The sequence below is a fragment of the Benincasa hispida genome, chromosome 9 (assembly GCF_027475165.1).
Source record: "Benincasa hispida cultivar pf3 chromosome 9, pf3_genome.v1.1, whole genome shotgun sequence".
NCBI classification, from domain to species: Eukaryota; Viridiplantae; Streptophyta; class Magnoliopsida; order Cucurbitales; family Cucurbitaceae; genus Benincasa; species Benincasa hispida.
This window is the reverse complement of record NC_143486.1, coordinates 12,799,274-12,871,362: the sequence shown is the minus strand read 5'-3', so window position 1 is coordinate 12,871,362 and position 72,089 is coordinate 12,799,274. Positions and strand designations below refer to the sequence as shown.

The following is a 72,089-nucleotide window of genomic DNA, read 5'->3' as shown; positions in this document are numbered from 1 at the left end:
ACCAATCGAGCTGTCTCGTAATGTTGACCAGGTCAACTCTCTCGTAAAGTTGATTTAGTCAACTTAAGTCAACTTTCTCCTAAGTTTTTTTTTAAATATTTATTTATACATTTTCTTTCGGCCAGTAAGTTTTATCTTCGTTTGTAAAATGCATCGCGTGTTTGTTTGCTATGGTGGTATTTAGAATGTGGATGAACGAGAATACGCATGTGGTAATCTAAGGGGTTTGGACATAAGTGGTGACATTTGCTTTCAGTGGAGTTGTATAATCTAAGTGGGATTGACCCAAACAACCACGATCTCACCCTAAGATGTTTATACAATTTTAGATCCAGGGTTTCTATGTATTTTATACGAAATGATCAAGAACTTAGGTTCTTTTTAAATGGTGAGGATGCATGTAGACCACCTATCTATTTATCAACGAAGTCCAAACCTATGTATGACGACAGTGACTTAAAGAATCTCAATTGCTCATAGCAACCAAGCTTTCCATATAATTTAGTTCAAGAATATCCACCCTCTTATTATCTTACACAACCTTCCTTCGAACAAAATTATCCATCAGGCTATGCTACATCACTACCCCCTTAGACAATAATGTTGCCCCATATAACCTATCCGATGACTGTTTCTTTGTTTATCTATACAATCCCGAGGATAATTGTAAGCCCCTAAACCTACTTTACTAAGTAATTATGTTTAAGCTTCTTCTTGTTTATGTGTTGATGATGTTGGCGATGTTAACTTAAGTATATGCCAATACTAGGTATAATATGAAGGTATATAAGTATTAAGAGATATGCCTCGGATGGTTTGCTAGATCATCAACACTTGGTAAAGTCTTGAGAGTTGTAAGTAAGAGGAACTAAGGAAACTCTCTAAGGGATACTATGGCTCTCGGGTAAGTTAGGGAGTCAATACTTAGAGGAATAAGAGAATGGAACGTCATGTCATGCCATGCGCCCAAGGCTAAGGGTAGTTGTTGGATGAGGAAGGCATGAGGCATATATTGAGACATGAGGAGTGGGGGTGTCGTATGCATATTTTGTGCAAGATCGGACCATGAAACCTGTCACTCTTACTTTGTAACGCTATTTAATGTTTAAGACTGACTATTTCAAAGCGATGACCTAGGTAACTTAACCTTAATCTTGAGCTAACTCTGAACTCCTGTTTGTTCGAGATTATCCTTTGATCTGTAAATGGTGAGAGTAGACCAATTGCCTCTGCTCAATAAGCTTACCATTTTGGGAATATGACCGGATCAATAGTTGAGAACATAGGGTACAAGAGGGAATTCACTCCTACCCGATTAGGGTTAGTAGAGAGGTTGTTCCCTTCAAGTATTGATTTTGGGTCTTGAACAAGAGTCCCCACCCTCTCATTGAGCTGAGAGGGTTTCGATTTGTTGTTTGGATCACAAATCAGTTGTTCATTAGGGGATTAGTGGAACTTAAGGAACAAGAGATAATTTCGAGGGTAAAACAGAGATTCGACCCAGCTGTTATTACGAGCAACTTGTGAAGTGTTAACTTACTAATCATGGTTATACCGAGTGGACATAATATATTTACAGTGAGGGAAGTTCAGCTATGGACTTTAGTGGAATCACCCATTAGTTAACGAATGGGGGTTAGATCGGTCTAATGAGTTTAGCCGATTAATCTCGGATTGTTGAAGCCCATGATCTGTAAGTCCGGGAGGTCCCCCTACTAACTCGTTAATGGATAAGCTCGAGAATAGCTTGATAAGTTAATTTCAAGTATTCAAATTAGAAATAAATGAATTTGGAGAAATAATATTTAAATATGATTTAAATATTTGAAGATGGATTATGTTAAAAATTAATTTAATATTTGATATTAAATTAATTAGAATTATTTAAATTGTTTAAATAATTATTTATTAATTTTATTAAAGAAAAATAATTTATGAAATTAATTTTGTAAAGTTAATAATATTTTCAGTTTTATTAAATAAAATTGATTTTTGAAATAAATTTTGATAAAATTAAAAAATAAAAGAAAAATGCAAAGTTGGAAAAATTGATTTTCCATTTATTTCATGAACTAGCTCACCAACAACCCACTTTAACTCTTCATTAACTCCAAATATGAGGTGCATCTCATGCAGCAAGCTTCTTTGCATGAATGTCTGCAATATATAGAAGATTTTGGAGTGTTTTGGAGGAAAGCAACTGAACAAAATTCTGAGAAAAAGTTAAGAGAAGAAGGATGTTCTTCTACATGGTTGTTGTTGTGAGCTTCTCCAAATTCCCTTAATTCTAGCTTATTTTGAGTCCCACTACTCAATCTTGAGCTCCAAGAGGATAGTTGGGAAGAACTTGGGGTGGTCTACAACAAGATCCTGTGGAGATTTGCAGCTGAGTCAAAGCTTAGAGGAAGTTCTTCAAAGGTATGTCGTGAAACTCATTTTTTCCTGTTGAAACATGTTTTCTTTTCTACCAAAATTAATGAATTAGAGTGCTTATGGATCTTGGTTTCTTCCGTAGCACGTTGGTACCTTCCAACAGAAGCAGACAACTCAATCACCAGTTAGCAGGCTAAATGGCTTAATTAAAGGCTTTAAGCAAAATTTAACGGGACGGATGGCATCTTAATGAAGAACCTGGTCATGCAAACTCTAGTATAAAAGGAATGTTGGAATGAAGAGCTCGACTTGTACAACTTATTCGTGTCAAAGGAAAGACATTGCGGTCGGAACGAAACTTGATCAATGTTGAAGTTGATCTAGGGCTGCCAAGAGGAGATTCCCACGGAATCGAGCTGAAAGCTGAGAAATTCCACAGATGCTCAAGGTTCTCGGGTCACTCGGACAATCTGGAAAGATTGAAGGTTTTTTAGCTTGTTAGGTTGAAATTTTGAGATAAGGTAGCTAAAATGTTTAGAAACAAGTTCTTAAAAGGAAGTTTTGTAAGATGAGGTCTGGAAATTAAGTTATTTAAACTAGAAGTTATATATAAAATATTGATAGGATGGGCAAGCAGGCAGCTACATCCTACACATAAGCATGTAGCTGGCCGACTAAGGGTGAACATAGTCAGGTAGGCATTGAGAAAGTGTATGCACTGGTGTGATAGGCATTGGCTGTGAGGTGTGCATGGTGTAAGCAAGGGGCTACGAGCATGAATTCAGGTACCCAGGGTTGCGACCACAAGCGCTCGACGCATAGGCAAAGTGGGCGCATCCAACGCCAGTAAGTGCCCGTGTGTGCATGTTGCCACCCACCAACCTAGCTGCAAGGTAAAATTGAATAAGTTTGATGGTTTGTTGAATTTATTTAAGTACTGAGGATGCATTGAGCATAGGTTAGTATGATGATGCACTAAGCTAGGCTATGCATTGAAGAGATGTTAAGCTTGGTGTTAAGCTTAAATGTTAGAGTTAAGCTCAAAAGGGAGCTATTGACATTAACCGAAGGTACTTATTGATGTCACAGGGCAAACATCACTAGGAGAAGCTTACCATTCTTTAAGGAAATAACTTAAGACAGTGAGTGACATGTTTTAAATACTTTATAATTAACGATTTCATCATATAAACCTAGACATGCTTTTCTTAAAAGTTTTCCTGAGCATGTTATTCCTAAGGTTTAAAATGAGTTTTGAAGTATGCTTTTCCCTCTTTTTCAAAGCTAAAATTCAAGCTAAGATATGATGAGTTTAAAAATGAATTCCCTAAGCATACTTGAGTTTTAATGCTTGGGAGCATGGTTTTACAAAGCATTCCTTGAGTTGAGTTATTCCTCATGATTTATATACTTATGATGATTGTGCTACTAGAATGCTTGATATTCTAAAAGTTGAGTTTCTTAAATACAATGAGGTTTTATGATGTTCTAATGAGGAAACTTGATACTGAAGGTATGATGGTATTGGGTTCCCTCATACCTAAAGTATGATGGTACTTAACCACGTGCATGTAGGTACTATATTATCAACACTAATTGTAATTAGATTACTCTACATTAACTAAGGATTCTATGTTGAATGAAAAATAAAAAAGGCTCTCCCTCAACTAAGGCTAGAAGATGATGTTTATCAAACCAAGTGAATATTTGTAATGACCAGACTTCCTAGGACTAATACTAGGCCGTTACTTCATACATGCATAAACCTCAAAACGACTCTCTCACAAATTTTAACTAAATCAAACAAATTTATTTACATAAATACTTTTCTAACATCCAAAATAACTAAAAATCTTTCAAAATAAATTTCATGAAGTCAGATAAATAAAATTTCAATCATGAAACTCTAAATTTTCACATCAAGACTAGAAATTTAAAACACTAAAACATGAAAACATGAGCAGAAGCATTTATTTGGTCCCAATGGCACGGTCACGGATTCCTTCTGTCACTCATTGACACGTCCTTACTTTTACCTGAAAAACATAACATAAGAAAGGATGTGTATAAAATACTCAGTAAGTAACCCCACCACCAGGGTCAAGCTAAAATTTATGTCCAACAAATGCTACAAGAACTGAAACTCTATACTAGTAGGACCAGAAGATTTCTATTAACTGGCTCACTCTTTTACCTTTCCCTTATGTTACGATTGATGCCAACCCTAAATCTCGTAGGGTTCCACAGTTTGTAAACATTGTATGAACAAACTCTTTATGTGATTAATAATATATGATATTTTATTCACCTTGTCTATATAATATGTGATATTTTAGTTGCATTAACCACAAACCAATAAACTAACATCCAAGGTTATCATTGTGATTTAAACATGTATTTGGAGACATACAAGTGGATCATATTTAAGTGATAACCTAAATGGTCTGTAGTAGATAGATAAGGTTGAGCACCTTATCCTGGTGACACTACGTGTATGGCCCGCTTTGTAGGTGTTACAATTGTTGTAAAGTGCTACAAATAATCTGATCCTGACATTCATGTATTAGACATGCGAGCGAGGATATTCTATACAAAAGAGTTTGTATAAGAACGGACCACGAAATGTTTAGTCTCATTATATAACACCGTTCATAATAGAGACTTACATTGCACCAGGATGACTATAGGTAACATGACCTGAATCCTTAATGAGTTGTGAACCTCTGCCTATGAGGGCGGTCCTTTGATTTGTATAGATAAGAGTGGCCAAATCGCTGACTCAATATGTCTACCATTTTGTGGATTCGGTGATTGGGGAGTTGGGAACTCAGTTACACGAGATGAAATTCATTCCTTCTCTGAAGTAGGGGTAAGTAGATAAACTGCTCCTTTAAGGGCTAATTTCGGTATTGAACAATGTGGCGCCACACCCTCTCCTGACCCAAGAAGTATTTAGTCATAGTAGGACTATGATCTATTGTTCATTAGAGGGATCAACGATACTTAAGGTGTTAGATGTAATTACAGGATAAAAACGATAATTTGGCCTAGCTGTACTTATGAGCAGTTTGTGAAGGTTCATCATACTGTTGATTGGTTATATCCAATGGACACATAAATATATTTGTAGTGCGAAGAGTGCAACTATCGGTCTTTAATGAAGTGTCTGATAGTTAACGGATGGTGAATAATGTAATTAAAGAGTTTAAATAATTATTCATGTACTATTGAAGCTTCAAGCTATAGGTCCATAAGGTCCCCTTGGTAGCTCAAAAGGATTTAGTTGAGAATAAGTTTTTGGGTTAATTTGAAATAAGAGGGTTTTGATTATATATGAAATAATTAAATCATTTCAATTATATATGATATAATTGTCATAATGTATTTGATACATTATAGTTTAATGGGATGAAATAAATATTTGAATGAGATTCAAATATATTTTCTATGAATGAGATTCATAGTTATTAAATTTAATATAAATATGATTTATATTAAATGCCATAAAATAGAGAAAAGAAATTATAGTTTATATTGTATGTGATACAATATTAAAACTATAGGTTATATGTTATATTTTATATAACACATAATTTAATATAAATATAATATGATAAGATAGTTATCATATTTATTTATATTATTTTATTATTATTTTTATAATGACTTCCTCATCTTTTCTCTCCAACCACCTTAGTGGGTGGTTTTTAATTTTATGGTAAGAGGAATAAAAGAAAAGTGATTTTCTTTTCTTCCGAAAAAACGATTTGTTTTTTATGAACGATTGAGAATTTACAAAATTGTTCTAAGATCTTGTGTTCTTGAGAGAATTCTCAATCTTCTATCTCCTCCACCAAAACTTATCCATTCTAACCAAAATAGTTAGAGCCCACCATTCTTGGGTTCACACCTCGAGAATACCAAGGACTCTTTGTGGTCGTGTCCGAGTTCTGTTCAAGAAAATCTTGAAGAAGACCTTCAAGAAGTTGTTGGGTTCATGATTGTTTGAGGGATTCGTGAAGGAAAAGGTCTTGAAAGGTAATGTATCTTGAAACCCTTTTTCTTGTAAAAAGCATGTTATAATTTATTTTGAATGCATATTTCTTGTATGTTTACTGTAAATTATATTTTCAATAACTAATGAAATTTGGACAATCCGTTTCTGCTCAAGAATCTCTTCAATATGAGTTCCTTCACCTTAGACGTGCACGATGTATATCTCTTTAATATACATTGAACCCTCTGGAAATGCATCACTTTCATACACCCCAGGTCTTCTCTATGAATGTAGGGATGTGCACCTCTTTCATACACATGGTTATGTATATACCTCTTTTGTATACACATAACCCATTGAGTGTGCACCTTTTTCGTATACCTCAGCCCCTCTAGGTATGCATCACTTTCATACATACAGGCCTTAGTACACTTTCACACATTAGTGCCCCTAGACATGCATCACTTTCATGCACTCAAATAAATCAAATGTTGGAAAGGAAAAGAGATCGCATCCAAGATCATATTACGTGTAACATTTACTTGTTCATGAGTCCTATAAAATCTTGTAAATAATATCATGCGGATTAGTCAAGACAAGCATGTGTAATCTCGTAAAAATGAACTGACCTTAGTACATCTCTTTCGTGCACTATACTCCTTAAAACATTCACATAATGGATCATTCATAATTTCATGGTAAATCGCATGGCATACATTCATAGATCAAAAAATAAATCTCATGAAAACATGTACATCAACATATATCTAATTTCCATCTAGCGCTATGGAATTTCAGTGGTAGTGTCACCTATCTCATAATTTAGGCCCAAGCTCAAACATTCTGCTAATATACCTCGTAAAAATTCTAAATCATGCTCGTACATATACCATGCTTCAAATATATTATCACATGCTCATATATTCTTTCTAAACAGCTCATTCAATCTCAGAACCAACAAAATTATCCTTAATCTTATTGCTCGACACAAAGGCGATTCCAGTAGTAAGATTACTTACCTCGAGTCGATATTCCAAGACTAGCTTAAGCAATCAAACACTAGCAGCACTCAACTTAATGTCCTCAAACTATGTCGAAAACGCTAACAAAATCGACCCACCAAACAACAAATAAATTTTACACCAACTTCAATTCTGAAGCCAAGATCCAACAAGAATAGTGACAAAGGAAAGAAAATCTGTGCGGCAGATTAGTCGCAGCGGACGAGCGGCGCACTCAAATCTGGTAGACGGTACGGAGAGGCGTTGGCTGGAGGGGAGTGGTAGCGCAATTGCTGGGCGAAAGGACGAACGACAGGGAGGAAAAATCTTAGATGGTGGAGGTGCTTTATGAAGACAAAAGAGAGAGAGAGAGAATTTGGGGGGGAGGGGGGGCGTGTCGCGCGTAAGGGAGAAAAAGAGAGAGGGAAGAGATAAATTCATGTGAATTTAATTTAAGTGAATTTAGTACTCCAATTTTAAAAGCACATGATATAAATTCATGTGAATTTAATTCAAAATTACGAATACACGGGATGTTACATTCTTCCCATCTATAACGACTCGATAATTAGCCTGCATAATTTTGAATTTAATTTTGACAATAACTTCAAATTCATGTATAACCGTTCATCTCTTAATTCCAATTCAAAATTAACTACTTCCCCTCCAAATTGAATTTGATTTTGACAATAACTCTAAATTAAATTCATGTGACATAAAATCTAAATTTTCTTTCAGTAAATACTAAATAAAAAAGAATATGAATACATGGGATGTTACTAAAGGAAATCTTATTCAAGAGTACCTACGAGCGGAAGCGGATCTTTCTAATTCATTGTGACAGAATTTCCACATATACATTCAAACATACTAATATACATTTATAATGTTAAATTGTTGACATGCTCAAACGAACAATAAATAAGAGATCGAGAGATCATACCAATTGAAGACTTATTCTTCACAGAAAATTTCGCTTTTACTGAGACGGTAAGCTATCGCTCAACAAAATTCAATTGTCTACCTCGAACAGTCTCCACATGAAATGAAGGAAACGGGGACGACACCATCACTCAGAGCCCTTAGTATTCTTGGAGTAAAAATCCAAAGGGTGGGCTTTGTTCGGATTTGGTAGAGGGAAGGAGGAAGGGAGATCGTATACAACGATCAAGCAAGTGGGAGATAGGCTCTTCTATCATATAGACAAAATGCTTGATCGTTTAGGTGAAGTATACGATCGTGTAGGAAAAGATAAGTGATCGTCTAAAAGATCATGTAGGAAAAACTAAGCGATCGTCTATTTGATCATTTAGTAAATATCGGGCGCTAAAAGATCGTTTAGAAAAAGGTAAACGATCGTTTAATAAATAGCGCACGTGGGTGCAATCGTTAAGTGATCACTCAGCACTATCATATAGGTAAGCGATCATTCAAGCACTATCGTATAGGCACAGGTTTTGCTAAACGATGACACTCTTCAACACAATATCCACGCATACAATTCTTAACACACCGTGAGCTATTTAAGCATCTCAAAGTGATCTTTCAACTTATTCATCCGTTATGAAAACAGAAGAGACGTCATCCTATTACCCCTTTAACCGTCCAATTAATAGACAACGAATATCATCACATCATATTCATAACCTATGAATTAATATCATATGTTAATCATAGTATTTTTCCTCCACTAGATATAAATCATATTTATATCCAATTTCCTCCAAATTAATGTATCTCATACATAAAGTTAATTATATCATATACAATTAACTAGTTCAATTATATAATATATAATCGAACTCCCTCTTGTCAATTTGAACATTTCAAACTGACCCAAAAACTGACTCTCAACTTGTATCCAACCTACCATGAACCTATAGCTCGAAGCTTCAATGGTATGTCCGATAGTGATTATAATATATAATCGGACTTATGGACCTAAATTCTTTAGCCATGATATCCACCATCTGTCAACTGCCAAGCATTGCACTAAAGATCGACAGTTGAACTCTTCTTACCATAAATATATTTCTATGTCCATTGGCAATCATCAATAAGATGACCGTTCACAGATGATCGTAAGTACAGCTGGCCAATTTACTGTTTTGCCCCTATAGTTACATGTTACTCCTTAATTACCACTGACCCCTCTAATGAATAATACAATATAGTCCTATTATGTGTGAACATCTCTCGGGCCATGAGAAGGTGTGTAGCGCCACATCGTTCAAGCCTTGGAATCAGTCCTTAAGAGAGCAACCTATTTACTTACCCCTACTTCGGGGAAGGAGTGAACTCCATCTTGTGAAGCTGAGTTTCCAGCTCCCAAATCAGACGAATCCTCAAAGTGGTAGGTTTAATTCGGCGCTCTGGCCACTCGTACCCATGCAAATCAAAGGACCGCCCTCAATGGCAGGAGTTCCCAACTCACTCAGGATTGAGGTTATGTTACCTATGGTCATTCTAGTGAAGTGAAGTCTCAGTCATGAACTGAGTTATATGATGAGACGTTAACACTTCGAGGTCAGGTCTTATACAAACTCTTTGTATAGGATGCCCCCGCTCGTATGTCCCCTACACGAATGATCAGGATCAAACCATCTGTGACAAGACACAACACTTGTAACTATTCCACAAAGAGAGTCGCATCCGTAGTGTTACCAGGATAAGGTTTCCCTCTTATATCCATATAATACAAACCATTTTGGTTGTCACTTAAGACATGATCCACTTATATGTCACTACATACATGCTTAAGTTACATAAAGACAACCAGGGATATTAAGTTTATTGGTTATTGGTTTGTGGTAAAATAAAAAAAAATCTAAATGTGCAAAGTCAAGAAGTAAAGTAAATATCATATATATTATACATCACAAGCGTTCTTACAAAGTTGTTTACAAACTACAGGACACAAGATTTTAGGGCACAAACCCCAAAAGTTACAATATTATTCAATGCTTTCAGGGTTCTATAACATTCCCTAGAGATGTTATACTTGATGTTTTAAAATTAGTGAACCCTGCGTTTCCCAAAAATTGATGCCTGAATGTGATTATGTTTTGTTACATATGTACTAGTTGCATGTTTTTAAAAGTCCCTCACTGAGCGTTAGCTCACTTTTTCCAATGTTTTCATTTCTTCCCCAGGTAGCAGTCCATGCCCCAGAGCCTAGCTAATCTGCCAGTCTATTACTAAAAAGACAAAACTTCTAAAGGAACCAGGACATAAGTTGTTTAGGTGTAAAAGCTTGTCATGTTTATCAAACTATTATGTGTATTATAGGAATAAGGGTAACTTGAGATGGGTTCCACTATTATATTAACTATTTTGGCATGTATATAAAACTTGTGCTTCTGTGTTTGGCTGCATGTGTTATAGAAGAATGTTTAGTGGATTGCATGCTTATAAACTATTTACTGGGGCACGAGGCTTGAGAGTACAGGTTGTTAAGGTTGAGATGGGCAGTAGATGTCATAAGAGGGTTGACATCTACTATCTTCAAATCTTCTTCTAGGTAAGAAGGTAATCTGGGAGGGGTGTGACAATAATCATCCATCATCCTTAATATATGGTAAATAGGGTAATATTTTTGCAGATGAAGGGTTTGGGCATAATATAAGTGAGGAGAATGAGATAGAAGATGAAAACATAGTTGAAGATGATTTAGACTACGAATGGAAATTACCATAGGAATTGGATGATGAGTCTAATGAGTCTAAAAAAACTGATGATCTAACTGAAGAGAATGGCAGGGACATTCAAATGAAGGCTGAGTATGCTAACCATCAATGCGAAGATACCAATCTGTACTTGGAAAATACTCATGCAGAATCTCTGAGTGCATGTTCTGAAGTGGCAATGATTGTGTCAGGTCAGATGTTTGAGAGAAAGGACATTGATATTAAGGCAGAGCAGATATATCTCTCAAAGGAAGAACTTTCATTCGCATTGTCCCTCTTCGCTATACGTTGGAATTTTGAACATAGGGTTAACAAATACACGAAATCACTCTTGGTTGTTAAGTGTAGACATGATGCCTGTCATTGAAGGATTCGGGCTTAAAAGCTTAAGGATTCGGAGTTGTTCAAAATAACAAGGTATCAAGATGTCCATACATGCTCACAAAAATTAATGGATCACGACCACCCTCAAGCTAAAAGCAAGTTAGTTGGTCATCTGATTAATTCCAAGTTCACAAATGTTAGTAGGATGCATAGGTTGAAGGACATCATACAGGATATGCGGAAGAGATATGGTGTCAATATTAGTTATACGAAAGCTTGATGGTCTAGAGAAGAGGCATTAATAATGGTCTGAGATAGGCCCGAGGAGTCTTTCAGCCAGTTACATGTTTATGAGGAAGCTTTAAATATAACGAACCCCGACAGTATTTACAAATTGAGGACTCAAGATGATAGGTAAATTATTACTACTACTAGTAGTAGTAGTTTTGTAGTGGTAGTAGTAATGAGTAAATTACTACTACTAGTAGTTTTGAGATTTACGTCAAATTAGTTTCTATAAATTTCAAAATTCAGCATGTCCCTAACATTTAGGAAGTACTATATCTCTCAAATAACAACCCATGTATTTGAGGTACTTGAAACGAGCTCTACCGTGTTATCAAAAAATGATAGAAACAAGAAAATTGAAATATTATGGAAGATAAAAGGCTAAAAAGAGCAATAACTCTTCAAATATTTGAGGTATTTAAAATCTCCCACTTAAGAATTCTCAAGTTATTTCTACCATAATTCATATTCCAATTTTGGTCAACTTTGTGAGAAATAAAGTTAAATAAAATAATGAACTAGCTCGATTGTCTTATAAGAATAATAAATATAATGTACTTGAGAAACAACCCAAAGTAATTGGAGTTATAACCTTGGGGTATGTACCTAACACTAAAGAGAATTTATTGTCAAGCCTGCATATAACTACTTCTAATCCTAGAACAAACAAGCTACAATTACTAAAATGACATATAAGTATTTAAGAAACCATTTTTCTAGTTGTCCAAGAATTTAGGGGAAAAGGGGTTTGCTCTTCTTTATTACTTTCTTTTTTCCCCTCCAAAACTTGAAGGTTGAACACAGTAAAATGAATGTCAATTTACTAAATGTTTACATGGAGATCATCAATAGTCTGCAAAGTTTCGAATAAAACAACAAACTAGCATCTCTTTTTTGGACAAAAACATCTAACATTCACCATATTATTTAATGTATGGTGAAATATCTTCCAAGGTGATTAATGGTAGACAAGTAAGGAGAGGATAACCTCTTGTCATATCGAGTTTGATTGTTCTCCCTTTTCGTCATTCCTTTAGGAAGAAGCAGGATTTTTGTTCTCCTACTTGAAGCAGCAACACACAAACTTTTAATGTGAAACGGTAGCTGAAAGTAAGCATGAGTATAAGGGCACTATTCCTTTCTAAGTCTCTGAGTTGATTCAGCCATTCTCTTTACTTCCTCTAGCAAAATATAATCTACACATCATAAAGACAATGACCATATCCATTATCAGATACAACACATAATCTTAACCAAAATCAGTACTAATTGAATCATTCCAAACCAATGACATGAGTTAAGGAAGGATTTTGTAACGCCCTAGTTAAGAGGAATAGTAGAATTATAAATAGAATATTAATATGGTTATTAGGAGGGTATACTAGTAATTAGCTAAAGTTTGTTAAGGCTTTTTAGAAGGAATAGATTAAGAGGAAGGTACGAAGAATTTTGTGGGATTTCCTTTGGAAAATTTTGGAAAAGATTCTCAACCCTTTAGAATGTGCTAAAGTGTAATTTCTTTATCGAGATTGCAATATAATTCTATCTTTTAGTGTTTTTATTTATTCCTTTTGTTCTTGAGTGTTATTATTTGGAGAAATCCTAACAAATAGGTATCATAGTTGTTCTTTCTTAGATACTGTTTTATTTTATTTAGAAATAAGGGAAGAAGAACCATTGACATGGGAGTAGCTACATAAATGAATTGCTGATCGTAAATGTGAGGCAGCAAAGAGAGGAAAAACTCCATGGACATGGGAGCAAATGTAGAAATGGATAGCAGATCACAAACGTGAAAGAATAAAAAAAGAAATTCGGGAGAAGTTGCAAGAAACTCAAGGAGAAGAAAAGAAAATGATTCAAAATACATTGGAAGAGAGGGTGGATATTGCTAGAAGGGAGATTGGAAGGGAGATTTCTAAGCTTAAAGCCTTGACGGAGAAATTAGAAAACCGAGCAGTTATCAGTGGTAGTCAATAGGTATTGGTGCATGAGTAGAATGCCTAAGTATTGGGGATGATCCCTTAAACTCTCGTTGGGTCCTTTAGTTTGTAAATACAATTTTGAACAAACGCTTGTGATGTAATAATATACGGTATTTTCTTCACTTTTGTCTATGAACATTGGATGTTTTAATTGCTTTACCACAAACCAATAAACTAAGATCCCTGGTTGTCGTTTGTAACTTAAGCATGTATATGGAGACATACAAGTGGATCATGCCTTAAGTGATAACCAAAATGGTCTGTAGTATATGGATATAGGAGTGATACCTTATCCTGGTAACGCTACGAATGCGGTCTGCTTTGTAGAATAGTTACAAGTGTTGTGACTTACTACAGATGGTTTGATCCTGATCATTCATGTGGGGACATGCGAGCGGGGGCATCCTATACAAAGGAGTTTGTATAAGACCAGACCACGAAGTGTTATAGTCTTGTTATATAACGTCATTCATGATAGAAATTTCACTTCACTAGGATGACCATAGATAACATGACCTTATTCCTAAGTGAATTGAGAACACCTGCCTTTGAGGGCGGTCCTTTGATTTGCATGGGTGCGAATGGCCAGATCGCCGACTCAAACCTACCACTTTGGAAATTCATCTAATTTGGGAGTTGGGAGCTGGGAACTCAGTTACACAAGATGGAATTCACTCATTCCCCGAAGCAGGGGCAAGTAGATAGATTGTTCCCTTAAGAGCTGATTCTGGAGCTTGAACAATATGGCGCCACATACCTTCTCATGGTCCGAGAGGTGTCCACTCATAGTAGGACTATGTTGTATTGTTCATTAGAGGGATCAGTAGTACTTAAGAAGTTAGATGTAACAACAGGGGCAAAACGATAAATTGGTCTAGTTATACTTACTAGCATATGTGAAGGGTTATCGTACTGTTGATTGGTTATATCTGATGGACACAGAAATATATCTATGGTGAGAAGAGTGCAGCTGTCGGTCTTTAGTGGAATGTCTGGTAGTTAACGGATGGTGGATCCCGTGGCTAAAGAGTTTAGTCAGCTATTCACATACCGTTGGAGCTTCGAGCCAAGGTCCATAAGGTCCCTATTGTAGCTTGATGGACTAAAGTAGAGAATCAGTTTGTGGGTCAGTTTGAAGTATTCAATTGACAAGAGGGAGTTTGATTATATATGATATGATTGGACCGATCAATTATATATGATATAGTTGACATGATCTATGAGATACATTAATTGGAGGAAAATGATATAAATATGATTTATATCTAGTGGAGGAGAAAAGATTATGTTTTCCTCCTATTCCATTTTGTATCTCATTTATTTCTTATATTTCTCTCATTTTTGTCCATTTCATATCTCCTTCTCTGTTGTTCTCTAATTTTCAGGTTATTTATATCTATCAAGTATCAAATGCAAGGAGCCCGACGATATATGTTTTTATATTTTATTTTTTGTCATCTCTTGTTCTTGTATTGTTGTCCCTGTCTTTTGTGATTTAACTGTTGGGGTTTTTTTCTCTATTACTTCTTTGTTTCTTCTCAATCGCATATTTGCCCTCTTTCTATTTATACATATGGGAGTTTCAGCTTTCTTTCTGTTGTTTATCGAAAAAGTAGAATTTTAACATATTAGTTTAACCATTCGATTTGCACCTAAGCAGTTAATTACACATATTTATTTGCAATTTTTCTAATTTGATTTTTATTTATATTATGCATAAATTGGATTCTTTGATCACATTTATTGAATCAATATGTGCTTGGTGTTAAGATCATCCTTGTGTCTTTAAAGTGCTTCCACGACTTGATTGGCCGACTGGAAGTTGAAAATGAACTCAACAATTTTCAGTTGTTCTTTAGTACATGTTTTAGTTTTATCACTAAAAAAATTTATATTTTGAACACTATAAATTTTTATTTTGATGCTTAGAATTCAAAATATTTTGGTTTAATCTCAATTAGTCAAGTGACTCAACACACAAATCTGCCATTGATTTTTTTAAAAAAAATTTATTTAACAAAATCCGCCCAACATAGATATGTTCTTAATTTATTTATTTACGAGTTTTAATTTTATTGTTTGTTATTTAAAAACTAAAAATAAAATGACTATCAAATGGTTACGACAAATTTATTGAAACAACTTTGGATTGTAGCCTTGTAGGTTGTAGTTTTCTTTTTCTTATTTTTCCCAATCATTCTTTGTAGGGTCTTATTCTGTCTTTTATTTTCTTTTATTGATGAGAATCTCAAGATTTCTTTCAAATCTAGATGGTATTATTCTGTGCCTAATTCTGTCATTTTCATATGCACCAAAACTATGTACATAGTCATTAAATTTAATAGCAACATGTACCTACTTTAAACTTCTTTTTATCCACCATGTGCAATTTGATAGTATCTTCCAAAATCTGAACATATCTTTCCCTATTTAATGTTGATTTTATTATATCCAAATTTGGTAAAGTGGATTTTCCTCTTAGGATCACTAATGCCACCATGTATGAATATAACTTCTATGTAGCCTGTGTCTTAGATGTGGTTTCTCTAAAGTAGAGCAAGTTGTTAATTTTTAATCCCTATCTTTTGTTCCTATACTTCTTTTATTGTGTCTTCGAGTGAGTGTCTTCGTCGCCATAACAAAATTGTTGAACTATTCTTTAGTTATTACTTTTCGCACTACAAAAATAGCCCTCTTTATAGCATTTTTTAAAAACTAAGGCCAAAAGGGTCTATTGTAAGAATAATAGTGATGATTTTTAATTGTGTGTTTGGATATATATGGTTGTTTTTCAAAGCACAAAAGAAAACTTTTACTTTTTTGAGTTAAGTATTTTTTTAAAACTAAGATTAACTTAGTATTTGGAACAAAAACATATTAATTTCTGTATATGAAATTGATTTAGATATTTTGTTGGAATCAACCTTGAAGATAATGTATAGATCAAGCCAGTATTAAAGTTCAATAAAATAGAATAATTTATATCTTCTAAATTTTTTTTTTTAAAAAAAAATATTACCTGAAATGAAATGGAGTTAATAAAGACCCGAACGTCACAAGTATGAGTTTTGAATTTGGACTAGTATTAGTAACGCATTTAAATTTCTACTTTCCTCCTTTTTCTTAAAGAGCTTCATTAAGAATCAATCAATTTCAATGATTATTAAAGAGTTGTGCATCTATGCCAAATCTTGGGATGAATTGTGTGATTGGAAATGTGTGGGGAAAATATCGTAGATGATGTGTTTTATGAGTCATGTCCTTGTAAACGAGAACTACAAAAATATTTTTCTTATTGAAGTTCTAATGTTCTTTATTTTTAATAATCTTGGCGGTCTGTGAACAAGTAACACAAAAATCATTTATTAGTTTAGAGCAAACATAGACTTCATTCACTATAAAGAAGAAAGAAAAACTTCTTTAAAACTTGTAGGTTAGAAGTTTAAATGCAGTTGATGTTCTAGCTCACTATAGGAAAAAATGAGCAAGCAAAATTCTAGTAATCCTATTGAAGTACCAGCATCACCCATCCTAAATTTCCCACCAGTAAATTCATTTCTCACACTTCATATAACTTTCTATACATTATATTCAATATTATCATTGTTTGACATTTTTTTAAAAATATTATTGGTGAAAAAGAATGTTACAACCAATACTCCCCATATGTGTTTGCTCTTAGATTGAGTCGGCTTGGGAGAAGTAGTTGTTGAAGGAAGGTGGTCCTCCAATGATTCATCAATCCTTGTCCATCACATACTTATTGGCCCAAACATAGTTTATATGTGGGTTGATACGGTAAAAGTACCTAATTCCTTTTTATGAAATGTTGTGGGTACTAATGTTGCATGACCAATAGATAAAGTCAAACTATGGAAAAAAAATTATTTATTACTTTATGAATTAAGTATTTATTTAGTTTATTGGCTAATCTATTATGTTAGAGTTAGATCATGATGATTTATAAAAGTTATTTTTTTTATATTTTTTATAAGGTGATTGAAATGACAACAAACATTAGAGATATACACTTGTGGGAGAATTTTGGTATCACCATAATTTTAACATCTCTTTCGATTGTATCTATTTTTTGGGATTATATACGTACTCATTTTATTTGGATTAAAAATGTGCAACTTGTTCTAATAGGTAAAAACTTTGTTAGAACATACTTTTGTTGACTTTATCGAACCTTTTGGATGAATATAGTGCTTTGTTTTTTTTTTATGCTAGAAATTTGAATATTTAAGCCACATCTATAAATAAATAAATAAATATATATATATATATATATATAATTTGATTTCATAATTATATTTGAAACAAATTGTAAAATTTTAAAAAAAATAATGGCATTAAAAAGTGCTATTAAAGATCAATTATGACATTTTTTTATAACTACAAAAAATGTTATAGAAAGTTCAATAACATTAAAATTATGCAATAGAAAAGGGAGTATTTATAACTTTTTTAAAAAATTAATAAAAAGTTAGGGACTTTCAATAACATGCCTAATAATGCTATAGAAAGTTTTTTTATAGCGTTTTTTTATTAATATAAAAAATTTTGATAGCATTTTCCTAACATTATGAAACGTTTCCATAACATCAAATTAAAGCTATTGAATATTAACTTTCTATAGCGTTATTTATAGCCGTAAAAAAAAGTTATGGAAAGTCAAGAACTTTCAATAACATCGTCTGTGACAGCATCTTTAAAATGCTATGAAAATGCTTTTATAGCTTTTAAACAATGCTACAAAAATGCTATAGAAAGTCATTTATAGCATTTTTGTGCATCTATGAAAAATGTTATACAAGACTTTCTATAGCTTTTCTTTTCACGCTATGAAAAGTTTTCATTGCTTTAATTTTATGCTATCAAAAATGGACTTTTTGTAGCATATTTTATAGCGGCGAAATAACGCTACGAAAAGTTAATTCCTTGACATGGGCTATGATCACATTCTGAAAACCCTATGAAAAATATATGATAACATTTTTTTTAATGTTATCGTAAGTGATATTTCTAGTAGTGACACTATTGGCAAAGGGATGATCCTTTGAGGTTGGAGCTTGTGGAAGTTGTTGTGGTTACTTCTCCTTCGACCATCTTGGACAACAGAGCTAGTGCCTATTACGAATTTCATCGGCGACGACGACTAGCTTTCATAATTTAAATATGGTCTATATAGTTTCGGTTGCAGAATTGCAATTTATTGCTTCAAAATCAAAACTTTGTTCCACTTATGTGTAAAAAAAATCTTTGAACTTCAAACTTTGTGCTTAATAGGTTCTTTAAACTTTCACAGTTAATACCTATTAGACACAAAATTGAAAGTTCAAAGATCTATTAGACATTTTTAAAAGTCCATAGATCAAATAGACAAAAACATTAAAGTTCATCCTAAATAACTAGCTAGCAAAGTTGGGATGATGGCTCTTAAGCTAGACATGAGCAAATCTTATGGTCAAGTGGAATGGAATTTCCTTTAACAGGGTAAATTAAGTTTTTGTAAATGGTGGATTCAATTGATGATTTTTTGTACGGATGGCCCCTTTTTGGGGGGTCAAATGAAGAATGAGTATCTTTTTTAAAACTAATGAATTTTGGTCTTCTACTTATATCATCACTATGTGAAATTACCACTTTAACTCTAAATGCATTCTTCTTCTTCGCATCAAGCATTAAATATAGAGTATATAGCATTAGAGTATTGAACATCAAGTTAACTTCTAGAGCATGACATATTGAGATCGAGTAGCATGTAGCTAGTCTATAGCATAAAGCATAGAGCGTAATGTATCAAGCATCTAATATCAAGGATCGAGGATCGAGTAGCATGTAGTTAGTATATAGTGTAGAGCATATAACATAAAGCATAGAGCACAGAACATCAAGCATCAAGTAACAAGTATCAAGGATCGAGTATCAAGAAAACATATGAATTAAAGCACATAGATAGTTTTTAAGGTCAAATATGTGAATTCACAAGGTACTAACACAAGCAAAAGGCCACTTTTCATTCACTTTAAAAAAGGTATCCATTTTTCATTTGGCCCCCCAAAAAAGAGTCGTCCGTACAAAAATCCCTCAATTAGTCATGCATTATGTCGAGTCTGTTACTTTCTCTATTCTATTCATTGGTATTTTACACCCTCGAGAGGCTTGCAGCAAGGTAGTCCATCATGTTCTTACTTGTTTCTATTTTGCTTTGAAGATCTTTCGACTCCCATTTTGAAGAATCAAAAGGACAGATGATTGTCAGGTTCGTATATTAACCCTTATTGTCCCTCTATTTCTCACCTCTTTTTTGCAAATGTCAGTCTCTTCTTCTTCTAAGCTATGAGAGATGGTTGGCTTACGAGAAAGCTTCAAGTCAGGTTATAAATTCCAGCAAGTCTATGTTCTTGACTGGTAAGAACGGCAAGATAGAGGTTGTCATAAAATCAAAGAGGCTTTTGGAATTCAGTATTTATCTTCATTGGGTTAGTATTTGGGCCTTCACAAATCTCTAGAAGCAAGTGTCCTGTCTTCAGTCCTATCAATGACCAGGTTTGGAAGGTGCTTCAAGGCTAAAAGGAAAAAACTCTTCCCTATTGGAGGAAATGAGGTCTTACTTAAGACAGTGGCGTAATCAATCCTTATTTATACAAGTTATTCCAACTGCTTATGAAGTTATGCGAGATTTTAGTCTTCTAAAAAGAAAAGCAAAATTCTTAGGCGTAACTGGAGTCAAATGTATCTGGTAAATATAAAGTCAGTGTTGGGTTCAAAGATGTCCATATTTTCAATTAAAACAAAGCAAAGTTGGCGGATTCTCAAACATCCAAACAACATGCTCACTAAGGTACTACGAGGTAAGTATTTCAACACTGAAAAATGCAAGTTTGGGTAGCAACCTTTCTTATGCTTAGAGAAGTTAAGGGCAAAAATTGTTCGCGAATGCCTTTAGATGGAGAGTGAGGGATGGAAAGCTTATTCAAATCTTTGGTGATTCGTGGATTTCAAGGTAGGGAAGTTGCAAACATGTTTTTGTGTCCCACTCTTTATAGCGACGTGATGTGGCCCTTTTAATTTATGGGTCAGGGCGGTGAAATGAGGAAATGATCTAATTATGTTTTCTCAATGAAGATGTTAGAGCCATCCTCAAATTTTGTTGTCTAGTTGATAGCTCGAAGAGGAAATCATTTGAAATCAAGATAAAAAGGGGGTATTCTGTTAAAAGTGTTTATTATCTAAGAATGAAGTTGGTCAAATATAAAATTTTTAGTTCATCCAATAATTTTTTTCCCAAGAAAATGTGGAAGGCTGTTTGGAAGGTTGAGGCCCTTCAAAAGGCTAAGAAATTTTGCTAGAAATTTTCTCACGATCTTATTTCTACAAAAAAAAAAAAAAAATAATAACCTGGCAAGTAAAGGAATTAAAACTAATTTTATGTGTGTTTTGGGTAGAAATTATCTGGAATTTTCAACTTATATTATGTGGAAATCGCAGGTAATAAAATATATATGGTATTAATTTCTTTCTACTAATTCGACATCGACATCCTCTGTGATGATATGATTCAGTGGAACATCCATGACCATTGGTGTTGGATCTTTGATTGATGTTTATCTTAGGAATTAGTTATGATTGTGCTCATTGTGTGGCAGATCTTGAAGTCTAAAAATAAGTTTCTAGATAATTTTAGTTGATTATGGTAGATTACATGATGCGATTGAAAAGCACATTCAAGAGGAGTCAAATTTTCATGCGAAGTCTAACAGTAGAGGAGTTGTGAGTGTCCATCCCCTTTTACTGCCACCTTCCTCTATCAACTAGCATCCTCCATCGATGAACAATTGGAAGTTGAATAGTGATGTGACATGAAGTCCTGAAAAATAGGTTTGGAGCTTGGGATAGGTGCTTCAAAATCACTTAGGTCGTGCATGTATTGCTGACTTAAAGTACATCCCTAGCGATAACGAGATCAAGGTGCTTAAAGCAATGGCCATACGTGAGGGACTTAACAGATTCGATCCTTTTATGTGGATAATATTTTGATTGTGTTTGATGGTTTGGAAGTTGTAAATCTTCTCAATGACGTTTCCTTCGACCTCTTTGAAATCTCCTTTCTCATTGATGATACTAAGTCCATTACGCTCGAGTTGGGGGCATAAATTTTACTGATGCACGAGGATGTCACAGTGTTTTGGGATTCTCTTTTGCACATAGAGCAATGAAACAACAAGTTTCTTCTCTTCCCCATACTCTTTAACTTGAGTAATTTGTTGTGTTTGTGTCTTGGGATGTAATTTAAGATGCTTTTTGGTGTTGTTGTGTTCCTAAAAAAAAATCTAAACTTGTAATTAAAAAAAGGGGTCAATACAGTACAAGACATTAAGAAAAATATTATTTATAGTTAGGATGATTTTATGATAAATAAATTAACATAAATGAGAAGACAACTGTTCGCACTCTTCTCTAAAATCATATTAGTCATTTTCCTAAATACTTCACCTATTCAAATATATTTCACCTATTCAAATATATTTCATTCATAAGTAATTTTGTTTATGGTTATACAAAGCAATTTCTCTAATTTTCCTAATTTAGTAAAAGTTTCAACTCATTTCTAGCCTACGCCCAATAGATTGAATTGTTGGGAAATATCTCCCACTTCTACGCAAGAATAATTAGAAAAAGAAATTCACTGTATGAAAAATTGTTACAATTCCACAAAAACAATTCTCTCATCGATCCCAATTCTAATTACAAGAGCACTTTCTCAAAGTTTTTTATTACTCACACCTTTTTCCCACTTTCCAACTAGAGAATACAAAAGTAATTTAATTAGAGTTAGTACACTAAACTTAAGGTATTTCTAACTAGGACGACTTGAAACTAGAGGCATAGACTCCTTTTATAGGCTTGGAGCCCATCCCCATTCTTCAATTTAATTGATGTGGGACAAACTGCACTTCTAATATTTTGCCGAAAATCCAACATGAATTGGTTTGGGAAGGCATGTGAAGCGGAATTGAATGCAATTATAAGCCCAAAAATAATTCGACTGTAAATCGATTTCACATCCATCCCTTTTTTTATTAGACAATAAAGAAAGAAAAAAGAAAAAAAGACTTTTTTTTTAATAATTTTGGCGACCAAAAAAAATGTTCTGGAGAAAATTGCCCAAAAGACCCATTTTAAAGGTCCAAAATGCCAAATGACCCATTGATAATATCACGATCACATGAAATTACAATATTGCTCTTGCTTTCTTGTTTTCTTCTTTTTTTCCATGTCCTTTTTCCTCTTCCTTTCTCCCAACTTCTTCAGAGACTTCTTTCATTGCATCTTCTTCTTCGACTTCTTCTCCACTCCGTCTTCTTTTTCTCCGGCACAGTGAGTTCACACGAGCAACCCCGAAGAGAGTGATTGTTGATATCGGGTGCCTGACCAGACTATGTGAGAAAAGGAAGAGTGAGATCGGTGAGAAAAGAAAGAGCGAGACCGACGAGAATGGAAATAAAAATGGGTCTTTTTCACGTGTGAGTGAGAGCAAAAGCAATATTGCTTTTCCACGTGTGCGCGAATATATTTTGGTAATATCACTTTAACTTAAGGTCAGCAAAGGATTATTCGACATTTTTTTTTCAAAAACTAGGGTATTTAGTCATCCATCGGGCGGACCCGAACTCAGTCCCAAACTCAGGTCAAGCGTTGAATGTTCTCATTGGACATCGTCGTTGATTCCCATTTGTTCGTGTTCACTTTAATCTCAATCTCAACCCCCCACTTTTGCCGCAGTTCGCCAAAGATTCCTCTTCTTTGCGACAGATTTGAGCTCCCAACTCGATATTCCTCGCCCTCTACTCTCTACTCTCTCCGATTTCTTTTTCTACATTATTCTTCTTATTGTCTTTCTCGCATTATTCAAGGGTTTTCACTTGGTTGCGAACTGGCTATGGACTACGAGCCCTATGATAATAGCGGTAAGTTAACTCTCACGATGCTTTCTTTTTCAATTATTAGGGGTTTTAAGTGTTTTAATTTCGGATTTTTAGATTGCTGCCTAGTTTTGAGAATTGAGTAATTCTTTATACTTTTCATCCTTCTTCCGAAAAATTCTTAACTACTAGGGATTGCAGCTTGTAGGCTATGGGAAAATTTCACAAAATGAACCAAAATCCAAAAACTTTTCTACCAATGACCTCTTCCTAAAAGCTTTTCTACCATTGACCTTTTGCCCATGTGAAATTCCAAAATTATCCCCCATTTTTAAAAAGCCTTCAGACCGTTTGGTGAACGCGCGTCTCTACAAATACTTTACAATGATAGGGTCTCCTTCCATTTCGTTCATTTCCTGATCATTGAGAGAATACTAACCGATCAGATAGAGAATACTAAACGAGCGTTTATAGAATATTAAGCAAGCATTTAGATATTACTAAGCGATAAGATTGAGATTACTAAGCGATTGTATAGAGAATACTAAGCGATCGTTTAGCTAACTGTTACGCGATCGTGTAGACATCTGTTATACGATCGTTTAGCTAACTGTTATGCGATTGTTTAGATATCTGTTTATGCGATCGTTTAGTTTTTATTATGCAATTGCTTAGTTTTTGTTACACAATCTTTTAGATATCTGTTATGCGATCGTTTAGTTTTTGTTATAAGATCGTTTAGGTTTTGTTATGTGATCGATTAGATTTTGTTATGCGATCACTGTTACGCGGTCGTTTAGATATCTGTTATGCGATCGTTTAGTTTTTGTTATGCAATAATTTAGTTTTTATTATATGATCGTTTAGATTTTGTTATGCCATCGTTTAGATTTTTTTGCCATCGTTTAGATTTTGTTATGCGATCGTTTAGATAAATTTGTACTAAATTTGTAGAATATAATTGGTGTTGTACATTTAACTAAGCAAATAAATATTAAGCGAATAAATAACTAGGAGACCGTTTAGATAGTGCTAAATTTGTACAGTGTAATTGGTGTTGTACATTTAACTAAGCAAATAAATAGCTAAGCGATCGCCCAAGAAAATTACATATTCTTTAGTCTAGATGGGCCAGTTCCAGGTGTTATCAATGTTTGTCTGCATGTTTTCTCGTTATGTCCTCTCTGACCACATCGTGTACACCTATGTATTTGTCGTGGCTCCTCTCCAATTGAAGGTATCCTAACGGTTTGACGTCAACCTACACTTGCTACCTTTTGTAGTGGTAGAATTGGTTCAAAATCTTCAACATATGGTCTTCGAACTCATTCTTGTTTGTGTCTGACTGGGAAGATCGATTTAGCGTAAACAGCAAGCACACACTCAACTGTAAACCATTTTGCACATGATGTTTGAATATTAATGTTTCTCAGGGTCGCTGCAGATATTGCATGGGAGCATGGGATCTCGAGGCAATTAAACTCCATACACGTACATGTTCGTGAACGAGGATCAACCAACCCCCCCTAAATATCCATCGTCCACATTAATTATATGCATATCCACCGGAGAAACACAATATATTCTAGACATCAATTATGATTCCTTAAGAATACTCATTGTGTAATCAATTACAATGTTTGTGCATGTCATTGCATGTGTATGTCGGATATAGAACGAACCTTGTAGCCACTCACAAATATGCTCTAATAGCTTTGTGATTGGTAGTTCTCGTGCATCTATCAACACTCCATTGAGGCATTCTACTATACTTTTCGTCATCTTGTCATACCTATAATTGACTTGATAAACATTTGCCCATTGTTGTAATCCAACCTTCTCAAGATAGGCTGTCACACCAAGATATTTATGGAGCTTAGCCCAATACATCTGAAAGTCAGACACTATAAGCTTTCATCACTAGGTAGAAGTGTGGGATTATATCCTTATTCTTGAATTTGTTAACTAAATTGTTCCAAATATGGTATATACGTAGGGCATGAAATGCATCAGAGAATATACTTGCAACAGCCTTTGCAATTGAGATGTGACGATCCGATATAATCACTAAATTGGGAACTTCTCCTATCGAAGCCTTCAATGAGTCATGAATCGAGTCCATGATGCATCGTTCTCACCATCTACAATACTGAAAGCGGTAGGATATATGTTGTTATTGCCATCGATATACATTGCTATTAACAACATACCTTTGTATTTTTCGTGCAAATGGGTCTCATCAACAATGATTACTGGGCAGATGTAGTTTAGAAAACCCCTGATACACGGATCAAGTGCCATGAAGACGTACTTAAAGTCGTGTCCGTCCTCTACTTCAACCTCAAATATCGTACCTGGATTTGCAAGCTTAAGTATTTTTCCATATTCTCTAACAATAGCATATGATCCTTCTGGCGACCCTCGTGCATACACCAATCCGTACTCTCTAGCACAATAATCCCTCCCATAACTTATGTTTACTCCATAATCTTGTCAGATGTCCTCAATTATATTCCTTGGGCAGTAGGTTCGACCAACTTGTTTGTATTTGGACTTGATTAAGTGTCCAATAACCCAACTTTTTATTTGTCGATGATTACCAGTTCTCATTTTAAGAAAAGATGTATGTTCACTGGGATATTTTGTCACTTTGAAGGAATCGCTTTCTTTCATATTTTTTTGCACGGACCCTCCACTTACATTCCTCCACCGAACACCGGATAGTTAGTAAGCTCTTTGTTGACTTTTTTACATGGTAGTCAAAGTTCTTTCTTATTGCAAGCATCGATAATTTAACTAACAAATCATATTTCGAAAAGAAAATTTGACCGACCTTTATATCCTCATCATTCAAACAATCATGAGGTATTGTGATGAGGTCGTCATACAATGGGCCCTCTAATGGTCTAGGTATATCAAAAAATGGTTCAGTTGGAGCGGTGGAATGCATTAGAACTGAAGGCATCATAACTGGTGGAACGGGAATAAATAGGGTTGGAACATGGATGTTAGGTGTTGGAGAAGTTTGTAGTCTTGAAGATTGTCCATATCCATGTTTAGTATCGAATTGTGAAGTACATCTGGGTTCACTGTTTTGACCAAACCAAACTTTACTTTGGTCATCCCCCAAGTTATATGGCTCAAATAGGATCATCAAGTGAAGACATGGTATGAATATATCGTGTCGGAATGGTTGCAAACCCACAATTTTAACTAGTTGAAATGGGTTGATCGGTTGGATTGCAATGCTAGTACATATTGTCCGTGTGTACTTCATGACTTTCGCAAAGTGTAACTGATACAAATAACAGTATCAAGGATGCATCACTGTCTTCTAAAAAGAAGCTAAGATCTTCATCGTCGACTATGTCAATTGTGGGAGCCGGGACCAATAGATTGTAGCAACATTTGATGTTTATATCGAATATATCCGGATCGATATTCAGACATTGGTACATCATACTCACTAATTCACTAACTGTTATATCATTTCTGACTTTCAGACCTTTCATATGACCACCAACATAATTTCTTTCGGACTCATTCCAATCCCCACCAAATCGAACAAAGATGCGAAGTAGTATCATTGATCTATAATGGGGTAAACAAATCATTGATAAGTGAACGATCATTTATACATTACTATGCGATCATGTATAAATTACTATGCGATCGTTTATGCATTACTATGCGGTCATGTATAAATTACTATGCAATCGTTTATACATTACTATACGATCGTTTACTATGCGATCGTATATAAATTACTACACGATCGTTTATAATTTACTATACGATCGTGTAGTAATTTATACACGGCCGTCTAGTAATTTATGAACGATCGTTTATATTGTAATGAATGATCGTGTATAAATTACTACACAATCGTTTATAATTTACTATACGATCGTATTGTAATTTATGAACGATCATGTAGTAATTTATACATGATCGCACAATAAACGATCGCATAGTAATGTATAAACAATTGCATTGTAATTTATACACGATTGCATAGTAATGTGTAAATATTTATAAACGATCGTATTGTAATTCAATGCTAAACGACACTTATTATGAAAGTGATCTAAGACAAGAAATCGTACATTGAATGAAGAGCTGAAGAAATCGTTGAAGGAAGAAGAAATGTGGACTGAATCTGACATGAAAACGATCAATAAAGATGTTGGGCTGAACTATGAAAGAAAGCTACAAAAGAACAATGAGAGAATTTCGTAGGGAGTTCGACAGAAAGTGAATACTGAGAGTGACGTTTCATTCTCTTCAATGCTATTGGAAGAATATTAGTTGAGAATAATTTTTTTGGTGGAATGTTGGTGTTGTATTGAATGCACATTGAATGAATGGATAAAGAAATCGTTGAAGGAAGAGAAATGTGGTGTGGTCGGAAGGCTTTTTAAAAATTGGGGGTAATTTTGGAATTTCTCATGGGCAAAGGAAGAGGTCATTGATAGAAAAGTTTTTTGTCTTGGATCATTTTGTGAAATTTTTCCTTCTTACCTTCAGGATGTGTCAGATATAAAAATTTGGACCTTTTTGTATTTATGAACTTAACCACACAATTATTGCTATACCTATCCAGAATGTGGCAAGCTGTTGAAATTGAAATGTAGTTCTGAGTTATCTTTAGTTGTATTTTCTTAAGGTATTTGGTTTTTTTTTTTCTTTTTCTCCAAATCTCTACTCTTTATATCACCTCAAATCTGTTCTTGAATAAATAGGCAGGAAATACTTTATTTTCTCATTATATGTGACTTCTCAACCATGAGTCTTGACGAGCTGGTTTAGAGCACAGCAAGTATGAAAATGGTTGTAGACTGTAGTTGTTTGGATAATTGGCTATTTGGTTTTTGAGCATTTAAAAATATCCGTGAAGGAAGAGAACTAGTTTATCAGTTTTTATTCAATTTACGCAGTTCATGTCTAAGCTATTGCCGCACTTGCACACATGTTAACGATTCTCCTTTGAATGCAAGACTTAAGACTGACCTGCCTTTTTGAAGGTATCCAGTACTTCCTTAGCCTCAATCAAAACGCTTTTAACCTGTTTACATTAGGAAGGAGCTAGTATTATTTCTTGATTCTTGATCTATGGTTTAGTCTTGTAAGTTTTTTTTTTGTTTCAGGAAGACAATGAGTTCACTTGTCCCAGGCATAATTCTTTTATATTGTACTATTTCCTCAAATATTTTGGGCTGATTATTATATTTGCAATTGCCATTTTTTCCTGTATCGTAACCCAACTCAAAAGTTTGGGTTTTCAATTGTATCGGCCCACGCTTGAAAACGAAGTTTTGATTTTGAAGCAATAAATTGCAATTGTGCAGATGAAACTATATAAAGCAGATTCAAATTACGTAACCTAGTTTTCGTCGCCGGTGAAATTCTGAACCGGCGCTCGCTCTGTTGTCCAAGATGGCCGAAGGAGATGCAACTGCAACAGCTTCCACAAGCTCCAACCGCCAAGAATCATCACTCTGCCAAGAGTGTAAATCGAACCCATCTAAGTACAAGTGCCCCGCTTGCTCTATCCGTTCTTGTAGCCTCAATTGCGTCAATGCCCACAAGCGCCGTAGTGGCTGTACTGGCAAGAGGAAGCAGACCCAATTCGTCCCGCTTTCTCAGTTCAATGATAGTATCCTTCTCTCTGGTACTTGAAATCCCTCCCCGAATTCATCTCACTGGTTTTGAATGATTCAATTAATACTGACTTTGGTTAAGAATTTCTGTGTTGTGTTTTTGCATCTCTAATAATGGAATATGGTGGTTGTTTTATGATGTGTAGATTATAATTTGCTGGAGGAAGTGAAGAGGATGGCTGAATCAGCTCAAAGACACAGAAAAAAATTGTGCCCTTATACTCATGCTTACTTTCGGTTACCATTTCACCTTAAAAGTTTGCGCACTGCTGCTTCAAGCAGGAGAACAAAAATCATGTTTCTCCCCACAGGAATGACGAAAAGGGAGAACAATCAAACTCGATATGACAAGAGGTTATCTTCCCCTTACTTATCTATCCATGTGCTACCTTGAAAGCTGTATCATCATACATTAAATAATGTGGTTGGTTGATTCTTAATAATCTCAAAGATTAACTAGCAGAATTTGAGATGTTTTTGTCCAAAAAAGAGATGTTGGTTTGTTATTTCATTTGAAACTTTCCAGACTATTGATCAAGATGTTCATTTTACTGAGTTGAACATTCTAGTTTTGGAGGGGGAAAAAGAAAGTGATAGAGAAGAGCGGACCCCCTTCCCCTAAATTCTTGGATAACTGGTAACGTGGTTTCTTAAATATTTCTATGTCATTTTAGTAATTGTTGTTTGTTTTAGGATTGGAAGTGGTGGGATGTAGGGTTAGGCTAATGATCACTCATTAGGCACCTAGTTTGTTTTCTGGGAAGCAATTATACTTAAGTTTTTCCTTTTTGTTTTTCTTAAACTGTTCTTTGATAAATGAAGTTTCTTTGTTTACAGGGAAAAAACAATCTTCTGGACAATGGAATGGCGGTTCAACTCTGCAGATATTGTTTTAGTTGACCATGGGTAAGTTTTCTTCCCCACGCCACTGGTAGGATGATGGTTTGTGTGTATGTGTGCGTGTCTATATATATATATATATATATATATATATATATATATATTATTTTGGTCCTTTCTTCTATGTTCAAGGCAATTGATCGTTTCTTTGGGTCTGACTGGTGACATGCTTTAAAAATGTTTTCCTTTTATTTGCAGGGTTAACGAGAACTCAAAGCTTTCTACCATTCTTGAAAACCATCTACAACCAAGTCCATGGAAAAATCAACTTGAAAAGTTTTGCGAGCAGCTGGATAGCCTCAAATTTTTTGTCCGTACATACCCCAAGGTTATAGCTCCAATTACTTTGGGTTGTTTCTCAAGTATATCATAGCTAGTGCATTGCTCCATCCAATGATGCTTAATTGTTTTTATCGGTCATGCACCTGAGGATATATGGTGCACTTCTATGCGACAGTCAGCTTGTCATTTGCCTATAATTATTTTGTTATTACTAGGTAGAGATCCATGTAGATTGTTGTGTTATATAAAGGAGCTAATTACTAGTATTGATATGAAAGAAAAGGTAATGCAAGTCATTCTAGGAGTAGTGTGCATATTTGAGCTTTGAATTTGAGTGATTTTGTCAATTCACTTAATAAGGTATTTCTTAAAGTTAAAGACAGATTGCATCATAGCAAATTTGCTTGAAAATTGAAATAATTTAATTTCCAAGGGCTTCTTTAACTTGCTTTATTTATTTATCATGTTTCATATGTATATAGGGAGCTACGTCGCCTTTTCGTGAGCTGGACTCGAGGTTGCCCATAAGACAGCTGTTTTCCAATTTGGTTTTTGTGGAATACCCTGTTATATATGTTTTTCTACCCTCTCAAACTCCTAACTTTGAAGTAGTTAAAACTGCCAATCCAATGAGTCGTAATCCAGAAGGTACAAATGCCGGAAAAAATAATCTTGCTAGTCATGAAGGCGTTTCCTTCAGGGTGGAAGAAATAGAAGATGATGACAACTCTTGGAATCCTCAGGTTCTTGATCTGATGCAAGTATCAACTTTAAGCCCACGTTGTGAAGTCGACCCCCAAAACCTGCATAATGCAACACATACTTACTCTATAGATTTGATGGGGAAGCAGGAATTTGGGAATAGCCCCAATTCAAGCTCCCAGGCCAAGGAGCTAGGGGTTGTGAAAGAATTCGAGTTTGATTTTGAGCAAGATCTGATAGATGCATACTCGAATATCATGGCACAAATCAATCCAGATGATTTTCTTGATTGGGAAGGAGACTTTTCCAAGGGAGTGGAAATGGAAGGAAGTGGTGAACTTCTTGGGGACGCGTTCACGGTTGAAGAACTGGAGGAAGGAGAGATCATGGAATAGTGATTAGCATTTCCAGGAAGAGTTTTTCAAGGTAATGATCCATCTGCAGGAACCAATTTTTGCTTGAAGCAGAGCTTCCGGTTCCTACTACGCTACAAGCAAATCTTGATACCATTTTACTTCATTGATTTGCCCATCTCTGCAAGCAAGAACCTGCATTTTAACCCATGCTAGATAGATTGGAACATTATGGTATAGTCTGTTAGCTCAATCTTGTTCCTGTTTACACTTTTTGCTAGTCTTGCTTTAATTTATTATATCAATGAGTTGTATGAGAACATGTATCTCATAGAATTTTATACCTCAATTTGTTTAACTTTATTTCTCACAAAGTTGATAATCAAAATAGGAATATGATTTATAGGAGAAAAAACTGGAGAATGCTTAAGCGGGGGATTTCAAATACCTCAAATAATTGGAGAGTTATTGCATCTTCTTAGCCTTTAATCTTCTATATAAAGTTTCATTTTTCCTGTTCCTATCTTCATTTGATAAATACATTTTCAGTTCTGTAGCTCTTTCATATCAGTATCTATCATCAAGGAACTAAAGTTCTCTCAACATGTCGCCTAAGAAGTAAAACAATTTCTTCTTCCAAATGTGCATCCCTGTCAAAATTTGAAATTGTAGCCCACTCCAACGTACAAATATCTAATCAAAATTTAATTAGTTGAGACATTAGTAATCTCTTATTTGAAAAATAAAATATTGATAATAGATTGTTTTCAACTCCAAAGTTCGTGTAAAGTCTATGAGTGGTGTAATTTTTTTGTTTTTTTTTTTTTCGAGTCGTTGTTGGGGAGAAGGATTCAAGTGCACCGGCGCCGGTGAAGAAAACCGGCATTGACACTTGAGCTAGGGAGGAGGAAGGGAGAGAGTAAGGGAGGGTGGGGGAGATTATTATTATTATGCCGTCAACGTAGAGTTAATGACCGTTTGACAAAATTGCTAAGGGGGACTCAAATCTTTTTTAAATATTGGAGATATGATTGTTTAATTTTGAAACCTACGTGGATTAATTTGACATCAATCTTAAATTTTAGAGATAAAATGTATTTTATTCTTTATTATTTTGCTCATTAAGTCATTGGGATTAACTCCAACACTTAGAAAAGGTCTAAATGATGTGTCAAGACTTTAAAATATATATATATATTCTTTTAGTCGTGGAACTTTAAAATTGTTTTTAAAAAATTACATACAGAAATTATCATCGTAATCATGTAAATGAAAATTGACAAGACAATTCAATTAGTATCTGAAAATTGGAAGAGATGCTTAATATCACTAAAACAGTATTTAGGTGAATTTGTGTGAATTGATTTAACTAAGTTTTATGACTAATATTGTAGATATCAATTGTTAAAAGAAGTTGAAGTTCAAAACCCATTTAGGCCATAAAACAAATGGCCCAACAACTTTCATAATCTGTGTTTACATATTTTTCATCCCCTAAAATCATGTATTATCTGAAGATTCAAACTTAAATCGATGATGCAAAATCTTGATCCTCATCAATTCAACAATCGACTATAGGTCACGATCGCAAACAAAGTATTTTTTGTGGTGACTCTAGGTCGAATAGATTCATAATTGGAATGGAAGGATTACTAGATAAGATGTATTGTTTAATGTGAGAGATTTGAAATTATGTTCTTCGTCAACAACTATTCTATGAATGATTCACTCTTCACCATTTGTAAGGATTGAAAAACTAACAGGAATTGGTATATTTTATTACAAGGTATATATATGGTACAAAGTATTTACATAGTTCAATGCTTAAAGTTTGAGTTTTGAAATTAATTGTTCTCACTCTTAAATTTTGATTAGTTAAAATCAACTTCCTACTTCTTTCTTTTTATCAAATTTAATAACATTTCTTCTATTAAAATCTTGAACTAAAAAAGTTAAGAAAATTAGAGTTAGTGTACATATATCAATACCTTCATTGTTTACTATTTTTTATTTAACAAATATAACATATGTTTGAAGACTTGGTGCTTTGAGTATTTTTTTTTTTTTTCATATGGGATTATACAGTATTTAGATGAGATTTTTTTTATAGGATTAAACAAAAATAAAATAACCTAGTTTTTAAACATGGCAGTGGCAGTGTGTGTTTGTCTTTGTTATGAAAAAGAAGAATCGGATGATTTTATTATAAATATTATGATAATAAATGCTCATCAGATGCTCATGATTAGTGTCTATTAACCATGTGTCATGTCCTCATTTCTCAAAATGTTATCCATGTGTCTCAACATCACACACTATTAGTGTCCATGTAATCCGTGGCATTTGGTGGGTTTTGAAAGATACATATTCGGCAAAATCCAAAAAGATAATGGAGAGAAATCCATCATTGTTATTTTATTTACTTTTGTTATTTATTCATATCATATATTATATATTATGTTTAATTTATTTTAATATTTATTTATTTTATTATTATATTATATATTTTTTAATATTATATTTTATTGGTATCTGTGTTCTCGTTGTGCTCCTCAAGTTCACAACACGTTATTAGCATGAGGTTTTCCTCACAAAAGGTAGGTCCTAAAGGTATGTTGGTTTTTCCTCTTCGTTATAATTAATAAATGTAATGTTGTTTTACATATTTGATATATATTAAATTTCTATTATAAATATAATATTTTGGAATAGTTTTATTATGAAAAATATTACCAAATTAGAATTTGTAAGATTTAATATTAATAGTAATATTATTTGTTATTAATGTTTGATGCCAAAATACATTTGGATGCCATAAAAATGTGATCATTAGAAAACAAATTTTCTTCCTAAAGCTCATTGTAAATGGATGCATTTGAGACTCCAAAATTTTAAATCAATATGTTGGAGTTTCTACATTTCGGATATACTCATGCAGTAGCAATATCAAGAGAAAGATTTTAAATAGTATTCCGAACTAATTTCATGTCTTCTCATGGTCGAACGAAATAACGAGTTATTAATGAAAAATTATGGATCTCGAAAACTAGAACAACACCATTCCCTGAAGTGAATGTTGTAAATGTTAATAATCATGGTCGAGGTCATGGTTGCAGTCGAGGTCGTGACCGTGACAGAGGAAGACATAATTATCATTTTCGTGGTGGCCGTTCTAATCATTCAAATTTCAAAAGAACCACACAAAATGATGATCACAAAGGAAAAACTCCACAAAATAAGAATTCAAAAAGTGTTGAAAATAAATGCTTTCGATGCAGAATGACTAGGCATTGATCATGTACTTGTTGTACGTCAAAACACTTAGTTGACCTCTATCAAGCTTCCCTGAAGGAAAAAGAGAAAAATGTGGAAGCAAATTTTGCATAACAGGATAATGACATATTTAACTCAACCCATATGACAAATTTGGATGTGACAGACTTCTTTGAATCTCCTAAAGAGAAAATCATAGAATTGACATAACATCAAATATTTCCCTTGACTTTGAAAATATCTAGATTTAATGTTGTTTTTTTTATTCATCTCCATGTTTTTTCTTCTCTTAATAGATGTTAACTTTTATATATTTCAAATGTTGTTCTTCTTATTGTAATTATTTTCTTTTAATGAAGAAACCTGGATCATTTTCATATGTTGGGTGACTAAAAAATGAGTAAAGAAAATCTATGTCTATCAGACAGTGCAACTACACATACAATACTTACAAGTAGAAAATATTTTCCAAACTGAAAATGTTGGAAGTAAAAATCAATATGATATTAGGTTCTGCAAACTTGATTGAAGGTTTTGGAAAAGCAGATATTATTTTGTCTAGAGGAACAAAATTTACAATTAACAATGCATCGTTCTCTAGTCAATTAAAGATAAATCTACTTAGTTTTAAAGATATAGGTTGCAATGGTTATCATATTGAGACTGATAGAAAGAATAATATGGAGTATCTTTATATCATAGCTACTGTCTCATATGAAAAACGTATACTGGAAGAGTTGTTTGCTTTATCTTTTGGATTATATTATACTCATATACGAGTAATTGAAACTATGCAACAATGAACCTGAAGTTCATGAATCTAGACATATTTACAATTTGACATGATAAATAAGGTCATCCAGGGTCTATAATGATAGGAAGAATTATTGAAAATTCAAGAGCCTGAAGATTCTTCAATCTAATGAATTATCATGTGATGTTTGCTCTCAAGGAAAATTAATAATTAGACCAGTATCAACTAAAGTGTGGATTGAATCATCTACATTTTTAGAAAGAATTCATGGTGATATATGTGAACCTATTAACCCACCAAATGGACTATTTAGATATTTTATGGTATTAATAGACGCATCTAGCATATGGTCACACGTGTACTTATTCTCAAGTCAAAATCTTGCATTTGCAATAATTAAGTTAAAAGCAAAATTTTCTGATTATACAATTAAGACTATTCGTCTTGATAATACTGGTGAATTTACATCCCAAGCTTTTGATAATTATTGTGTGCCAAATGGAATAAGTGTTGAATATCATGTAGCTCACGTTCATAAATAAAATGGTTTAGCAAAATCATTCATAATACGTCTACAGTTAATTGCTAGCACATTGCTTATAAAAGCTAAGCTTTCTACATCTGTATACGGACATGTTATTGAAGGAAATCGACACTCGAGATTTTCATGTGCAGTGGAACAAGATTATTCCAAATTACAATCATGAATCAATAAATCATTTACAGTCGACTTCAAACAAACGGTTATACAAAAAATTCCATAAATTATAGCATGAAAGTCTCAAAAGCACAAAAGGCAAACGGTACAAACATGTGTATATGCGTCTCTACACTCTGTTGCGTGATCGGTCGAACAACAGCGACCATGAACACTCGATCTACACGACTGCAACACTTCAACGAACACTTCGCGCTCGTCCTCAATGATCTCCTCGGTTACGATCTCCTCCGTAACACGAATGAACACCGCGCTCGTCCTCAGCGACACGAATGGCCTCCACAGCACCACGAACGGCCACCAAAAAACCTCGACAGTGTCGAGTTGAGTCTGACACCACCAACAAGGAGACCTTGGTATTCTAGGTGTGAGAATCCAGAGGGTGGGTTCTGTTCGGACTTGGTATGAGGCAGACGAATGGAGGAAACAACGATCGCGTACACGACTGAGCAAGTGGGAGATGGCAGAGACCTATCGTATAGGTCGATACCCAATCGTTTAGATAAAACTATGCGATCGTTTAGCTTTATCGTTTAGCTTGGTCTGTCGCCTACAGACTCTACACGATCGTTTACCTTGGGCTAGCGATTGTCTAGCAAAGCTATGCAATCATTTAGTAAACATTGCACAATTGTTTAGCTCGCACCTGCACGATCGTTTAGCTCGCCCAGCCATCGTTTAGTAAATCTATATTTACTTGACGACTTCGTGAGTTTCTTTTCGCTGAAAGAAAACTCAAAAAAAAAAAAATTCAAACTTTTGTAAAAAAAAAAAAAAAACTTCTTTTCAAAATAGGAAACCACTTTTTTTTAAACTCACGGCTACCATGATCCAATAACCATCCACTACTTTGGTTATTTAAAAGAAAAAGTATTAATTATCTAATAATTAATATTATTATAAATATAATACTATATTTATAACCTATAGTTTTAATATTTCATCTGATGAAACATATGAACCATAGTTCTTTTTCTATTCCATGGTACTTAATGTAAATCTCATTTACATCAATCCTCCACTAGATGTATCTCATATATCATACCGATTATATCATATATAATCAAAATACCTCTTGTCAATTTGAACATTTCAAATCAACACCAAGAACTGATCCTCAACAGAATCCAAGCTACCAAGGAGACCTCATGGACCTGTAGATCCGAAGCTCCAACGGTACGTGAATAACTGACTAAACTCTTTAGTCACGGGATCCACCATCCGTTAACTGCCAGGCACTCCACTAAAGACCGACAGCTGAACTCTCCTCACTACAGATATATTATGTGTCCATCTTAACCAATCAGCAGTACGACAACCCTTCACAAATCGCTCGTAAGTACAGCTGGGTCAATAACCATTATGCCCTGTAGTTACATTTGTCTCCTTAAGTACCACTGATCCCTCTAATGAACATAAGTCATAGTCCTACTATGACTGAGTCTTCTCTTCCAAAGAGAAGTTGTGGCCACTATGTTCAAGCCCCAGAATCAGCCCTTAAAAGAGCAATCTCTCTACTTATCCATGCTTCGGGAAAGGAGTGAATTTTATCTTGTGGATTGAGTTTCCAACTCCCAGATCAGACAAGTCCCCAAAAAGGTAGGCATGTTGAGTTGGCAATCTGGCCACGGTCGCCCATACTAATCAAAGGATCGCCCTCAAAGGCAGGAGTTCACAAAACACTCAGGATTGAGGTCGTGTCACCTATGGTCGTTTAGGTGAGATGCAAGTCTCTAGTATCAATGGCGTTATATACAGAATCTAGTCATCTCGTGGTCCAGGTCTTATACAAACTCTTTGTATAGGACACCCCCGCTCCACGTCTCCACATGAATGGTCAAGATCTACCATCTGTAGTAGTTTACAACACTTGCAAACCTCTACAAAATAGGTCGTATCCGTAGTGTCACCAGGATCAGGTATCCCACCTTAATCCTTATATTACAGACCGATTTAGGTTATCACTTAAGGTATGATCCACTTGTATATCACATATACATGCATAAGTTCACATAAGATAACCAAGGAGCTTTGTTTATTGGATATGAGTAAATGTCAGAATTAAATAACACTTATTTTATTCATTGAACAATGTGTATCTTTACAAAACAAGGAGACTCCGGGAGAATTAGGACACCAATCCCTACAATCTCCCATTTGTCTTAATGACTCGGGAGACTAATGTACAATACAATATAAAAATGTACAATATACAATAAACTAGGGCATACCCCAGTATCATCTCCCACTTGTTCTAGACAAGATGCCGCATGTCCCGCAGACCCAGACTCTCCAGGTGACCCTCTAACACTTTAGCTGTGAGGGCCTTTGTAAAGGGATCAGCAACGTTGTGCTCCGATGCGATCTGCTCGACTATCACATCACCGCGACGCACAATCTCACTGAACAGGTGATATTTTCGTTCTATGTGCCTACCTCGACGATGACTCCGAGGCTCCTCCAAATTTTTCACAGTCCCACTGTTATAAAAATAAAGAACGATAGGAAAATCCATATTTGGAACAACTTCCAAATCTGTAAGGAACTTCCTCAGCCAAACAGCCTCTTTAGCTGCTTGACAAGCTGCTACGTATTCGGCTTCCATAATGAAGTCGGGGATGCATCCTTGCTTGATGCTTCGCCAAACTACAGCCCTTCCATTCAGAGTAAACATTGATCCCGATGTTGATTTGCGAGAATCTCGATCGGTCTGAAATTCAGAGTCTGTGTATCCTGTAAGAATCAGATCCTTATCTCCATATACAAGCATGTAGCCTCGTTCTCCAAAGATACTTGAGGATCGTCTTGACCGCCGTCCAGTGATCAAATCCTGGATTGGACTAATATCGACTGACAATCCCTACTGCATAGCAAAGGTCGGATCGAGTACACAACATTGCATACATTAAGCTTCCTACAGCAGAAGCATAGGGAATTCGTCTCATCTCCTCAACTTGTTGAGGTGTCTTAGGACATTGATCCTTAGACAGAACGATTCCATGCCTGAAAGGTAACAAACCCCTTTTGGAATCCTACATCCTATACCTGATCAACATTTTATCAATGTACGATGCCTGAGACAGGGCTAACCGTTTCTTCTTGCGATCCTGAATTATCTAGATCCCGAGAACATACTGTGTCTCACCCAAATCTTTCATTTGGAACTAGGCAGCTAGCCAACTCTTAATGTCAGTCAGATATCCTACATCATTCCCAATGAGTAGGATATCATCCACATACAGTATCAGGAAAGCTACTGAGCTGTTGATGATCTTTTTGTAAACACAAGGTTCATCAATGTTCTGGTCAAAGCCAAACGACTTGACAGCAGTGTCAAATATGATGTTCCAAGATCGAGATGTTGTTTTTAGCCCATAAATGAACCTATTAAGCTTGCAAACTCTTTGCTCTTGATCTGGAACTACGAACCCCTCTGGTTGAGTCATATAAATGGTCTCCTCAAGATTACCATTAAGAAAGGCAGTCTTGATGTCCATTTTCCATATTTCATAATCATAAAATGTGGCTATGGACAGGAGAATCCGGATAGACTTAAGCATGACAACAGGTGAGAATGTTTCATCATAGTCAACTCCCTCAAACTGGGTATAACCCTTTGCCACGAACCTAGTCTTAAAGGTTTGTACCTTTCCATCTATACCTCTCTTTCGCTTATAGATCCACTTACACCCAATAGGTTTGACCCCATCAGGTGGGTCAACAAGCTTCCAAACATTATTGAAGTACATAGACTTCATTTCCTGGTTCAATGTCTTAACTCATTCATCTTTGTCAATATCCTCCATTGCTTTCTTAAAAGACAACGGATCCTTGACCCCATCATTCGTAACGACGTTATGGGCTTCAGTCAAACCCATGTAGCGATCCAGTGGGTTCATAATCCTCCCACTACGTCGAGGCAGTCTCAACTCTCGAGCTGGTTGACTAGACGTTCCGACCTCAACAACTTTTGTTGATCTGTCGACCTGTTCAACAACTCTTGTTGAACCCTCAGCAGTCTCAGTCTCACTTGAGATCTCATGTAAAACGAGCTTACTTCGTGGCTTATGATCCCTCATGTGATATTCTTCCAAGAAGATAGCATTAGTGGAAACAAACACTTTGTTCTCACTTGGATCATAGAAGTATCCTCCTCTCGTTTCCTTGGGGTAGCCCACAAAAAGGCAAACCTTCGAACGTGGTTCCAACTTCTTTGGGTTAGTCGCTAGCACAAGTGCCAGACAGCCCCAAATCCTGAAGTGGCGTAAACTACCTTTACGGCCTCTCCATAACTCAAAAGGTGTTTCAGAAACACTTTTCGAGAGAACGGTGTTCAGGATATAACATGCAGTCTGCACTGCTAACTCCAAAACGAATCGGGAAGATGAACATAACTCATCATAGACCGAACCATGTCCAACAAGGTCCTGTTTCTCCTTTCTGATACACCATTTTGCTGAGGTGTTCCAAGAGCCAAGAGTTGGGATGCAATCCTATGTTCTATCATATAGTTCTGGAATTGGAGGTCTATATACTCTCCACCACGACCAGATCGTAGTGTTTTTATCTTCTTACCTAACAAGTTTTCAACTTCAGCCTTATACTCCTTGAACTTGTCAAGGGCTTCAGACTTATGTTGCATTAGGAAGAGATACCCAAACCTTGAATAATCATCTATGAAAGAGATGAAATATTCATACCCACCTCGAGCTCTAACATTCATCGGACCACAGAGGTCTGAATGTACAAGCTCCAAAACTTCCTTGGCTCTGTAACCTTTTCCAGTAAAAGGTCGTTTGGTCATCTTGCCTTCAAGGCATGATTCACATACCGGCAAAGAGTTTTCTTCTAAACTCTTTAGAAGTCCACTTTTCACCAACTTCTCAATCCTATTAAGGTTGATGTGACCTAACCTTAGATGCCAAAGATGGGCATTTTCCTTTAGAGAAACCTTTGGTCTTTTAGCTGTTGTTGTCGTATTGAACATTTCAGTGTTAAACAAGGTTTTTATGACTAACGGCCTTAGTACATATAAGTTATTTTCCATTGAACCATAACCAATCTCCATTCCATTCTTGAAACTAAACACTTTATTCTCAGAAAAGGAGATGGTATAGTCTTGTTCAATGAGACAAGAAACCGAGATTAAGTTCCTCTTAATATGAAGAACTATAAAAACATTATCCAGTAACAGATAACGTTTCTTGTCAATAAATAACTTCAGCCTGCCTACAGCAACAGTTGAAACAACCTCATCATTACCAACTCGAAGAGTCATCTCTCCCTGTGGCAACGTTTGCCAGGAATTAAATCTTTGGTAAGAGGAACTGACATGATTGGTAGCACCTGAATCGAGGATCCAAGTAGAATCATCATTCTCTACCAGACATGTCTCCAAGACCAATAAATTATATTTACTATCTTGTCTCCCTTTTTGGAGAGTAGTGGGATGGAGGTCGTTTACCACGAAATTCGTTTCACACGATTCTTTCCACTATAATGAATCGGTCATTTTTAAAAGCTTTAAACAGAAATACTAACGAGTTGCTAAAAAGAAAAACATATTGACCTACGTTAGGTTTTAAGCAAATACCCGTTTTAAAACAAAACAACATCCAATAAGGTTTTATAAAAACTAACATGAACCCCGTGTGACATCTAGTTTCGCAATGACGCTTCAAAGGTTTAGGACAAAAGCCGTCGAAGGGAGGTCAGTTATCCCTCATTTGAATTGAGAAGATCTCAATCAGTCATTAATACCAAAACAAAAACACGGCTAAGGATTTCAACTAAGTGACTTTTAGGTTTTCCCAAGAGGATTGCTCCCAGCTAAGCACGCTTAACTTTAGAGTTCTTATGATTGAGCCACCGAAAAGGAAGGTGCACCTAGTTAGTATAGGTAGTAACTTTCAATTCTTTTATGTCTTTCTTAACCATACATTCATGTCCTCAGGATCCCTCTCATTCATATGTGATATCGGTTCATTCATGTACCCCTCCTAAACTCGGGTCGTTACATGCCCACTAGCTTCCGCTTGGTTCGTCCCCGAACCACATCTTACTGGGAGAGGTTTCGCTCTGATATCAACTGTAACGACCCGACCCCCTAGGACTTAGGTTAGGCTGTTACTAAATACATGCATGCATGGAACTCAAAACGACACTCAATTATGGCGAAATAAATGCTAATTAAATAAGGTAAGTTCAAAATACTTTCATTAAATTCAAATACTAAAACAATAGTAGGGTACCCATAAATCATAAAGGATAATAAATAAGTCTGAAAAATGATTCTTAAAAGTTTTAAACATCAAAACTAAAAGTTAACAGAAACATGAAAAGAACTCTAAATCTCATGAGCGGAATAAAAACTAGTCCCAGTGGCTCGATCACGAATTCTGTTTGTCTATCGTCGGTGCATCTCTACCCTTACCTGATACAATAACATGAGAAAGAATGATTATAAAATACTCAGTAAGTAACCCCACCACTGGGGTCAGGCTAGGCATCTATGTCCTCTAGATACCTACCTCTAATGAAACATATAAACTGCTCTAGTCCTTATAGGACACATATATGCATAAAACAAAAAGGAGATTGAGTTCTATCCTACTGTAGTTAAGTATGCCCACTACCTCTGGTGAATCCCGAAGGAGACACAACCCCTGGTGAATCCCTAAGGAAACACAACCCCTGGTGAGCATCTAACTAATCAGTGAGGACACTATCACAATCTCAACATCACAAGTATCACAACATGGTTCTATAACATTCATATAGATCTCATCATCGTGATTCTACAACGTACATATACCTCTTGTCATCCTCATGGTTTTATAACATACATATAAATTTCTTCATCATAGCTCTATAACATACGTATGCATCTCATCATCATGGTTCTATAACACACATGAATTTCTTCATCATAGCTCTATAACATACGTATGCATCTCATCATCCTCAGATTTAGCAGGATCTCCAATAACAATAATATACTCAAATCATACTAGTATTCAAACATCTCTATGCGCAACTAGTCTTTTAAACCCTTATGTCAGCAAGGTATACATAAACATCAAACTATCAATATATCCTCAATAAATCATAATTATCATTGCCCGACACTAGAACAGTTCCAGTAGTAAGATTACTTACCTCGATACTAGATTCAGATATCGATCCAAGCGGCAGTCTTCAATAATCAATCTTTGATTCAATTCCCCAACGAAGTTCGAGCAACAACCACCCTTAATATTCCAATCTCCAAATTCTTCCTTCAATCAAAACATGCTTCCAACTTTTAATCCCTTTCTCCCGTAAAATTTTCAATTCACAAAAAATTTAACTCACCCCCTTCCACAATGAAATTAATTCTTGACATTAATTTCAAATTAAATTTGTATGACATAACCCCCTTCCAAAATGAAATTAATTCTTGACATTAATTTCAAATTAAATTTGTGTGACATTAAAAGTCCAATTTCCATAACTTCCCTCCGATTAAACCATTAAATTGAAACCCCTCTTCCTTCCAAAATGAAATTAATTCCTGCCATTAATTTTCAAATTAAATAATTTCGACATTAATCCATTAATTTTCAAATTAAATAATTTCAACGTCAATCCATTAATTTCCAAATTAAATAATTTCAACGTCAATCCATTAATTTTCAAATTAAATAATTTCAACGTCAATCCATTAATTTCCAAATTAAATAATTTCAACGTCAATAATTAAATTCTCGCAATTACACTTAAGTCCAAAAATTTCAAAAATGTCTTTAATTAATAAAAATTACTGAAATTACATAAATAATAAAAATTCGAGGTGTTACAAAATTGTTGCATGCTTGTTGAAAATCTATCTAATTCACCTTTCCAGGTAAGGGTGTTACGTTTCCATCAACTTAAGAACCCCAGTCTAGCCAGAACCCGCCTTAAACAAAAGGTCCCTTATAGATAGGTTTACAACAAATTTAATCTTTTATTCCAACCAATTTAATCCTATTAAACCGATTTTAAAAGATTAATCTATGTTACTAAACTCTTTAGAACCACTTGAACTTAGGTCTATCTCAATCCAATTTTAAAACCAACTGAGTCCGCATGCAACTCTGAATTATTGATTTTAGGTCTAATTTCCTTTATAACACTTATAAACGGAAACAACCACAACAATGCGAAACTAACACATGCAAGGCATTCATAACGATTATAAACGGCCTAAGTGTCATGTTCAATGCATTGTCCATTCATTGCTACTTCTTTTATATAACACTTATACAAAAACCGTAATGAAACAAGCAAGACATGCTTCCATTCACCCTTAGACTATAACATTTATAATAAAGGGATGATGCATGATAATGCTCAATGCATGCAAAATATAACTCTTATATTTCATGATGCATGCACATGCTTTCAAGTAATTTCTTCATGCTTGATTATAACATTTATAATACATGATGCATGAGTAATTGCACAACCTAAGGTGGGTTTTTAACTATATGACAAACACTTTGACATATAAGTACCATACATCACATGTATAAGCAATCAAAGTTGATGAACTAGGTAAAATTGCCTTAAAACGCGAAAAGGAAAGCTAACTATTACAAAGACCAGGAGTCTCTGGTTAAAACAGGAGAACCGGGTCTTGAACCGCTCGACAAAGCATCGCTTCTCCAACCATCCATCGTGTACTAAGCACCCCGCAATCGTCTACGTGATAAAACAAACTCTTTGCTCTATCGATTAACAACGCTCCAGAGTTAAACGATCGTTTAGCATTACTATACGATCATCTAGAAAAATCAAAACGATAGTTGAGCTTTTACTACACGATCGTGTACCTTTATTAAGCGATGAAGCCTGAAGTACACGATCACTTAGCGCGCTCCGCACAGCGCCCGCCTTCCGCGATCGTCTAAGTGACTACGATGCCGCAAAGCATCATCACCTAAGCGATCGCTTAGCTAGCGTCTCCGTATTGCATATGCACGATCGCATAGGTAGTAACTAAGCGATAAAGCTTGTTAACTACACGATCGTCTAGCGCACGCCTTCTACGAAACGACGAGCATTGCATGCTCCCACTACGATCACCTACCTCCAACGCCTACGCGATCGCGCAACCAACGCTATGCAATATGGTAAAAGTTTTGCCCATCACTTAGCATTAGCTAAACGATCATTTAGAAAATACTACACGATCGTCTAGAAACAAATATTTAAACAATCACTTAGTCAAATCCTGACGATCGTTTACCTAAGGCTACACGATCCGACCAACGCTTGATCTTCTTCTTCGTTGAGAACTGCATCACCATGCGCCAAAGCTTCATCACGAACGACTCGATGAACTCGAACTTTTCGAATTACAGACTCGATTGCATAGTTAATTTTGCCCAAAAACATAGATGCCTTTACAATTAACACTTTGTAATATTGAAAGCTTTAACAAAAAGACAATTTAAAACCCGAAACATTCATCAAATTCATCCACAAATGCAGAAAACGATCAACCACAAATGCAGAAACCCACCGCGATTGTAAAAAAATGTTCGATTCAGATCTGTAATTTGAAATATCAGAGAACCTGGCTCTGATACCAATTGAAGGAAATCGACACTCGAGATTTCCATGAGCAACAGAACAAGACTATTCCAAATTACAATCATGAATCAACAAATCATTTGCAGTTGACTTCAAACAAACGGTTATACAAAAAATTCTAGAAATTACAACATGAAAGTCTCAAAAGCACAAAAGGCAAACGATACAAACATGTGTATATGCGTCTCCACGCTCCGTTGCACGACCGCAACACTGCAACGAACACCGCACGAACACTTCGCGCTCGTCCTCAACGATCTCCTCGGTCACAATCTCCTCCGCAACACGAACGAACACCGCGCTCATCCTCAACGACACGAACGGCCTCCAATAAACCTCGACAGTGTCGAGTTGAGTCTGACACCACCAACAAGGCGACCTTAGTATTCTCAGTGTGAGAATCCAGAGGGTGGGCTCTATTCGGACTTGGTATGAGGCAGACGAACGGAGGAAACAACGATTGTGTACACGACTGGGCAAATGGGAGATGGCGGAGACCTATCATATAGGTCAATGCCCAATCGTTTAGATAAAACTATGTGATCGTCTAGCAAAAACTATGCGATCGTTTAGCTCTATTGTTCAGCTTGGTCTGTCACCTACAAACTTTACACGATCATTTACCTTGGACCAGCGATCGTTTAGTAAACACTGCACGATCGTTTAGCTCGTACCTGCACGATCGTTTAGCTCGCCCAGCCGTCATTTAGTAAATCTGTATTTACTTGACGACTTCGTGAGTTTCTTTTCGCAGTGAGAAAACTCAAAAATCCTTTTCAAACTTTTGTAAAAAAAAAAATATATATATATATATTCAAAATAGGAAACAACTTTCCTTTTAAACTCACGGTTACCATGATCCAATAACCACCCACTACCTTGGTTATTTAAAAGAAAAAGTATTAAAAGGATGGGGAGAATTTCCCCCACCACCCTGCCCCGACCCGACCTCATTGCCAACCCTACTCATTAGGTGAGTTTGGTTGAATAATTTTTTTAGATCCAACCCAATTGTTCAAGTTGTAGATTTTTTCAACCTAATTAACCTTCGTTAAAAAATGAACTCAATCATGATTGGATTGATTATTTTGATCATTTATTTAAAATTTTATTCTAAAAAAATAAAATAAAATGTTAATACCTAAAAATTTGATTTAATCATTTTCATATATTGAATTAAGATTAACAACTAAATTTCAATTTATATAATATAAAAAAACATACATTTAAAGTTAATAATAAATTTGGGTTGGTTCAAGTTGGTTTGATTATTTTAGGTGAACCCATAAACCAACTCAACTCATAACATTTTCATTTATTTGAACCCAACCTAACCCAAAAGAGTTGATAACTCACTCAACCCAAACCACCTAGGTTGAGTTAGATTGATTAGATTTTACAGGTCATTGAGTTTTTTAAACACCCCTACAATTCATTCATTGATATAATAAATCAAATCAAGACTAGCAAAAAGTGTTAACAGCAACAAAGTTGAGCTACAGACTATACTAGAATGTACAATCTATCTAGCATGGGCCAAAATGCAGGATATTGCTGGCAGAGATGGACAAATCAATGAAATAAAATGGCATCAAGATTTGCCTGTAGTGTAGTAGGAACAAGAAAGCTCTGCTTCAAGCAAAAATTGGTTCCTGCTAATAAGATCTATACCTTGAAATGCTAATCACTATTCCATAATCTCTCCCTCCAGTTCTTCAAACATGAACGCATCCCCGAGAAGTTCACCACTTCCTTCCATTTCCACTCCCTTGGAAAAGTCTCCTTCCCAATCAAGAAAATCATCTGGATTGATTTGTGCCATGATATTTGAGTACGCATCTATCAGATCTTGCTCAAAATCAAACTCGAATTCTTTCACAACCCCTATCTCCTTGGCCTGGGAGCTTGAATTGGGGCTATTCCCAACTTCCTGCTTCCCCATCAAATCTGTAGAGTAATTATGTGTTGCATTATGCAGGTTTTGGGGGTCAACTTCACAACGTGGGCTTGAAGTTGATACTTTCATCAGATCAAGAACCTGATGATGTCATCATCTTCTATTTCTTCCACCCTGAAGGAAACGCCTTCATGACTAGCAAGATCATTTTCTCCGGCATTTGTACCTTCTGGATTACGACTCATTGGATTGGCAGTTTTAACTACTTCAAAGTTAGGAGTTTGAGACGGTAGAAAAACATATATAACAGGGTATTCCACAAAAACCAAATTGGAAAACAGTTTGTCTTATTGGCAACCTCGAGTCCAGCTCACGGAAAGGCGATGTAGCTCCCTACTATAAAGCACCGACACTCCTAAGATGGCCAAGTGTCAGTGTCGGACACGTGTCCGACACCGACACGCCCCGACACACCTCCGACATGTGTCCAACATGCCAGAATATTTTATTATTTGTTTAAATTTCTGACACGGTGGGGACACGGGTAGAACACGGTTGGGACACTTCTGGGACACGGCACTGCAAAATTAAAAAGAAAAAACAATGAAAGCTTATAAAACTAAAGTTAGCAACCCAAAAGCATCAGCCCAAGCACAAAACTTTTAGGTTTTTGTGTTTTTTATTTTAATTTCTCAAAATATATTATTCCTTTCCACTTTTCTTTTCTTCAAAATATCAAAACTCCCCGAGTCCCCACGCCCAAAACGCCACCCCTCCACGCCCACTCGATCGACGGCCAGCCACACCTCCACCGCCAAAACCCCACGCCGGCCACACCTCCACATTGGACCGTTAGTCATCTTATCTATGGTTGTGGTTGTATCTTGTATGGTTGTTAATGGTGTTTTTAAATGGAATATTTCCCAATATGTTTATTTCACGACATATATTTAATTTTTTTAATAAAAAAAATAACGTGTCCCCGACGTGTCGTGTCCTACTTTTTTTAAAATTGGCGTGTCGCCGTGTCGCATGTCGGTGTCCATGCTTCTTAGGCTCCCTATATACATATGAAACATAATAAATAAATAAAGCAAGTTAAAAGAAGCCCTTGGAAATTAAATTATTTCAAGCAAATTTGCTACGATGCAATCCGTCTTTAACTTTAAGAAATACTATATTAAGTGAATTGACAAATTCACTCTAATTCAAAGCTCAAATATGAGAATGAGACTTACATTACCTTTTACCAGTAATTAGCTCCTGTATATCACAAAACAATCTAAATGGATCTCTACCTAGCAATAACAAAATAATTATAGGCAAATGACAAGCTGACCGTCGCATAGAAGTGCACCATATACCCTCAGGTGCATGATGGATAAAAACAATTAAGCATCACTGGATGGAGCAATGCACTAGCTATGCCACTAATTGACTACATCTTACAAGAACATGAAATATGATATACTTCATAAACAACCCAAAGTAATTGGAGCTATAACCTTGGGATATGTACGGACAAAAAATTTGAGGCTATCCAGCTGCTCGCAAAACTTTTCAAGTTGATTTTTCCATGGTCTTGGTTGTATGGTTTTCAAGAATGGTAGAAAGCTTTGAGTTTTCATTAACCCTGCAGAAAAAGGAGAATATTTTTAAAGCACGTCACCAGTCAGACCCAAAGAAAAGATCAATTGCCATGAACATAGAAGAAAGGACCAAAACAATATATATATATATATATATACACAAACCATCATCCTTCCAGTGGCGTGGGGAAGAAAACTCACCCATGGTCAACTAAAACAATATCTGTAGAGTTAAACCACCATTCCATTGTCCAGAAGATTGTTTTTTCCCTGTAAACAAAGAAACTTCATTTATCAAAGAACAGTTTAAGAAAAGAAAAAGAAAAAGGAAAAACTTAAGTATAATTGCTTCCCAGAAAACAAACTAGGTGCCTAATGAGTGATCATTAGCCTAACCCTACCTACGACTACTTCCAATCCTAAAACAAACAACAATTACTAAAATGACATAAAAATATTTAAGAAACCACATTTCTAGTTATCCAAGAATTTAGGGGAAGGGGGTCCCTCTTCACTATCACTTTCTTTTTCCCCCTCCAAAACTTGAATGTTCGACACAGTAAAATGAATATCGTGATCAATGTCTGCAAAGTTTCAAATGAAATAACAAACCAACAGCTCTTTTTTGGGGGGGGGGAAAAAATCTCAAATTCGGCTAGTGAATCTTTGAGATTAGTAAGAATCAACCAACAACATTATTTAATGTATGATGATACAGCTTTCAAGGTAGCACATGGATAGATAAGAGGAAGATAACCTCTTGTCATATCGAGTTTGATTGTTCTCCCTTTTCGTCATTCCTGTGGGGAGAAACAGGATTTTTGTTCTCCTGCTTGAAGCAGCAGTGCGCAAACTTTTAAGGTGAAATCCGAAAGTAAGCATGAGTATAAGGGCACAATTTCTTTCTAAGTCCTTGAGCTGATTCAGCCATCCGCTTCACTTGCTCCAGGAAATTATAATCTACACATCATAAAAACAACCACCATATTCCATTATTAGAGACGCAAAAACACGACAGAAATTCTTAACCAAAATCAGTACCATTTGAATCATTCAAAACCAGTGAGATGAATTCAGGGAGGGATTTCAAGTACCAGAGAAAAGGATACTATCATTGAACTGAGAAAGCGGGACGAATTGGGTCTGCTTCCTCTTGCCAGTACAGCCACCGCGGCGCTTGTGGGCATTGACGCAATTGAGGCTACAAGAATGGATAGAGCAAGCGGGGCACTTGTACTTAGATGGGTTCGATTTACACTCATGGCAGAGTGATGATTCTTGGCAGTTGAAGCTTGTGGAAGCTGTTGCAGTTGCATCTCCTTCGGCCATCTTGGACAACAGAGCGAGCGCTGGTTCCAAATTTCACCGGTGACAACAACTAGGTTACGCAATTTGAATCTGCTTTATATAGTTTCGTCTGCACAATTGCAATTTATTGCGTCAAAATCAAAACTTCGTTTTCAAGCGTGGGCCGATACAATTGAAAACCCAAACTTTTGAGTTGGGCTATGATACCAGGAAAAAAAATGGCAGTTGCAAATATAATAATCAGCCCCGAAATATTTGCAGAAATAGCACAATATAAAAGAATTATGCCAGGGACAAGTGAAGTCATTGTCTTCCTGAAACAAAAAAAAAAAAAAAAACTTGCAAGACTAAACCATAGATCAAGAATCAAGAAATAATACTAGCTCCTTCCTAAAGTAAACAGGTTAAAAACGTTTTGATTGAGGCTAAGGAAGTACTGGATACCTTCAAAAAGGCAGAAGGTCAGTCTGAGTCTTGCATTCAAAGGAGAATCGTTAACATGTGTGCAAGTGCAGCAATCGTTTAGACATGAACTGCGTAAATTGAATAAAAAACTGATAAAGGATTCCCTAGGCTGCAACCCCTAGTAGTTAAGAATTTTTCGGAAGAAGGATGAAAAATATAAAGGATTCCCCCAAAAAACTAGTGTAAAAGGCTGAAAACCTCGCGTGTTCCTCCGAGCAACCTACAAGCTCCCTAAGCCCCAGAATGCAAGATTGGAAGCCCAATTCTCAAAACTAGGCGGCAACCTAAAAATCCGAAATTAAAACACTTGAAACCCTAATAACTGAAAAAGAAGCATCGTGAGAGTTAACTTACCGCTACTATCATGGGGCTCGTAGTCCATAGTTCGCAACCGAGCGAAAATCCTTGAATACAGTGAGAAAGACAGCAAGAAGAATAATGTAAAGAAGGAAATCGGAGAGAGCGGAGAGTAGAGGGCGCCGAGAAACGTCGAGTTTGGAGCTCAAATCTGCCGGAAAGAAGACGAATCTCCAGCGAAGTGCGGCAGAAGTTGGGGGTTGAGATTGAGATTAAAGTAAAGGGAATTGAAGTGAATCACGAACAAATGGGAATCGACGGCGATGTACAATGAGAACACTCAACTCCTGACATGAGTTTGGGACTGAGTTTGTGTGTGCAAGAACAATATTTTTGGTCGCCAAAATTATTTTTTAAAAAAAAAAGTTTTTTTTCCCTTTTTTTTTTCTTTCTTTGTTTCCTAACAAAAAAAAGGGCCAGGCGGATGTGAACTCGATTTACCGTCAGAATTGTTTTCGAGCTTATAATTGCATTCAATTCCGCGGGCCTTCCCAGACGAATTCAATCTAATGGGCTTGAGCTTGGGCTTGGGCTTGGGTCAGGGAATTGGCTAAAATCCCTTCAAAATAAATAAAATTAATTGCGAATGAAATATATTTGAATAGGTGAAATATATGGAAAAGTGTAATATGATTTTAGGAGAAGAGTGTGAAAAGTTGTCTTCTCATTCACATTCGTGTATTTACGGTCAAATCATGGAAATTCTTATAAATAGACAAATTTAAATATTTTTTATATATAAAAATATCTCGTCAAACTATCCTAATCAAACATTGATATTTTTTTTATTAAAATTATGTTTTATATTATCTCAAGTCTTTTTTTATTTTTTTATTTTTTTAAATTGCAGGTTTCGTTTTTTTAGGCAACACCACAAAACAACCTAACCACTTGAGGTAAGGAATATGGAAAAGGGAAGAAACTCGTTCTTCCAATGCTCTTTACACAAGAGAATACACTAGAACATTGGGACATCGTCAAGCATAAGTAAAGGTAATACTCCCTAACTCAAGCGCAATAGAATTATCCTCGTAAATTAAAAAGGAGACTTCAAAGGGGTTAAAGGAAACTTCATTGGAAGATTTACAACTTCCAAGCAATTAGACTTAATCAAGATATTCTCCATATAGAGGGATTGGATACTATCAAGACTCTCACATATGGTCATCACTTCGAGCACCTTGATTTTATTATCGCAAGGGATGTACTTGAAATCAGCAATACATACACAATCCAAGTGATCCCAAAGCACCCATTCTAAAACTTACAGCCTATCTATCAAAACTCACATAAGTATTCAACTTCCAATTGTTCATTAGTGGAGGGTGTCAACCGACAGGGGAAAGTAGTAGTAAAGGGGTGGAGGGTGTCAACCGACAGGGGAAAGTAGTAGTAAAGGGGGATGTACAACCATAACTCCTCTACCATCATACTTCGCACGAAAATTTTATTCCTTTTTAATATGTTTTTCAATCACATCGATTATACTACTAGAGTCAATTGTAGTTATTTGAAACAACACCTTTTTTATGAACTCCCAGTTCTACCATGCAATGAACACAAACATAACCAATTCCTAAGATACATATGTACTGACCAAAAATCCAATACCAATCGTCCTAGATGTTCCACCAAGTCCTACTATCACAAAGGATTGATATCAATATTGGTAGAAATAAATTAAGACCATATATGTTTTATTACCTCGAATTTCCACGTAAGATGAGTTGAGGATTCTAGATGATTCCTATACAAAAAATAGATAAAATCAATTTGAATTCCTCTACTTGCCATATTATTCTATGATGGAGTATATCAGTAAGCAACAGAAGCAACAAGGATCAATAAGCACGCTAATTCATTAATTTTGGCAATAACTAAAGCATGCTCATACTATAACAAGAGGGTTTCAAGCCATACCTTTGTAGAACTTCTTGAAATATTAATTCTCAACTGCAAGCTTCTCCAAATCTTGTTGTAGACCACCTCAATATCTTCCCACTATTCTCTTGGAACTTTAGATTGAGTTGTGGGACTCAAAATAAACTTGAATGAAGGGAACTTTGAAAAGAACTCACTGCCACAACCCACTTGAAGAACAACTTCTTCAACGCGAATTTTTCAGAAAAAACTCTATAGATGCATGCCTCAATTCCACTCCAATCTTCTCAATATATTATAGGCTATCATACAAATAAGATGGTTGCATGAGATGCAGCTCATGCTTGGAATTATTGAAGCTAAAATAAGTGCGAGCTAGTTAAAGGCTTAATGGAAAAAACCAAATTTCCATTTTGTGTTCTTTTTCCATTTTAATTTTTTTAAATTAGTTTCATAAATTAATTTTTCTAATAAAATTAATAACTAATTATTTAAACAATTTAATTAATTTTAAATTAATTTAATATCAAATATTAAATTAATTTTATACAAATCCAACTTCAAATATTTAAATCATATTTAAATATTAATTCTCCTATTCCGTTTAATTCTTAAAATTAAACGTGTAATTATATCATATAATTACTAACTTCTTTAATTCTAATTTGAACGTAATTTGAACGTTTCAAATTAACTTATCACGCTACTCTAATGTTAATCCATTTACGAGCTAGTAGAGGGACCTCGTAGACCTATAGATCACGAGCTCCAACGATTCGAGATTAATTAGCTAAACTCATTTAAATTAACCCTCATTCGTTAACTAATGAGTCATTCCACTAAAGCCCATAGTTGCACTCCCCTCACTATATATATTATGTCCACATGATTTAACCATAATTAGTAAGTCAACCCTTCACAGATTGTTCGTAATAACGGTTGGGTCAAATGTCTGTTTTACCCCCCGAGATTACGTCTTATTCTTTAAGTTCCTATTGATCCTCTAATGAACAACCGGTTTATGATCCACTATCTAAGTGGGCTTAATGTCTCTACTATAAACCAAAACCTAGCCCACTATTTTGTTAGTGGAATTATCCAACAAAAGTTTGGATTTTCCCACTAACTTTAATCAAAAGGCAAAATAGTCATTTGGTCAAAGTCAAACTTTGACCAAAAAGTCAACATTTTGAATTTTTATGATTTTTTTCGTATAGACTAATTTTGACTTCCCAATCATGAATCTGCATTCATTTTCTCAAAATTTAAATCACATTTGAATATAAGATCGGTCAAACTTTGACTTTTCAAAGTCAAAAGTCAACTTTTTGACTTTTTACATCTTTGACCATTTCCATTATTTTCGAGCTTCCGAATATGAACGTATTCATATTCTTGATATTTAAATCACATTTAAATATTAAAGTTGTATCTCTAAACTAAAAAACTGACCACTATATCACATATACTTGTCGGTTTCTCTATCTTTACCTAATTCGAACAATTCGAATTATTCTATCATACTGTTATAAGTTTATTCCATATGAGCTAGTAGGGGAACCTAATGAACCTATAGATCGTGGGCTTCAACGATCCGAGATTAGCTGGCTAAACTCTTTAGACGGAGCTAATCAACATTCATTAACTAACGGGTCATTCCACTATAGTCCCGTAGTTGCACTCCCCTCACTATAGATATATTGGTGTCCATTTGATATAACCATGATTAGTAAGTTAATCTTTCACAGGTTGTTCGTAATCTCAATTAGATCATAAAAATTGTTTAACCCCCGAGACTACATCTTATTCCTTAAGTTTCACTGATTCTCTAATGAACAATTGGTTTAAGGTCTAACCTATAAACCGAACCCCTCTCGGGCCAATGAGAGGGTGGGGCCCCTTGTTCAAGACTTGGATTCAGTACTAAAGGGAATAACCTATCTACTATCCCTATAACGAGTAGGAGTGAATTCCGTCTTGCACTCTATGTTCCCAGCTATCCATCTGATGAAATTGGAGACTTATTGGGCCAGTGATAATGAGCTGCTCGCACCTATGCAGATCTAAGGATAATTCCGAGTGAACAGGAGTTCATAGTTAGCTCAGGATTAAGATTAAGTTACCTAGGTCATCAATTAACGAAATAGTCAGTTTTATACATTAAACGACATTTAGAACGTAAAAGTGACTATTTCATGGTTCAGTCTTATGTAAACTCTTTACATAGGATGCCCCCATTTTCATGTCTCCACATGAACGGTTTAGGATCACATCGTTTGTACTAACTACAAAATGGGCCGCATCCATAGTGTCCCCAGAATAAGGCGCCCAACCTTATTCATATACTATAGACCATTTTGGCTATATATATTTGAACTTGATCCACATTTATGTCACTACATAAAGTTCAAACTTAAACTTAATAGCCTCAGATCCTTAGTTTATTGGATTCATGAATATAGAATTTAAATTTACTAAAGATTTTCAATAACAGCTTTATTGAACAAGAATATGATATTACAAACTACGAGTTTTAGGACATAAAATCCAACAAACTCCCACTTGGACTAAAACTCCTAGTAGGATCAAACGATGTTGAATTTAACTGTGAGAAATTAATATTACATATGAGTACAATAAACATATGAATACAATAAACTAGGGCATTCACGCCGAACATCATCTCCCACTTGTCCTAGTTTAGAAACACCGTAGACCTAAACTCTGTAGGTGACCCTAAAAAACTTTAGCCGTGAGGGTTTTTGTAAAAGGATCAGCAATGTTTTGCTCAGAAGGTATCTGGGTCACTACAACGTCACCACGGTGTACGATTTCCCGGATAAGGTGGTACTTGCGTTCGATGTGCTTTCCCCGTTTATGGCTTCGAGGTTCTTTTGAATTTGCAACTGCACTGCTGTTGTCACAATACAAGGTGATGGGTAGATGCATATTTGGAGCAACTTCCAAATCTGTCAAGAATTTCCTCAGCCATACTGCTTCTTTTGCTGCTTCGCAAGCAGCTACGTATTCAGCTTCCATTGTGGAGTCAGCTATACAGGTCTGTTTTACGCTTCTCCACACTACTGCTCCTCCGTTAAGAGTGAACACTGATCCAGATGTAGACTTTCTAGCATCTTTATCAGTTTGGAAATCAGAGTTAGTGTATCCAGTAAGGATCAGATCCTTAGCACTATACACGAGCATGTAGTCCCTAGTTCTCCTGAGATACTTTAAGATGTTCTTAACGGCAGTCCAATGATCACATCCAGGATTAGATTGGTATCTACTGACGATCCCTACTGAGTAGCATATGTCAAGTCTAGTACATAACATTGCATACATCAGGCTTCCAACTGCGGAGGCATAGGGAATATTTCTCATATCCTCAACTTCTTGAGGTGTCTTAGGACATTGTTCTTTTGACAGATGAATTCCATGTCTGAAAGGCAACAGACCCTTTTTGGAATTCTGCATTTTATATCTAGACAACATTTTGTCTATATAAGATGCTTGAGACATGGCTAGTGTCCTATTCTTGCGATTCCGAACAATTTGGATCCCAAGAATATACTGCGCATTTCCTAAATCTTTCATTTGGAATTGTGTATCTAGCCATTGCTTGACGTCAGTAAGATATCCTACATCATTCCCAATGAGTAGAATATCATCGACATATAAAACTAAGAACGCTATAGTAGAATTGACGATCTTCTTGTAAACACAAGGCTCGTCAACATTCTGTTCAAAGCCATAAGATTTGATCGCAGTATCAAACCTTATATTCCAAGATCTAGAAGCTTGTTTCAACCCATAAATGGATTTTTGAAGCTTACAAACCTTTTGTTCTTGACCCTGTGTAATAAACCCTCTGGTTGAGCCATATAGATACTCTCTTCAAGATCGCCATTTAGAAAGGCTGTCTTGACATCCATCTGCCAAATTTCATAGTCATAAAATGGCAATGGATAAGAGTATTCTAATCGACTTAAGCATGGCAACGAGAGAGAAAGTTTCTTCATAGTCCACTCCCTCTCTCTGGGTATAACCCTTTGCCACAAGTCGAGCCTTAAAAGTCTGTACTTTACCGGCTTGGTCTCGTTTTCTCTTGTAGATCCACTTATAACCAATTGGTTTTACATCATTTGGTTGATCTACAAGTTTCCAGACAGAATTGAAGTACATAGACTCCATTTCGAGGTCCATGGCTTTGATCCATTGATCACGGTCCACATCTTTCGATCCATAGGTCCACATCTTTCATCGCCTGTTTATAGGTCGATGGATCCTCTATGTCGTCATCAGGTATGACGACTTGTGTTTCTGTTAAACCCAAGTAACGGTCAGGCTGATGAACAACCCTCCCACTACGTCGAGGCATTCTCAACTCTTGAGAAGGATGTGACTGACCTGATGTACTAGTTTTATCTACTACTTTAGTAGATGAACTAGCTCTATCTGTAGCGTCTTTGGAAATTTCATTCAATACTATTTACTGCGAGGTTGATGACTTTCTTATGTGGTCTTCCTCTAAGAATGTGGCATTTGTTGATACAAATACCTTATTCTCTTGAGGATGATAAAACAGACCACCCCTTGTTTCCTTTGGATAACCTACAAATAGGCATAATTTTGAACGATGTTCCAATTTCTTGGGATTTTGTACCAACACATGTGCTGGGCAACCCCAAATTCTAAAGTGACGTAAACTACTTTTACGCCCTTTCCATAGCTCATAAGGTGTTTCTGAAACACTTTTAGAGGGAACGTTGTTCAAAATATGGACAGCAGATTCAAGTGCATATCCCCAAAAGGAATCAGGCAATTGAGCATAGCTCATCATAGAGCGAACCATATCTAATAAGGTTCGGTTTCTTCTTTCTGATACACCATTCTGCTGAGGCGTACTAGGTGCAGAGAGTTGTGACTGGATCCCGTTTTCTATCAAATAGTCTTGGAATCGTATGTCCATATACTCTCCACCTCGATCTGATCGAAGTGTCTTTATTGTTTTACCTAATTCATTCTCAACTTCAGCCTTATATTCTTTGAACTTTTCAAGAGAATCAGACTTGTGATGAAGCAGGTAAACATGACCATACCTTGAATAATCATCAATAAAACTGATGAAATATTCATACCCACCTCGAGCCTTGACATTCATTGGTCCACAAAGGTCCGAATGTACGAGCTCTAAGGGTACTTCGGCTCTGAGACCTTTTCCAGTAAAAGATCTCTTGGTCATCTTTCCTTCAAGACAGGATTCACATGGAGGTAAAGAGTTATCTTCTAACTGACTTAAAAGTCCACTCTTGACCAATCTCCCAATCCTATTGAGATTTATGTGACCAAGTCTAAGGTGCCATAGATAGGCGTTGGAAGAAACCTTTTGTTTTTTATTCTGAGTTTCTAATGTTCTAAACATTTCAGTATTTAAAACAAAATTTGCTCTAGTTGGTCTTAACTTATATAAGTTGTCTTCAAGTGTAGCAGAACAAATTTGAATACCTTTACAAAAAATGAACGCTTCATTTATATTAAAAGATATTGTATATAATTGTTCTATAATACAAGCGATAGATATCAAATTCCTCTTCATAAGAGGTGCATACAAAACATTTTTAAGTACTAGATATCTATCTTCAAAAAACAACTTCAGATCTCCCACTGCTTCAGCTGAGAACAACCTCTCCTTGTTCCAACTTTGAGGGTTATCTCACCTTCTTCAAGCTTTTTCCAAGAACTAGTTTCCTGAAACGAGAAACAAATATGATTAGTGGCTCCTGAATCTAGTATCCAGGTTGAAGTATCATATTCCACTAAACATGTTTCAACGACCAGTAAATCATATTTACCTTGTGCCGTTTTCTCAGCTTTCTTCTCTGCAAGGTACTTCGGACAATTTCTCTTCCAATGCCCGTTTTGGTTACAGTGGAAACATTTTCCTTTATCTGTATCCTTCTTTCCCTTCTTTATCTTGGGAGCTGCCCTTTTCCCTTCTTTTTCATTTGAGCTTTAGAGGGTCCAGCTTTGGCTTTAGAGGACGATCCTCTTAAAAACTTTTTCTTAGTGGTAGCAACATTTGCTTCCACTTCCTTCCCCTTACCTAAAGTAAGGTTTTGGAATCACTGGAGCTCATTAAGAAGGGTAGTGAGGTTAAATTCTATCTTATTTAAAGACGCATTTGTCTCGAAAGGTATAAAACTCTTCGGAAGAGATTGTAAGATAAAGCTAACCTGGTTAGCCTCATCAATGGGTCCGCCATTTACTTCAACGATATTGAAGTACATCATCATGTCCAGGACATGTTCTCTAACAGAGGTCCCCTCCTTCATCCGCTTCGTGTAAATGTGCTTAATTGCCTCGTGTCTAAGGGACCATGATGGTTGCCCAAACATTTCTCTTAATGAATCTATTATCTCTTTAGTCGTAGCTAAGGATTCATGTTTCTTTGCCAAAACATCAGACATGCTAGCAAGAATGTAAACACGGCCTTTTCATTGGCTTTGACCCATCGATCGTATGCTTCCCGAACAGTTCGGTTAGCATTTGAGGCTGGGGCTTGAGGACATTCCTCAGTTAAGACAAATCTTAAATCGTCAACTACCAGTATTGTGTTTAGATTTGATTTCCATGCCGAATAATTATCGCCGTTTAGTTTCTCGGAAGCTAAGAGTTGAATTATCGAGCTATTCATGCTGAAAAGATAAACATATCCTTTTTAGTAAAAAACATTAATCTTTTAAATCCAATCAAGTTTAGCAAAAAAAAACTAATAATGTACCCTTCATTATTATATTTTGCAACGATATTTCAAAAGTTTAGAGTAACCTCCACCGAAGGGTAGTCGATTATTCCTCTTTTGAACCAAGACAATCTTGACTAGATGCTAACCCCAGAATAACTCTTTATTCTTATAGCACTTTAGTTATCGCTACTTTGGTCGAGAATATACTAACATCTTAGTAATTCTTGTAAGTGTAACCTTCCATTTTTGGATTTCAGAAACCAGAATCAACATGCTCCCGAAAGTGGAAAGTCAATATGAAAACTGATCTAAGAGAGCCTATCCAGATTTGGAGTTCGCAGTGTTCCGAATCCTATAATACAACCCTCCGAAGGGAAAGGTCGCTCCAGGGCAGACATGCAGGCGCATTATAGGAATCTCACGGTGCGACCTAATGGAAGAGACCGTGGATATGTTGTTACATACCCCTCACCCACTTACTATGAACTACTTCCCCTATTCACCTTGATATTGATCCATGCAAACACTCTCCGAAGGGAGTCCGCTCCTAAGCACGGCCCAAAGCCCTGCATGGACCTCACGATGTGAACTCTTAGGGACGCTAGAGCTAAAAGTACGCTACTTCTCTCTAGCTGAAGTGTTCTATAACGGTTTAGGGTATATATAAAAAATACTTAGAGATATATTTCGGCTAAATTAAACATATCCTAAGTCTAGGTGATAGATCCATGTATAACTCTTATACTGGATTTTAACCTATGATGTCTAGGTGATAAACAAATTTTATTACCTCACATCTCTCACGCATGCTCATTAAAACTAGGATTATTTGACTTAGACGCCAGTTTGATCTCTAGGTAGGAGGTGTTCCGTAAACCGTCATCTTAAGAACCCCCAACCTTAGACAAGATCTCCCCGGGTAAGTAAATAACTCTTTGTTTAACAAGTAATCGACCTATTCTAACTCTTTAGAAAAGCCGATTGAAATTGCACCAATTTAATCCTAGGTGAGCATGCAACTTTTACCTTTGTTATAGATTTTAAAGTCTAGGTTATTTTATAACAATTATAAAATAAAATTATAACCATTATAACCCTAGAATCATACATCTATAACATACATTCATACTTGATTATCAAGCTTTAATATAACACTTTATATTATTAAAAAAACTTAACATGCATACTATATACATTATAACAATTATAACATATATCAAATGCATGTACATGTTAATATGGTGGGATTTTAAATCTATATGGCATACTATATGCACAACAAGATTCAAAATTTAATTAAAACATACATCAACATGCATAATTAATTAAACACCCTAAAATGGATTGGTTTTGGCTCTTAAATTAAGCTAACAACTAAATTATTACAATAATAATTTGGTGTAGTACAAAAAACCGCTCTCGAACCAGCTTCAAACACTCGAACCGGCCCAAAAACTCCAAAAAATTAGGTTGAATCGGTCAAACCGGCTCAACTGGACCGGTCCAGACCGTCTGGACCGGCTGGTCAACTATTTCCTGGCGCAGTCAACGGAAGCGCGGGGCGGGTCGACGGAGCGGGCAGGTGCACGGGTCGCAGGAGGCAGCTTCAAACCGGGTTGAACAGAGTGGGTTGAGAAACCGGGTGGGTCGCGGAACGAGCCTGATGCTGGTCGACAGCTGGCGCGCGGGTTCAACAAACCGGGTCGGATTGTGGCGGGAAATGCGGGCACGCGGAAGCGAGAAAATCGGGCGGGTCGCGAAGAACCGGGTCGGATCTGGGAGATTGTCTCGGGTCTAGTGATAAAACGGGTCTGTGAACATTTCTTTTCTTCATTTTGAAGTTGTCCTCTTTCCCAGAATCCGAGCAATTACACCTAATTTCAACTCTAATGACTCTAGAAAATTTACAGACCCTTTTTCACACATTAATGCTCATAAACATGTGAGCAATTACAAATTAATACTACAAAAAAAAACTTAATTTAATTGCCAAAACCTAAAAACCATTTTAGTTTCCAATCTCAATTTTATCTAATAAATTGATACCCACCACATGCAATTGAGTAAAATTATAACATGCTCTGATACCACATGATGGAAAAATCGACATGCGCAGTAGAAATAAGAATCAATTTTACTCTAATTGCCCAAAATAAACATGCAACCCTAAAAGAATTAATTAGGGTTATTTTGAAATAATACCTTTGAAGCTCCCGAAACTCGTCTATTTCCACTCGAACACGAACCGGACAACCACTAGAGCTGACCTACTATCCTCTGGACTCAGAACCGGGTTGTGGGACCCGATGGATGAAGAACCAGAGAGAGAGAAAAAGAGATGGAAATAGTATAGTGAAATTGGGTTGGGTTTGTTTTTTTTTTTCAGCCCAATTTTAAAAACTTTTTTGCAATTTTCCAAAAGTTTTAATCCAAAAACACAAGCCCATATTTATAGAAAAGGGCCATGCAAAATTGCATGAAAAAACTTCACAAAACCCAACACCTAGAATCCACTATCTAAGTGGGCTTAATGTCTCCACTATAAGCCAACACCTAGCCCACTATTTTGTTAGTGGAATTATCCAACAAAAGTTTGGATTTTCCCACTAACTTTAGTCAAAGGGCAAAATAGTCATTTGGTCAAAGTCAAACTTTGACCAAAAAGTCAACATTTTGACTTTTTATGATTTTTTCGTGTTGACTAATTTTGACCTCCCGAGCATGAATCCGCATTCATTTTCTCAAATTCAAATCACATTTGAATATAAGGTCGGTCAAAGTTTGACTTTTCAAAGTCAAAAGTCAACTCTTTGACTTTTTACATCTTTGACCATTTCCATTATTTTCGAGCTTCCGAATATGAACGTATTCATATTCTTGATATTTAAATCACATTTAAATATTAAAGTTGTATCTCTAAACTAAAAAACCGACCACTATATCACATATACTTGTCGGTTTCTCTATCTTTACCTAATTCGAACAATTCAAATTATTCTATCATACTGTTATAAGTTTATTCCATATGAGCTAGTAGGGGAACCTAATGAACCTATAGATCGTGGGCTCCAACGATCCGAGATTAGCTGGCTAAACTCTTTAGACGGAGCTAATCAACATTCGTTAACTAATGGGTCATTCCACTATAGTCCCGTAGTTGCACTCCCCTCACTATAGATATATTGGTGTCCATTTGATATAACTATGATTAGTAAGTTAATCCTTCACAAGTTGTTCGTAATCTCAGTTGGGTCATAAAAACCGTTTAACCCACGAGACTACATTTTATTCCTTAAGTTCCACTGATCATATAATGAACAATTGGTTTAAGGTCCAACCTATAAACCGAATCCCTCTTGGGCTAATGAGAAGGTAGGGCCCTTTGTTCAAGACCTGGATTCAGTACTAAAGGGAACAACCTATCTACTATTCCTATAACGGGTAGGAGTGAATTTTGTCTTGCACCCTATGTTCCCAGCTATCCACCTGATCTTACCCCTGAAATGGGAGGCTTATTGAGCCAGCGATAATGAGCTGCCCTCACCTATGCAGATCTAAGGATAATTCCGAGTGAACAGGAGTTCATAGCTAGCTCAGGATTAAGATTAAGTTACCTAGGTCATCAATTAACGAGATAGTCAGTTTTATACATTAAACACCATTTAGAACGTAAAAGTGACTATTTCATGGTTCAGTCTTATGTAAACTCTTTACATAGGATGTCCCCATTTTCATGTCTCCACATGAACGGTTTAGGATCACATCGTTTGTACTAACTACAAAATGGGCCGCATCCATAGTGTCTCTAGAATAAGGTGCCCAACCTTATTCATATATTATAGACCATTTTGGCTATATATATTTGAACTTGATCCACATTTATGTCACTACATCAAACTTAAATTTAATAGCCTCGGAATCTTAGTTTATTGGATTCATGAATATATAATTTAAATTTACTAAAGATTTTCAATAACTGCTTTATTGAACAAGAATATGATATTACAAACTACGAGTTTTAGGACATAAAATCCAACGCATATATCGGAACGAGTACACAACATTGCACACATTAAACTCTCTATTGCTAATGCATATGGAATTCATTTCATGTCCTCAACCTCTTGAGGTGTCTTAGGACCTTGTTCCTTAGACAGGTGAATTCCATGTCTGAAAGGTAAGATTCCTTTCTTGGAATTATGCCTTTTATACCTAGACAACATCTTGTCTATATAAGATGCTTGAGATAATGCTACTATTATGTTCTTGTGATTCCGTACTATTTGGATCACAAGAACATACTGTGCTTCTCCCAAATCTTTCATTTGGAATTGCGAAACCATCCATCTCTTAACATTAGCTAAAACTTCTACTTCATCCCCTATGAGTACGATATCATCAACATACAACACCAAAAAAGCGACAATTTTGTTAACGATTTTTTGTATACACAGGGTTCATCAACATTTTGTTCAAAGCCATAAGATTTTATTAAGTTTCAAATCTCATATTCCAGGATCTAGATGTTTGTTTCAACTTATAAATGAATCAATTAAGTTTGCAAACCTTTGGCTCTTGACCCTGTTCAATAAACCCTTCTGGTTGAGACATATAGATACTCTCTTCAAGATAGCCATTCAGGAAGGTTGTCTTGACATCCATTTGCCATATTTCATAATCATAAAATGTAGCTATGGACAAGAGTCATAGCAACCGAAGAGAAAGTTTTTTCATAGTTTATCCCCTCTTTTTGGGTAAACCTTTTTGCCACAAGTTTTGCTTTGTAGGTCTGTACCTTACCAACTTGGTCTCGTTTTCTCTTGTAGACCCATTTACAACCGATGGATTTTACCTCTTCAGGTTGATCTACAAGATCCCAGACAGAATTGAAATACATAGATTTCATTTCAAGGTCCATGGCTTTAATCCATTGGTATTTGTCCACATCATTCATTGCTTGTTTGAAAGACAATGGATCCTCTAAGCCATCATATGGTATGATGACTTGAGTTTCAGTCAAACCCATGTACCGGTCAGGCTGTTGCACAACCCTCCCACTACGATGAGGCATTCTCAACTCTTGAGAAGGATGTGAAGTACTAGTTTCATCAACAACTCTTGTTGATGGACCTACTTTATCAACAACTCTTATTGATGTATTTGTCGTTTATCTGGAAATTTCCTCTATTACTAGCTTACTGCGAGGTTGATGATTCTTCATATGGTCTTCTTCTAAGAACGTTGCATTTTTCGATACAAATATCTTGTCTTCCCGAGGATCGTAAAAGAAACCACCTTTCATTTATTTTGGATAACCTACGAATAGGTATACTTTTAAACGACATTCCAACTTTTTAGGATTTTGCACCAACACATGTGCAGGGCAACCCCAAATTCTGAAGTGACGTAAATTTCCTTTACGTCCTCTTTAGAGCTCGTAAGTCATTTTAGAAATACTTTTTGAGGGAACCATGTTACACTACAGTTCCAACTGCGTGTCCCCAAAAAGAATTTGATAACTGAACTTAACTCATCATGGAACGAACCATGTCCAACAAGGTTCTGTTTCTCCTTTCCGCCACACCGTTTTGCTGAGGTGTGCCAGGGACTGTGTGTTGAGACTGGATTCCATGTTCTATCAAATAGTTCTAGAATTCTAAGTCCATATACTAACTACCTCGATCTGATCGAAGTGTTTTAATCTTTTTACCTAATAGGTTTTCATCCTCAGCCTTATACTCTTTAAACTTTTCAAAAATTTCAGACTTTTGGTGCATTAGGTAAATATGTCTATACCTAGAATAGTCATCAACAAAGCTGATGAAATATTCATACCCTCCTCTAGATCTAACATTTAGAGGACCACAAAGGTCTGAATGTATCAATTCTAATGATTCTTTGGCTTTAAGACATTTTCCAGAAAAAGATCTTTTTGTCATTTTACCCTCAAGATAGGATTCACAAGGTGGTAATGAACTGTCTTCTAATTTATTTAGATGACCGTTCTTAACCAATCTCTCAATCCTGTTGAGATTTATGTGACTCAGTCTCAAGTGCCAAAGATAGGCATTTGGAGAAATATTCCTTTTCTTATGAGTCTCGGCAGTTTTAAACATCTCTATGTTCAATATGGTTTTAACCTCAGTCGATTTTAACATATACAAGTTATTTTCTAATTTTACAGAACAAATTTGTTTACTTCTAGTATTGATGAACACTTCATCGTTTTCAAAATAAACTTTATAATTTTGTTCTAGCAAACAAGAGATAGAAATTAGATTCCTTTTCATTGAAGAAATGTAATACATATTTTTTAAATAAATGTACTTATCTCCTATAAATAACTTCATATCTTCCACTGTTTTAGCTGAAACAACCTCCCCGATCCCTACTTTAAAGATTGTTTCGCCCTCTGTCAACTGTCTCTAGGATCTTGTTTCCTGTAAAAAAGTACAAACATGATTTGCGGCACCTGAATCAATTATCCAGGTTTTATTGTTCTCCACTGAACACACTTTGATAAAGTAAATCATATTTATCTTGTTGTTCGAATTTTGCATTATCATCTATATTATTCAAAATTTTAGATGAGTTGGGAGACAGGGGACAATTCTCTGTTAAAACTCTTTTGGTGTTATCAACTGCTAGTAATTTGTTTGTTGATTTGATTTTATCGTTATCTAATTCGGAAGTGAGTATTCTAGAAGAATTTGACATGCTGATAAAACTTAAACAAGTTCTAATTAGCAAATTGTAACTAAATCCAAAAATCAAGTTTTAGCAAAAATTAGTAATAATTTATCCATAACCATTATTTATTTGCGACGATACAATAGTGAGTCAGAATACGTGCTACCAAGGGGCAGTCAGATACTCCTTCACTAAAGCAAACAATTTTGACCAAACATTATCTCCAGAATAACTCTTATTCCTATAGTCATTTAGTTACCGTGTTCGGTCAGAAATTACTAACACTTTAGCAATTTTATAAGTGTAACCTTCTGTTTTCAGATGTCAGAGGTCGACCCCAACTATGCTACCAAAATGGAGAGTCAAGGTTGGGAATAGACCTAAGAAATCTTATCCATTTCTAGAGTTTGAGTTGTTCTGAATCCTATATTACAACCTTCTGTGAGGATAGCCATCGTTTAAACGACTAGCAAGGGCCACCTAAAGCAAACCAGCAAGCGCAATATAGGAATCTCACGATTCAAACTAACGAAAGAGACTGCAGGATATGTTGACACATATCCTTCATCCACTTACTTTAAAGAACTTCCTCCGTTCACCTTGTTATTGACTCATACAAACACCTTCCGAATGGAGGTCACTTCTAGGGTGGCACGAAGCGTCATATGAATCTTACGATGTGAACTATGTGGAGACGTGGAAATTAAAATTCTATGTATCAAACATTTGATTTATGTTTGAACGACTTCCCCTTATTCACCGGAATCTTGATTTATGCTAAAAAAAATACTTTCCGAATGGAGGTCACTTCCAGGGTGACACGAAGTACCACTTAAATCTCGATTGTGAACTCTTAGGGACGTGAGATCTAAAAAAAATGTATCGTATATGTTATTAATCTTCCATTGAAGTGTTCTAATAACTTTATCATGTATAAGTTATTAAACTCCCACTGAAGTGTTCTATTATTTGAGTAAAAATATACTTAGGTTCTTTTCAGCTAATTAAAATAACCCTAAGTCTAAGTGGTTTATCCAAGTATAACGTTTATAATTAGATTTTAACCTATGATGTCTAGATGATAAACTATTTTATTACCCCACACCGCTCATATATGCTTATAAAACCGATTAACAACACTTAATAATTCAGCCATAATCCTTAGGTAGGAGGTGTTTCGTAGACCGTCAACTTAAATACCTCTAGCCTTCGACAGGATTATATACCTATTGAGTTTGTAACCTGAGTTTTATAAGTTTAACGATCTATTTTAACTATTAAAACATGTGGTTAACCTACGTGAGCATGCAACAGTTCTTTGTTTGTGGATTTTAAACGTCTAACCCAATTTGATAACAACTTACAAAATTTTAGACATGCTAAACAACCACAACATACATCAAAGGCATTCAATATTTAATATAACAATTATATTAAATAAAAGAAACTCTAACATGCATACTATATATTATAACATTTTATAACATACTTTCAATGCATCTAACATGCTTCCTATGGTGGGGTTTTAAATCTATATGGCACATTGTATGCATATACAAGATTTATATAATTATTACATACAACACATGCATAAAAAATTAAACACAAACTGATATGGTTTTAGTTTTGGCACAAACAAGCAAACAAAAGCCTAATTATTACAAAATAGCTTCAAGACTGCTTCTGAACCACTGCAAAATGAACCCATATAACTTGAACTGGACCAGAAAAGTCTGAACCGAACCAGCCAAAAATCTTTTGAGGCTGAATCGAACAGGACCTCAAGGAAACTGGTTGAACCGGCTACTATTGCTCCATGCTCAAAATCTCACTAAGGCTCATTGTGTAGCACTGATGTCTGTCGCCTAATGTCTGCCTGATCGTGAAGCGTCATCGTATAGCGTTTCTTAACATCGTTCAGCGCTCGCACAAAGCTACACGATCGTGTAGTGCTATCGTATAGCGCCTATCAACTATCGTTCAACACCTGCACAAAGCTACATGATCGTGTAGTGCTATCGCATAGTGCCTTTCAATTATCGTTCATCGCCATCGTCTAGCGCCAGACAAAGCTACACGATCGTCTAGTGTTTTCCAACTATCGTGTGTCACCATCGTCTAGTGTCGGACAAAGCTACACGATCATGTAGTGCTATTGTATAGCGCCCGTAGCTACACGATCTTCTAGCATTTTCACGTCAACGACGATATTTGAGCAGAGGCTGAAAAAACTGGAATCTGCAGCTCGACCTTCTTCACTTGTTTCTTCAATTACAACTTAATTTCAACTCTAATGACTCTAAATAAATTATAGACTCTTGAGAACACATATAAGCTCATGAATCAAGAGCCAATTACAAATTTAATTAAGACATCAAAGAGAAATTAAATGTCAAATCTCAGAAAACTATATCAGTGCACTATGTTCATATATCTCATGAAAGACACCTACCGCACCAAAATTAAACCAATTTGAATGCTTAAATGATGCTCTGATATCAATTGATGGAGTATATCAGTAAGCAGTAGAAGCAACAAGGACCAATAAGCACTCTAATTCATTAATTTTGGCAGTAACTAAAGCATGCTCATACTATAACAAGAGGGTTTCAAGCCATACCTTTGTAAAACTTCTTGAAATCTTGATTCTCAGCTGCAAACTTCTCCAAATCTTGTTGTAGACCACCTTAAGATCTTCCCCACTACTCTCTTGGAACTTTAGATTGAGTTGTGGGACTAAAAAAAAGCTTGAATGAAGGGAATTTGGAGAAGAACTCACTGCCATAACCCACTTGAAGAACAACTTCTTCAACGTTAATTTTTCAGCAAAAACTCAATAGATGCATGTCTCAATTCCACTTCAATCTTCTCAATATATTGCAGGCTATCATGCAAAGAAGATGGTTGCATGAGATGCAGCTCATGCTTTGAGTTATTGAAGCCAAAATAAGTGTGAGCTAGTTGAAGGCTTAATGGAAAAAAACCAAATTTCCATTTTGTGTTGTTTTTCCAATTTTTCAATTTTTATCAAATGATTTCAAAAATCAATTTGATTTAAAAAATTAAAAATATTATTAATTTTATAAAATTAATTTCATAAGTTAATTTTTCTAATAAAATTAATAAATAATTATTTAAATAATATAATTGATTCTAATTAATTTAATATTGAATATTAAATTAATTTTACACAAACCCACCTTCATATATTTAAATCATATTTAAATATTAATTCTCCTATTCCGTTTAATTTTTAAAATTAAACGTGTAATTATATCTCATATAATTAATAATTCCTTTAATTCTAATTTGAATATTTCAAATTAACTTATCACGCTACTCTAAAGTAATCCATTTAGGAGCTAGTAAGGGGACCTCGTAGACCTACAGATCATAGGTTCCAACGATCTGAGATTAATTGGCTAAACTCATTACACCAAATTAACCCCCATTCGTTAACTAATGGGTCACTCCACTAAAGCCCATAGTTGCACTCTCCTCACTATATATATATTTTTTGTCCACATGATTTAACCATAATTAGTAAATCGACCATTCACAGGTTATTCGTAATAACGACTGGGTCAAATGTCTGTTTTACCCCCAAGATTACGTCTTATTCCTTAAGTTCCTATTGATCCTCTAATGAACAACTAGTTTGTGATCCAGTCACTAAACCAAATCTCTTTTAGCCCAGTGAGAGGGTGGGGCCCCTTGTTCAATACCTGGATTCAGTACTTAAGAGAACAACTTTTCTCCTATCCCTAAATTAGGTAGGCGTGAATTCCACCTTACACCCTATATCCCCAACTATCTATTCGGTTTTACCTCTGAAATGGGAGGCTTATTGAACCGGCGCTGTTGAGTCAACCCTCATCTATGCAAATCTAAGGATAATCTCGAGTAAATAGAAGTTCATAGTTAGCTTAGGATTAAGATTGAGTTACCTAGGTTATCTAAATGAAATAGTCAATCTTATACAGTAAACAACGTTATAAAGTAAAAGTGACTTGCATAGGACACCCCCACTTCTCATGTCAAATACATGAACAAATCTGGATCACTTCGTTTGTAGTAACTTTACAACAACTTGTAACAACTACAGAGTAGGCCGCATCCAATAGTGTTACCAGAATAAGGTACCCAACCTTAATCATGTACTATAGATCGTTTTTACTATTTACTCGAACTTGATCCATCTTTATGTCTCTACATAAAGTTCAAGTATTCATATAATAACCATGGATCTTATTTTATTGGATTTAGACTTTTATGTATGCAATTTATAAAATCAATAATAAGTTTATTGACTATAGAATATGTTTATCTTTTTACAAATTGCGAGTTTTAGGACATAAAACCCAACATTCTATATAGGAATGAGATCATGAAAAATTTTCTAGCAGCACATTCTAGCCTTTTGAAGGATCTCAACCATCCAAAAAAGTCTTCCACATTTGCTTGAATTTTTTGTATTGGATGAACTAGCGACTTTACATCTAGCTAGTTTCATCCTGAGATAATAAACAATTTTAATACTCCATGTTTACCCTAGTTTCAAATGATCGCATCTTCAAGTTCAAAAATTGAAGGATGACTTCAACACCATCATTGAGGAAACATGATTGGGTCATTTCCTCATTCCACCGCCCTTACCCATGAATTAAAAGGCCATGTTGCGCACTTGCAAAGAATGAGGCATAAAAACAGGTTTGCAACTTCTGTACCTTGGTATCCACGGATCACTAGAGATTTGAATAAGCTCTTCATCCCACACTCTCCATCTAAAGGTGTTAAAAAACAATTGCCGCCCCCATAAAATACTTTTTCAAGCATAAGAAGGGTTGCTACCCAAATATGCATTTAGAAAATTTTCATAAATCAAATAGACACAAACCTGAAAGTTCAATAACTAAATAACAAGCAGACTGATAAAGTTAGGATGGTGGCTCTAAAGCTAGAACAAAGCTTATGAACAGGTGGAATAGAGTTTCTTTCGACAGGTGATGGGTAAAATGGGTTTTTTCCAATGGTGGATTCGGTTGATCATGCATTGTCTCGTGTATGTTACTTTATCCATTTTATTCATCTGTTTTTTAAACCCTTGAGAGGCTTACGGCAGGGTGATCTACTATCCTCTTACTTGTTTCTTATTTGTTCTAAAGGCCTTTCGACTCTCATTTTGAAGAAGGCGAAGGACAGAGGATTCTTATGTTTGCATATTAACCCTTATTATCCTTCTATTTATCACCTTCTTTTTTCTTTTATACAAATATTAGTCTTCTCTTCTTCCTAGTTATGAAAGATGATT

The 72,089-nt window shown here is 35.5% G+C and overlaps 1 protein-coding gene and 4 pseudogenes across 5 annotated transcripts; 1 reads left to right on the top strand and 4 right to left on the bottom strand.

The window, feature by feature from the left end:
- Positions 1 to 24,911: 24,911 nt before the first annotated feature.
- LOC150033638 (uncharacterized) lies at positions 24,912 to 27,173 on the bottom strand (annotated as a pseudogene).
- A 986-nt stretch (positions 27,174 to 28,159) lies between these two features.
- Positions 28,160 to 31,841, top strand: LOC120087242 (uncharacterized). 3 transcript variants are annotated; one of them, XM_039044169.2, is made up of 6 exons: positions 28,160 to 28,252; positions 28,935 to 29,257; positions 29,393 to 29,600; positions 30,084 to 30,152; positions 30,345 to 30,474; positions 30,911 to 31,841. In XM_039044169.2, exons 2-6 carry the CDS (start codon positions 29,023 to 29,025, stop codon positions 31,523 to 31,525), a joined length of 1,257 nt encoding a protein of 418 aa, XP_038900097.1. In that variant the 5' UTR covers positions 28,160 to 28,252; positions 28,935 to 29,022; the 3' UTR covers positions 31,526 to 31,841. The 3 variants fall into 3 exon arrangements, with proteins under 3 accessions (XP_038900097.1, XP_038900096.1, XP_038900098.1); XM_039044168.2 differs by having other exon boundaries at positions 28,240 to 28,610; XM_039044170.2 differs by having other exon boundaries at positions 28,250 to 28,405.
- A 15,411-nt stretch (positions 31,842 to 47,252) lies between these two features.
- Positions 47,253 to 48,226, bottom strand: LOC150033637 (uncharacterized; annotated as a pseudogene). Its single transcript, XR_016531687.1, has 2 exons — positions 48,218 to 48,226; positions 47,253 to 48,136 (listed from the first exon to the last, which is right to left on the bottom strand). The product of XR_016531687.1 is annotated as an uncharacterized LOC150033637 (transcript).
- LOC120084477 (uncharacterized) lies at positions 47,253 to 51,834 on the bottom strand (annotated as a pseudogene). Its single transcript, XR_016532069.1, has 6 exons — positions 51,460 to 51,834; positions 50,427 to 50,749; positions 50,090 to 50,292; positions 49,534 to 49,602; positions 49,249 to 49,376; positions 47,253 to 48,322 (listed from the first exon to the last, which is right to left on the bottom strand). The product of XR_016532069.1 is annotated as an uncharacterized LOC120084477 (transcript).
- A 4,245-nt stretch (positions 51,835 to 56,079) lies between these two features.
- LOC150033636 (secreted RxLR effector protein 161 pseudogene) lies at positions 56,080 to 56,724 on the bottom strand (annotated as a pseudogene).
- Between the last annotated feature and the right edge of the window lie 15,365 nt (positions 56,725 to 72,089).

Excerpts from the sequence above, each read along its gene's own strand:
- LOC120087242 (XM_039044169.2), top strand. The coding sequence starts at position 29,023 with ATGGCCGAAGGAGATGCAACTGCAACAGCTTCCACAAGCTCCAACCGC. Across the intron at positions 30,153-30,344 it reads ATTGTTTTAGTTGACCATGG|GGTTAACGAGAACTCAAAGC; the intron begins GTAAGTTTTCTT and ends TTTTATTTGCAG. Across the intron at positions 30,475-30,910 it reads TTGTCCGTACATACCCCAAG|GGAGCTACGTCGCCTTTTCG; the intron begins GTTATAGCTCCA and ends ATATGTATATAG.